The sequence below is a fragment of the Rhinopithecus roxellana genome, chromosome 2 (assembly GCF_007565055.1).
Source record: "Rhinopithecus roxellana isolate Shanxi Qingling chromosome 2, ASM756505v1, whole genome shotgun sequence".
NCBI lineage: Eukaryota > Metazoa > Chordata > Mammalia > Primates > Cercopithecidae > Rhinopithecus > Rhinopithecus roxellana.
In genome coordinates, this window is record NC_044550.1 from 116,080,731 (window position 1) to 116,152,819 (window position 72,089).

The window sequence follows — 72,089 nt, forward strand, 5'->3', positions numbered from 1 at the left end:
ACTTTGACTGTATACCACTGTCTGCATATTCTCTCAGTATTGTTTGAACAATGAGTTCACCTACACAAAACAGACGGAGAACTGACAGTAATAATAATCACTTTCCCAACCCTTGAAATTGTCACCTGTGACCCTAAAACAGGATGCTAACTGGTAATACTTAGGTTTGAGAGTTTCCTTTGGTTTGACCCTCCTTGGCAGCTGTACCCTTACAAATTAAGCCGTTGGAGGAGTTGTCTGCCATTCGGCACAGTGATATCTAGCTGTTGCTTTGTCTCCCGCAGACACTTAGTTTATTATTCATTTTTTGATCTCAAGGACTCCATCTACCAATTCCCTCTCACTAGTCATTTTAGAGATTCCTTCTTAGTTTTTGGACATCTCATCCATCTGTCTTTCTCTGGTAATTTTCTGTGTGCCTTCCCTTAGTGCCATTTTGCAGCATATCATTGCTCCCTGGAGCCTTATAGTCGGCTCCATAAAACTGGCCTCCATCTGTCCCGCCCGGGTTCCCCCAGCGCCACCGCATGCTTCCCTGGCCTGCTGCTCCCCGGGTCTTCCAGCCTGCGTTCATGGCCGCCTGCCCACTTGTAATTAGGAGGGTGGCATCTCCAAACAATGTGCTCATTAACAAGACACAGGGCCGGGCGCGGTGGCTCAAGCCTGTAATCCCAGCACTTTGGGAGGCCGAGACGGGCGGATCATGAGGTCAGGAGATCGAGACCATCCTGGCTAATACGGTGAAACCCCGTCTCTACTAAAAAATACAAAAAACTAGCCGGGCGACGAGGCGGGCGCCTGTAGTCGCAGCTACTCGGGAGGCTGAGGCAGGAGAATGGCGTGAACCCGGGAGGCGGAGCTTGCAGTGAGCTGAGATCCGGCCACTGCACTCCAGCCCGGGCGACAGAGCGAGACTCCGTCTCAAAAAAAAAAAAAAAAAAAAAAAAAAACAAGACACAGTCGAAAAAAGTGCCTTTCTTATCGGTATGACTGGAGGGATGGGTTGAAAAATGATTTATTTTGAATGACTCTTTAAAATTTATAAAGCAAATCTTAAAAATAAGATCAACTACTGGAAAGTAACTTCCCTTTATTAACTTCTAAGGAAAAAGGTTAATAAATACGTCCTCAAGGTTCAGTATCATAAAAGATCATGTCTTCTGACAATCATATCAGAAAAATAGTAAGAAGGGTAACTTATACAAAAGAAGTTAATTTTTATATCATTGATAAAAAATACAGTTTGTAAAAAGTAGGAAGAGGCCGGGCGCAGTGGCTCCCAAATCCCAGCACTTTGGGAGGCCGAGGCAGGCAGATCATGAGGTCAGGAGATCGAGACCATCTTGGCTAACACAGTGAAACCCCATCTCTACTAAAAATATAAAATATTAGCCAAGCGTGGTGGTGGGCACCTGTAGTCCCAGCTACTGCGGAGGCTGAGGCAGGAGAATGCTGTGAACCCGGGAGGCAGAGGTTGCAGTGAGCTGAAATCACACCACTGCACTCCAGCCTGGGTGACAGAGTGAGATTCCGTCTCAAAAGAAAAAAAAAAAAAAAAAAAGAAGTTAGTGTTTTAAGCAATATTAGAAAAAGACATTGAAACAGTTTTCATGTGTGAAAGATGACAACAGTAAGAAAATTGAAGAGTCTAGAATATTTTAAATGGAAAATATTTAAGTTATTATTTCTAAGTGACAAGATTGGAGAGATGAGATTCATTTGGGGGATTTTTGTTTGTGGAGAAAATAGTGGCATATTGTTATCAATATGCGTTATTTGTTACAAGCAATTTTTGAATATTTTGTATTTATTTTCTTAGTCTAAGGACTTACATTTGGGATAGCATTAAAGGCATCCCTTTGAGTTTTCTCAGGTCCTGGAAATATTGCAATAGCACTTGGAATGAAGTGAATGAGGGCTAAAGCTGCATCCATTCTTTATCTTCTCATAACAAAACTTATTTTGTGATCATATCAAGTAGTGATAATATTTCTGGGAGTTTGATCCTCTACTCAATTCAAGAGCAAAATTTTGATTTATCTGAGCTAATTGTAAAGATTGGGTTATTGTTTTCAATCTTTTACCCCTCCCTGTAATAGAATTGTATAACCATACCCTTTATCTTGTGACTTTATGCTTCCCCTTTAAGAGGTCTCTTTTCCTGTGCTAATGCTGAACTTGTGTGACTTGCCTTGGCCAATGAAGGAGAGCTGATATAACGTATGCCAGGTCCTACGGGGGACTTAAATGTGCTTGGGTGGTTTTATTTGCCCTCATGGAGATCCTATCTGCCCCCATTAGAAAAGCATACCCCAATCAGCATCAGTTTCAAAGAGAGGGAATGTGGAAAGGACCTTAGCCTGACCTGTATTCTAAAGTAAAAGCTACATTACCTGACCTGCAGATCTGGGAGGAGAAATATTTCACAATATAAGCCATTGAAATACTGGGAATGTTTGCTTCATGCCATTATTGCAGCAGACTCCTGACTTATACATTAATCATGACACTTTTCTAGCCAGGGGCTGGTTTAGATATGAACATATAACACTATTCTAGATGTGAGGGAAAATGTGCAGAGGGACGGGTTCAGGAAAGGCTTTTCCTGGCTGATACACAGAAAGATTAACTTCAGGAAATGATCTCTTCCTACTGTGTCTGCATGATCATCTAGCAGCCATCTTACTACCATGAACTGGAGAACTAAGACTAGGACATTGAGGATGATTCAGGAAATCAAATAAACTGTCTTTAATAATGTTGTGTAAGTTGCTGAATTAATCAGTTTATTAAATATGGAAATGTCATGAATTGGGACTATTATGTGCAACTGAAAGCATGTTAATTCATGCAAAGATGCAGTGCATATTACACACAGACAATGGAGCAGATGTAAATTCATTTTTAGTTCTGTAAAACTGTCAAGGGTTGGCAAAGAATTGTCTGTAAATGATTACATAGTATATATTTTAGGCTTTGTAGGCCATATGCTTTATGTTACAACTACTTAAATCTATAATTATAGTGTTAGACAATAAATAAATGGTGTGACTGTGTTAGAATAAAACTTTATTCACAAAATTATATTTGCTTCTGGTTGTACAGAGATGTAGGTACTCTGAGAACCTCTACAATATCAAACAACTAGATCCTAGATTTTAAAGTAATAATATTTTTTATATAGTTATAGTAAATGAAATGCGAGAACATCATCTACCAAAAAAAAAAAAAAAAAAAAAAAGCCACCAGGAACAGTAAAGTAAATGACTGTGTCAAACAAACAAACAGGCTGAAACTGGAGCTGGGGAAGATGAGCTTAAGGTCTCAAGGGGATGCAGAAAGCCCTGTGATCAGTAGTCATCCTCAGGCCCAGGACAAGCTGGGCTGACTGAGCCACATAACCCTGAACTCCCGTATTAAGACATTGCCCATAAAGTGGACTAAATTAGCTCCAAGTCTGCGCCATCCCTGAATCTGAGAAGAAGCAGACACAATTTCTTTTTTACAGGCATGCAGAGTGAGAGAAAAAAAATGCATCTAACTTAAAATTACTGACTTTTCAATGGCAAGGATTGAAGCAAGAAGACAGTGAAATCATATCATCAAAGGTATTTTTTTAAAGTTAACTTACAATCCGACAAGAAATTATTGTTTATAAATGACAGTAAAATAAACTCATTTTTGGATAGTAAAATAAAGAAAAAAACAAGAAATGGCAGAAATAGACCTTCACTAAAGGGACTTCTAAAGCATATGTCTCCGGAGGAAGACAATGATACCAGAAAGGTCTGACATGCATAGAGAGTGAGAAAACATTATGGTAACATGTTTGAAAATAGAAACAAATATTGCTTGTACCCAGCTGTAATGAATTGAAAGTATGAGTTTTAAAGATATAAAAACTAAAGCGTTAGACAAAAGAATATATACATCTGAGGGAAATGAAATAATCTTTTTTTTTTTCTTTAGAGACAGGATATCACTGTGTTGCCCAGGTTGGTCTTGAATTCCTGAGCACAAGGGATCCTCCCTGTATAGACTCTCAAAGTGTTGGGTGTAGGGTGTGAGTCACCACAACTAGCCGAGTAATAAATCTTTAAAAAATAGTCGGAGAAACAGAAAAAAAAAAAAAAAAAAAACAGAAAGCAAAGAAACCAATAATTAAAACAGTCTTAACTGAAATTTAAAATAAGCATTAAAGATGAAAAGGAGCAATGAAGACAAATTTTCGAAGACTAAGAATATAGATAAACCAAGAAATAGAGAAGTCAAAAATAAATATTAGGAAATTTAAGAAAAATAATACTATAGCAGAAATTTAAAATGAATTAGTTTGTCAGAAAATAGAAATTTAAAAAATATATAAATTATATAAAATATATACAGATTATATAAATTAAATATATAATTTATGTATAAATTAAAAATATATATAATTTAAATGAAAGCCGTTTCAGAAAAAATAAACTGCTATTTATTTTCTCTAAAAGTTATGGAGCAAATCAGGCTGTTTCATTATAGGTTAGTTAACCTAAGTTGACCCATAACTTTAAATAAACTGAATTTCAGTTTAAATCCTATTTCCTAAAAACAAACCAATCAACAAAAACCTTTGAAAAGGTTGTTACCCATCGATAATAAAATTATCAGCAAACCAAAAAATACACTGTTACACAATTATCCTGGAAAATGGGTAAAGGACTTCTACTAATGTATCACAGTATACAAAATTCTTATTTACAAAATGTAAGCAGAATTCTTTTTAAAATCAGAAAAGAATAATTGCTACCAATTCTGTTTACTATTATACTGGAAGACCTAGCCAATGCACTAAGATAAGAAAAATAAATTGATTACTTAAGAATTGGAGAGCCATATTTTTAAAAGAAAACTGTTATGACTTGCATATTATATATTTGCTTATGTGGAAAACTAAAAAACAGAAAAATAATGGGGTATAACTTGGATTGCTGTATTAATAAAATTTTGGTCATAAAATATTAGAAGAAACTCTAGGCATTTCAAGTATGAGATACTTTATTACAGAGGTAAATGATTAGTATTTTAAATGGGTGGTAGGACCAAAGACAAGAAAATTCACTCTGCACTCTCAAGTTTACCACAAGAATCAAGAGAGTCTGGAATTTGTAATAACAAAAGAAAATCAAAGGAAACCACCAACCATTATCACAGTTGCCTTTAGTGTGATAGTAGTGCAAGTAATTTCAAACAGTAAGCACTGCTATGTATAGTGGCTCATGCCTGTAATCCAAGCTACACTGGAGGCTGAGGCAGGATTGCTTGAGGCCAGGGGTTCAAACTCAGCCTGAGCAACAGTGAGACCCCTGTCTCTAAAAAAAGTTTTGGAGTAAAAAAAGTATATATATAGTAATCACAGAATCCAACACAAAATATAACATCTGTAAAGCCCACACCAGGTCTGTGCTGCCAAGGAGCAATAATAACACTTGAAGACTGGTTATATTCCCTCTTCCAGATAAAATCAATGCCTCTTATTGGCAAGGGTTTCAGCATTTATTAAACAGAGGTAAGCATAAAAAGATAGCTCAATATTGCTGAGTTGTTAAATAATTTATAACAAGTGCCTTAAGGAAAATATATAAAAATGAATTTTTAAACATAGCAGCAGGTAGTACAAATGAAGTTTTTAAAAGTTGCTTTTATGGTGGCAGCCAAAACTATAAGACAAGTAGGAAGAAGCCAATTAAAATTTGTACAAAAATGTGATAAAGCTTATTTGAAGATATTAAAATCCATGCAGATGAGAATTGCTATATTAATAGATATCTTTAAAAAACGTTTTTGTTGTAAAACACTTAACCCGAAATCTACCCTCTAAAATTTTTAAGTATACAATACAGTATTGTTAACTATAGGTACTATAGCTGTACATTGGAAGATCTCTAGAGCTTATGCAACTTGCTTATGTGGAACTTGATGCCTATTAATTAGATTATCTCAATGTTTTATGTATGCCAATTTTCACAAAACTGATTCATAAATTTGATGCAATATAGAAACAAAAACTGTTTTCATCCACATAACTTGACAAACTGATTCTAAAATTTGCATGAAAGAGTAAGGGCAAATAGTAAACAAAGTATTGATGAAGAAGAAAAAAATGCTGGTAGGAACTTACCCTACCTAATATCAATATTCATTATAATTAAGATAATAGTGAATACAATGGCACCAGCATGAACAAATTTTAAAAATGTTACAAAAACAGACCCACTCAGACGTAAAACTTGGCATAGAACAGAGATATTCTATTCAGAACCCCAGGGAAAGGAAGGAATATGCAGTGAACGGCACGAAGGCAATTGGCTAACCACATGGATACAGTGAAATTGGGTTCCTACCTTGTAATTTATGAGTCTGACTCTGATTTTGATGTTTCACTGGAGACAGCTTTGAACCCCACCACTCCCACTTTTCCTCTTACCCTCCAAGTGGACAAGCTGCTAAGAAAATCCAAGTGTTCCCTCCATTGGCACCAGCAGGCGGGAAGTTCACGTACAAAGGGCAGGCTAGCTGGATGGCATCCTCATCTCAGCCACACCCTGACCAACATAAAAACCCAAAGCCAGTCTCCTTTTCTGGCTTTCTCAAGCCACTTTTGGATCTGGTTGGGAGCCACGCTGCTCAATACATAATAAACCATTCTGAACGAAAAAAATTAAAAAGTAGATTGAAAACAATCTGATGTGTAAATTTGCAAAAGACATGGACAGATAAAAGAGGAATTATACAGAAAATATAGATGGATAAAATTTGTTCAACTGCGTTAATAATCAGGAAATGCAAACTAAAATGGCGTTGAGATACAGTTTTATACCTATTACATTTCCAAAAGTAAATCGTGGAATACCAAGTGTTGGAAATGATATAAATCAACTGGAGCTCCTAAACCCTTTAATGAAGGAATAAATTGATATAACCATGTTGGAAAACAAGATGGAATTATACTTCAAGTAGAATACTTACCTACTGTATTAAAATAAATTTCCACTGCTAGATTTATCCTCTAAAGAAAAGATCTAGTTTTGCATGTGAAAATGAAGTTGTGTACAAGAATGGCCAAGGCAGCTTTGCTCATAATGAACAAAACCAAAAACTAACAAAAATATCATTCAATGGAAAAATTAACACATTACACTCTGTGCATGTGATGGGATTTCATGGCAGTGAAAAGGAAGGGTCTACAGCTACATACAATGGGTGTGATTCTTTGCAATACAGAGCAAAAAAAATCTAATTTAGAAGACCAGATGAAGTGTGATTCAATTTCTATACAAATTAAGAACCAGCAAAACTAATAATGTTTTACGTAGAGAAAAAAACATATATGCAATAAAATTGTGTTTTTCAGAAGTAGTACATGATTCAAACATGAAATCTAGGACAGTGATTATCTTTTCAGGGGCATGAAGAATGCTTGGGGAAATACAAGAATTCTAGCTCGTAGGTTGGGTACTGGTGTGATATTCATTTTAAAAATTGTGTTCTATTACATATGCAACTTCTTATTCTCTTTCATATGTATCAATTAGTACATGAATTATAAAGAAAATGACCCCAATAAAAAGGAAACCGAAAAAAATTTATTGGGAGGAAGTGGTGGTGTATAGATTTATCTGTTGTGAGTAACAAAAAACCCTAAAATTTGTAAGTGAAATAGTTAAAAATAAATTCGACTCATTTTACTATTCAGAAAGTTATTTAAAATCATTTTTTACATAAGTGGCTTTAGACATTGTTATCCTTTCTAACATTATGTATTTCTTAATAATTTAAAGGCTAAGGATTAAAAATTTGGAAAAGCAACATATAAAATAGTAAACTTAATTTCTGCCTTTCTCCTTTTCACAAGTGCTTTTGTTCATTTCTCTCAGCAATATATGTCTAGGTTGGAGTTCAATCCCCTGCCACCAGCATGTTATTTATAAGTAGAAGAATATTTTTGTCTCACTTAAAGCCAAACAAAATAAGCCAGAAAGCACATTGTGACAGGGAGAAAAATTAAAAGTTGAAAATAGGTTTCTCTTTATCTATGGCTAATCTCCCCAGGATAAGAGACCATCAAAATGTTATGTTGTGACAGCCTGGGTACAATTTTTGGAACATTTTTTTCTCGTTGGAAATTAAGCTTCTGGGAAGCCATTCATCCTGAAAACACTATTGTTCTCACTTGCATTGCTTTTCTTCATTGTTGGGTACCTGTTATTCCATGGTTGTTATGCACACATAACTTACTCCTTTTTAATTATTTTGGCCTTTTGTTGAGATCACAATGGAAAGATTCATTTAGAAGACTACGGGAATAAAAAGTCTGTTTTTTTTTTTTTTTTCTTGCTCTGAATCAATACACTCAAAAATTTTACTGACTTTCTATCATGAGCTTGTGCCCACCTGAGAGGAGACATTTTATTACTAGCTTTTTCCCCATTTAGTTTTTCTATTGTGGTTCTCTGTCCTTTGATATAATGGCTACATTTATTTTTCTTTTTTGGTTGTTGTTCTTTAGTTAGCTGTCATTAACCAGTCTATTATCTTCTCTCATTCCCACTGGGTTTCTCGTTATTGTTTGTAAGTCTACCCTCAAGAAACTGCTGTATCACCATCATCTTCTAATACTCTAAGAATTCTTCTTTATATGTATCTGCTCCTATTTTCTTCCTCAGTGGGTGTTCAGCATTAATTCAGGAGGATTCAGAGAAAAATAGATATTTTTGTTCATGTTGTTGCTTAAGTGTATGCTATTGTAAGCCACTGAGGAAAACTTACGTTTTAGCCATAAAAAGCTGAAACTCCAAATTCTAGCAGTCATAGAAGGTCTGAACATCAACTAGAACTGCATGTCTATTTAAAGCTTACCTAGATCCCCTATGGTTTTCTGGGAAAAGAAATGGTAACTAGCCGACTTACTTATTCCTATCTGCCCCTGATGCATTGTTCCTGCAAAGGATTGGCAGAAATCTGAGATTCCTTTTAGGTCTTGTTTTTTCATCGATTGCCTTTGAAACCTGGTGTTCATGCTGAACAGGCTTTTTAGATCATAATTGGGATCATCGTTGTAATAATAACAATCATAGCAAGCACCATTATCAGCAACTAATCTTTATCATACTTATGATTCCTGAAACTGTGAAGCACCTTAGAATAGAAATTAGATGTATTTTTTAAAATCAGTCATTCTCTATTTCTCTAGTCCACATCTTTCTCTCTATCACAGTACTTTCTTTCTTTTCCTCTTTTTCTTCAGTCTTTCTATTACTAAACCGAGGGTGACTTTACATCCAGGTATAGCTAGAGCAACCCTGGCTTACACCCTTTAGACAATTATAGTTATTCATAGAACTTCCTCTCTTTTCACAAGTTTTCCATTTGGGGGACATTATCCGTTACATCGTTTAAAATCCCACAGCAGGTTCATCCTACCTTTATGAAACTATGCTGAAATGCTAGCAAACTCATAAGTTGCATTAAGACAGAGATACCCATGAAAGAAAATAAAGATGAATGAAGTGGAGGGATATGAAAAAGACCACCACTGCTGCCCGTTTCCATTTTTAATATAAAAACTCGGTTAAAAATATTCTCTCTCTTACTGCCGCCTTCTCTTTCTTGTTAGCTGTTGGGATGGTATTTGATTACCTATAACAGAAAATTCAAAATGTAACTGGCTTAAATGCACGAGGGTTTAGATCAAATAAAAAGTGGTCCAGATGAAAAATGTCCAAACTTGATACTGCATCTTGCATTTCATCAGAGACCAACTCTTTATCTGCATAAGCATACTAGCATGTGACTTCTATTCTTGAGGTCATCCCAAGATCCAAAATGATTGCTGGAGCTCCAAACTTTATACCTACATTACCACCAAAAGGGAAGGAGGATGAAGAGTAATGAAACACATAATACAATTATTTCACAAACTACCTATTCTTCCTTCAATGTGCCATTCCTGAATTCCAGCTTTACAACTTTTATTATCATAGCCAGAATTTGGTCACACCTAAGGAGAAAATTTACACCTAAGGAAAAAGGGAGATTATAGTTAAGTTGTTTTGGGGTTTTTTATTTGTTTGCATTGTCAATCTTGCAGATGTCCTCTTAGCATGCAAAAGTAGTGTGATAGATGTTGGGAAGAAAAAAGTTGTATCTCTGCAACATCCTCTAACATACCACAGTATTCCAGAGTGTTTTCGGTACAGGTTCTCTGCCAGACTCTCTGGGCAAAGCACTCAACAGTTGTGAAACTTGTGTGAGTTATTTTCACCTTACTATGACCCAGCTCTCTAAAGGAAAACTAAGATAACTTACTTCCAAGGGATGTCTTGAGGGTTAAGAGGTCATATATGCAAGGTCCTCTAAATAGTGCCTGACATATACTGTGCATTCCATAAATATGGTCCACTTTTTGTTGTGATATGCTCACCATTTAACAAATACATTTTTACAGTCCCTTCGTAACTCCCATTGAATTACTCATTCAATAACATATCCCAGATACAATAGGTTTTCAGAATACCTATTTTGAATTCAGAAGTCTACATCTAATTATGTGTTACATTTAGTAAAGACTTGTCTATTAAGTTATAGTCAATTCTCTTACATTGCCTCTAAATCTCAAAACTTCACAACAAGGAGATTAAGATGTTTCAAAATTTCAACACACAGTCAAGTTGGTGTCCAGGGACATTTACTTCGACACAAACTGGCAGGCTGTCTCCCAAAAGGTCTCATAGGGTAAAACGGATCATGCTGGTGAATGTATGCAACGTTTGGCTCTCATCCATGCAGGCTCAGAAATCTTTTAATACTCGCTACTGTGTAGCGAGGGAATTAGTCTCTCAGGTTGCCTTTCACTAACCAAATCCACAAGCTTCAATTTATAATGACAAATATAACCATAATAGAGACTGGAACTCTCTCAGATAACCAGGCTTACCCAGGAAAAATAATTTTCCACAGATTGGTATTTGTTGAACATTGAATTAAAACAACAACAAAACAATATTTAAAGCCAAAGGCAGAGCTTTAAAATGGCAACAGAGTAGTCGATGTTGATGTTGTATTGTATTTCACTTCCTCTTTCCTGAGCAGTACCCAGTGTCCATGTTTCTGAGCTTTTCTTGCTTTTGAAAGACATGTTCTTTCCTTAGATGCTCAATGCATTCAATTAAGGTTCAAGAAAAGTCTTACTGGCCGGGTGCGGTGGCTCAAGCCTGTAATCCCAGCACTTTGGGAGGCCGAGACGGGTGGATCACGAGGTCAGGAGATTTAGACCATCCTGGCTAACACGGTGAAACCCCGTCTCTACTAAAAAAAATACAAAAAACTAGCCGGGCGAGGTGGCGGGCGCCTGTAGTCCCAGCTACTCGGGAGGCTGAGGCAGGAGAATGGCGGGAAACCCGGGAGGCGGAGCTTGCAGTGAGCTGAGATCCGGCCACTGCACTCCAGCCCGGGAGACAGAGCGAGACTCCGTCTCAAAAAAAAAAAAAAAAAAGAAAAGTCTTACATGTTTATAAGCCATTCTGTCTTTTACTACATGTGACTGTCAATTTATGCTTTGTATAACTTGACTTGTATAACTCGATGTAAAAAGTCTGCTTATCAAAGAGGACCTGTCATTCCCTAGAGTTCATGGAGATCTTTCATCCCAGTTCACAAACAAAACAACAAGCCCAAGGCATAATTATCCATTTTATGGATAAGAAACCAAGCCCTACTGAAATTCGCTAAAGTCCAAACAGCAACAAGTAAAAGAAGTGGCATTAGGCCAGGTGCAGTGGCTCACACCTGTAATCCCAGCACTTTGGGAGGCTGAGGTGGGTGGATCACATGAGGTCAGGAGTTTGAGACCAGCTTGACCAACATGGAGAAACTCGTCTCTACTAAAAATACAAAATAAGCCAGGCGTGGTGGTGCATACCTGTAATCCCAGCTACTTGGGAGGCTGAGTCAGGAGAATACCTTGAACCTGGGAGGCGGAGGTTGCAGTGAGCCAAGGTTGTGCCATTGCACTCCAGCCTGGGCAACAACAGCCAAACTGTGTCAAGAAGAAAGAAAAAAGGAAAAGAAGTAGCATTAAACCAAGTCTATCCAACTCCATGCCTTTTCTTTTATCATAGTGATTTTGCTAAAGATTCTTCTAAATCTTTTCACTGTAGTTTATTGCTTAATATCTATCCATGCCACATATCACCTAAAGTTTTGTCATTTAACATATATTCATTTGTCTGGATGGAAACAGAAACATGAGGGCATGATTTGGCAAAGGCATTAGGTAAACTGAATGGATTATGCACTAAACACTCATAGATAGATGCTTCACAGCAAAAAATATTCCCTAAGGATAGTAACCTTCATAATCATTACTCCTTGCTTCTCGTCTTACTGTCTGATTCAAAAAGCCTATTTGCCAGCAGGCCTTCTTCTTGTCTTTGCTGCAACAGCATCTTTGCATTGTGGTGAGCCAGGTGGTTGCACTAAGATAATGCAGTCCATCTTCACAAAACAATAGTGGAATCAAGCATGATTGAAAATTATAGGACAGTCCAATTTGTCACAGCTAGTATAATAGTCCCAGACTAGTATTTAAGCAATAAGACTGACATAATCAAGATTCCACTTCTTGTGGGGCCAAGCAGGCAGAATTTACTGAATAAAATTAACAAATTTTGTGTCACATTTTACTCTATCGTAATAGGCATAGACTTTAAATACAGTCTGACATTTGGAAGCATGATCTATGGGGTCAAACGTAAAAGCAAGTTCATAGGACCAAGGAGTATTTTCGATATAGAAAATCCCTAAAAGAGAGGCTAACTCAGCTTTCTATGCAAGATAGGACACAGTTCTCTAAACTTTATAATACAAAATTGCTCATTTCTTTTTTAAATACAACAAATAACAAGGAATTTACAAACACACAGAGTAAGCCATTCTTTTGGAAAAATATAATTGATATAATGTTTTTTATATTAAGGCAAAAATTCTTTAAAAAGCACTGAATAAGCCAGGCACAGTGGCTCACGCCTGGAATCCCAGCACTTTGGGAGACCGAGGCAGGTGAATCACGAGGTCAGGAGATCAAGACCATCCTGGCTAACATGGTGAAACCCTGTCTCTACTAAAAAAATACAAAAAAAAAAAAAAAAAAAAAAAAAAAAAAAGCACTGAATAGCGTATCTGTGTACAAGCAATGATAGTTGCCTGAGTATTCTAACACAGTTAAGAGGTCACTAATACAGACTCCCTTCTCAAAAAATGTCTCTAACCCTCCCTTATGTGGCAGAATTTTAAGTATCTTTACCTTCTCTGTACTCATTCCAGATTTTCAAAGCCTTTCTAAAAATATGTTTGCAAAAGTTAAATACATCACTCCAGGTATTATCTGCCTCATATTCAGTATTCCTTACCACGAACACAGTATGTTTATTAAAAATATATAAGATAATGTTTTTTTGGCTATCATGAGCTTAGAGTCAAATGGATCTCTGAAAAGGATTATAATATCTGACTGTTGTTGAGTGCTCACTCTGTTCCAGGTGCTATCTTAGAATAGTTCTATGAACTGGGTACTAGTATGAGACTCACTGTATAGATGAGGAAACTAAATCACACAAGCATTAAAAGAAGCTCACCAAATGTAAACCAGCTATTAAGTGACAGAAATAAATTTTAATTTAGGCAGTCTGTCTCTAGAGAACCAGCTATTAACTATTACTGTAGACCAGTGGTTATCCAAAGCTCTAGACCAGCATCATCATCTAGTAGTTGGTGGAAATATAATTTGTCAGGCCCCACTCCAGATCTACTATCTCATACTCTGGGGGGGTAGGTTGTAGTAAGCTGTATCTCAACAATCCCATCAGGCAATTTTGGTGAATGCTAACATTTGAGAATCCCCTGTCTATGCCACATCCAAACTGGTCCTTAAAAATTTAAGGCACATAGAATAGTCAACCAAGAAGACTGAAAACAAGTCTTCTGAACGATGACAGGTAGTATACTTGGAAGTTGTAAACTAGAGAGGGTCAGGAAGCCACACATGGGAATGCAGACAACAGATTTTTAGAGTAATTCACCCGCTATAAGTATAACATCAACACTTCTTTTGAAACACTGTGTCAACATAAAGAATTTATCTTTTGCTGTTAATAATCAATATCTTTGAAAAAACATTTCAGCTTCTTAACAGAAGTGGAAGATTCAATCCATTACCACCCCACATAACTGTAGATGCTAAAGCTTACATGACTTGTCTATTTATTAGGATTTAATAGATTTATCTTTAATCATTATTTTCTCAGTGATCATAAAACTCCAGTCTGTAATTCCATGACTAAATTCTTATCTCCAAAATCTCATGGGTGGAAAATGTTCTACTTGTCATATCATAGTAAAGATAATTAAATCTATGCATTTTTTAGAACTACTTGAAGAAATATCTCATTGAATCAATTCAAGGTTATTAAAATCTCTTGGGTAAGGTACTATGGTACTTCTAAAAGGCCACTGCTAAATCAGTCACCAAGATTTGGGAGTTATAATTATTTTATCATTTATATGAAATTATATGATTATCAGTTCCAGGTATAGTTAAGTCACAACCATCACCAGCCAATTACAATTTATAGGTGCCGTAGGTATAGAACCAGTCAAAATATATCTAGGTGCACTAATTGGTCCTATAATTTAATAAGACAGTCTCATCAAGACTTACATGCACCTGCCAAACTGCTGCCTGCGGCAAGAATAAAAGTCAACCAGCAATTCCTATGTTTTTTTAGGGTACTTGTTTTCTTAAAATCACTTAATCCAAAAATATCCCCAGGAAGAGTGAACATACTTAACTGCTTGGTTTTAATGGTGGGAAAACATGCAGAATCAGAGTTCTATATACATGTAAGATATGCCAATAATAATCCAATTATTTCCAATTATTCTGAAAAATGTGAATGGTGAGGTAGAAGCTGTGGTTCATAAAAAGAGCACTTAGTGTTTGAACCGGAAGACTTGGGTTGTTTAGCACATGTGTGTAACCTTGGGTAACTCATCCCAGCAGCTCGGCTTTACTGCCTTCCATGGAAATGACAACACTGATGCTTTCTTTACCACAGCAGATGTGGAGGAGGATTCATTGAAATTTTTAGAGAAAAACTTATGTAAAAGGTACAACTCGGCTTAAATGAATGATTGTAAATTATTTTAATAAAACTATTCTTTTTTCACCTCTCTTCCTAAGGATTCATTTTCATTATCCCTTAAATTGGGAGGATATTTGCTGATTTTTCTTTTTGCTATTGCATACAATAAAAAGAATAATCAGTTTACCAAAATAATAACTTTGATTTATATAGTGATTCTCTTTAATACTATCTTACAAATAAGGTAAAAGAAAATTAATACTCAACCAAGGCATGTGTATAAGCAGGTTTAAGTGAGAGAATATGTCCTTGATAGTAACAGTTTTAGGGATCCAAAGATCTAAAAGTATGTTGCTGATAAGGATTTGCAAGTAGGTATAAAATTGCATGGGTCAAAGTGTGTTTTATGATGAAGATATTTTCAATACAGAATTAAAAGTGGAAAAAAGCCAATTTCCTTTTCTTTTATGAAATTGCATTTTATCTATGTGTTTATATATAAAGATAATAAGAATAGCAAGAACAAATATAAATTTTTTATCATTTCATGAAATCTCCATCAGTAGACCTTGCACGTAACTGCATTTCTACAATAGCAATATAAGAAAGTAAAATAAGCCTCCAGGTTGAATGGACTCTTATCTGGTTGATAAATATCTTTATGCACCTATCTTCTTGCAGGAGTCCTCCAAACCATAGTTGGACTAAACAAGAAAGGAAATAATCAAATATACTTCATTCAAAAGTATCACAGAGCTCCAATCTTTTCATTCTCCTCAAATCAAAATATACCTCTCATCACATCTTTACATGATATAGATAACCTTTCCTTTTATGACATTATCATTATCTGAATTTATTTTTCTGAACATCAGTTATGTAAATGGAAAAACTACTTTCAATAAAAAAGAGTAACTCTCCTTAGGGAGCTGACAACATAAAGGAATATTGTTTGTATTAAAAGTGCAATTCTAGCTGAGGTTTTATTTTTTAAATACCTAATAATCCAAATTATCACAAAGTTGAATCTACTCCCTGGTGGCATATTAGAAAGCTGTATTCACAAGGACACTAAATAAGTTACTATTAGGTAAGTTTCTACTCAGCATAGAGCCAAAATCTGTTTTTAATTGACTTAATATTTTCTTGTGGCAGGAAAGAAGAAACGTGATTGGAACATTTGGAGATTAAAACCTGTATCAGTTGTGTTATTTAATTTAAAAGAGGGTTACAATTTATACATCCATATTTTAAAGCTAATCATGTTACTAGCAATCCTTTATGGAGACATATTTGTCACAATAATTTTGAATCAGAATACTCACAAAAGTCAAGTTTGTATTTTCCAGAAGTAGCAATAGAGTAGGGAAATAATGTTGAATATATTTTGATGGGGACAGTCAAACATGAGGCTGCATAATTAGATGAAGAAGACACCAACAAAAAACAAAGACAACGTTTGTTGACTCAAGAGAAGTGTTCCTAACGTTAAAGGAATTAAGCTTCATGATCAGGAAGTTATTTGTTGTACCTAATTTTTTAATTCTTTTGGTAAAAATAATTATTTCAGGCCTCTGACTAAAACTCTGGGCATGTAGTAAGAGTCTCACTTGAGGCTCAAAGGTCATAGTATGAGGCTATCGGTGAGGTGTATCTTCTGAAACACTAGCTGCTTTCAACATCCAACTGCCATTTCCAGGTTCCAGAATCACCATATTACCTTCTGCCTTCCCAAGGCCTCTGTTTATCACTGAAGTAAGAAAAAACTCCACAAAATCAAGAGGTCCATATAATGTAGTGGTCAAGATCCCATGTTTGCCATAGATTCACATTTCTGTTATGCCCCTTATTCGTACCGTGAACTTTAAGAAACTAGTTAAGGTGATTGAGGTTTTTTGTTTGTTGTTTGTTTTTCCTTCATTTGGCAGGTGATATCAAATGATCCCAAGTGAGGGTCCTGGAATAATAAAATATAGCCTTGTGACTTACAGGACCAGAGGAGTGAATTTCAGGATGGAAAATATGGTCAACCATATCTAATTCTGAAAAGTGGTCAAGTAGGGTGAGTACCAAAAGATACAGAGATCACTGAAGACATTAAAGGCATTGTCAGTCTACCACTTCAGAGAAAGGAGTGTAAAAAGAAAAATCAAAACTCTAGAATGAGATGGATTGGAGAAACTCAAAATGTGAGGTGCTAGAGATGGTGAATTTCAAAGGAACAAAAACTTTAAAGTAGGATGAGGGAATTGAGAGCATAGAAGTAGCGAATAGAAGTAAAACTCATTGATAACTCCAGATCTAGACCATGAGATACACAGCATTTGGAGGTATAAGCAGTTCACTTGAAAGGACTACAGGGGAATTAGTTTCCTCAGGGAGAACTAGGATTCAGGTATGGCAAGGAGAGGGAGAACATCCTACAGTAAAATTAACATATAAGGGAGATTACTGAAGAATTAAAGCTCTGTAGAAAAGTTCAGGAGTGAGAGAAGGATGGAGATCTAGGTCAAGACAAGAAGCACAGAGCAAGTATTATGATCTTGACAGATCCACAGAAGGTGGACAGAGAGATCTGAAGAGTCTTGGCCTGGACCATTATGCCGGAAACATAAGGCAGGCCCTAGGACTAATGAATGAGCTTTTTTGTCTCACTCGACCTTGTTTTATGTCACAATGGGGCATGATATGGTTCCACTGTGTCCCCACCCAAATCTCATCCTGAATGAAGGTCCCATAATTCACATGTGTTTATGGGAGGGACCTCATCGGAGGTAATTGAATTATGGAGGTAGGTTTTTCCCATGCTGTTCTTGTGACAGTGAGTAAGTCTCACGAGATCTGGTGGTTTTATAAGGGCAGTTCCCCTGAACACGCTCTCTTGCCTGCCACCATGTAAAATGTGCCTTTGCTCCTCCTTTGCCTCTGCCATGATTGTGAGGCCTCCTCAGCCAAGTGGAACTGTGAGTCCATTAAACCTCTTTTTCTTTATAAATTACCCAGTCTCAGGTATTTCTTTATAGCAATATGAAAGTAGACTAATATAGGGCATGTTCATATCAAATCATTATGAAAATCTTTGTGAAAACGGGTTCTTGCCAAATACTATCTTCAGCCTTTATTTAGCTGCTAGGGTGTCCACTGCGGTACCCTAGAGATGTAACCGTATTTTGTTTTCTGTGTTGCTTTTAGCAAGAATGGTATCTTGGCATTCTTCAGATTTTTAATAGCTTTTTTTCCCCCCATCAGGCTGGTAACATGCCCAGGTAGGCACATCTCACACACGTGTGTGAACACTCAACCATAATGCTTACGAATTACAAGATGAACTTCTCAGCTTCCTTCTGTAAGACTATCCTACCTGTGAAGCATAAACTTTTCTTAACCTCCCAGACAGAAGTTGCATTGCTTTGATGTTTTTAAGGTTTAATTAATCCTTATTCCCAGGGAAGATCATGTTATTTTTGTTTCTCTAAGGTAGTTTTCCTCAAAATTTAGTCCTCAGACAATATGTATCGAATTCTTCTAGGAAACTCATTAAAATACACATTCCTGAGCTTCACCTTAGACCCCTGAGTCACAATTTCTTATTAGAAAACCTGAAAATCTGGTTTTGTAATCCTCTTTGCTAATGTTGGAGAAATAATTTTCTAAACTCTGGGTCCTTCTTAGAGATAATTATAACAAATCTAAGAAAAGGAATAGAAAGAACCCTCAGAGTGTATATGTGTGATTTGCTGGCGTTCAGAAGTCATAATACAAGCTTCTGAATCCCAGAAAATCATACATGCACACTCTTAGTGTGTCTAGAATTTATTCCTTCTGGTGGGTTCTTGGTCTCGCTGACTTCAAGAGTGAAACCATGGACCCTTAAGGTAAGTGTTACAGTTCTTAAAGATGGTGTGTCCAGAATTTGTTCCTTCAGATGTTCAGATGTGTCCGGAGTTTCTTTCTTCCAGTGAGTTCATGGTCTCGCTGACTTCAGAAATGAAGTCGCACACCTTTGCAGTGAGTGTTACAGCTCTTAAAGGTGGCACGTCCAGAGTTGTTTCTTCCTCCCAGTGAGTTTGTGGTCTCACTGACTTCAGTAACCCGCAACTCTCACAGTGAGTGTTACAGCTCATAAAGGTAGTGTGGACCCAAAGAGTGAACAGTAGCAAGATTTATTGTGAAGAGTGAAAGAACAAAGCGTCTACAGCATGGAAGGGGACCCGAGCGGGTTGCTGCTGCTGGCTCGGGTGGCCAGCGTTTATTCCCTTATTTGGCCCCCACCCACGTCCACTGATTGGTTCATTTTACAGAGTGCTGATTGGTGCATTTACAATCCTTTAGCTAGATACAGAGTGCTGATTGGTGCATTTACAATCCTTTAGCTAGACACAGAGTGCTGATTGCTGCCTTTTTACAGAGTGCCAACTGGTGCATTTACAATCTTTTAGCTAGACACGGAGTGCTGATTGGTGTGTTTGCAATCCTTTAGCTAGACACAGAGTGCTGTTTGTTGTGTTTACAATCCTCTAGCTGAACAGAAAAGTTCTCCAAGTCCCCACTTGACCCAGGAAGTCCAGCTGGCTTCACCTCTCATCCGGACTAAAGACAATGTACATGTGTGAGTTTTCAAATGGACGGATGTGAGGTCATCTGATTCTAGCATAGGATCACTAGAGAAGTAAGGTCTCCTCACCACTAAATCTGTGGCACAAAAACTATGCCTGTAATCCCAGCACCTTGGGAGGCCAAGGTGGGCAGATCACTTGAGGTCAGGAGTTCGAGAACGACCTGGCAAACATGGTGAAACCCCCTCTCTATTAAAAAAAAATACAAAAATTAGCCAGGTGTGGTGGCAAGTGCTAATAATCCCAGCTACTCAGGAGGCTGAACCAGAAGAATCTATTGGACCCGGGAGGCAGAGGTTGCCGTGAGCCGAGATTAGACCACTGCACTCCAGCCAGGGTGATAGAGAAAGATTGTCTCAAAAAAAAAAAAAAGAGAAAAGAATGTACCTAATGTAAATGACGAGTTAATGGGTGCAGCACACCAACATGGCACATGTATACATATGTAGCAAACCTGCATGTTGTGCACATGTACCCTAGAACTTAAAGTATAATAATAATAAATTTTTAAAAAAGAAAAGAAAAAAAATACCTGGTACACAGGACACCCTCAATTAATAGTACTTAAATAAATGAATGGATTATTATAACTGCCTTCTCATTAAGATTCATTTTTCTTATGTTTTTCTCACCCTGACTACACCACCAGTTAGAATGCTCACATAGAAGCCTGCCTTTTTCGTTTTTTATCCTCAATAACTAATAATTTCATACAAATGAAAATCATTAAGACTAGAAACACTTATAAATATTAAAATGTGGCAAAGGAAATGGAGATTTGCTAAGCATCAGGGAGGGTCTAGTTATTTCATTAATAGCTGAAATTTTCAAAGGTATCTAATCATGAGAGCCATTTTTAGTGGCTAAACGTTTTAAAAATTGAGAAAATCTCTTCAAAGAAGCTAAAAATTTAGAGAAAAAAATCTATTTAATCTGATTATTTTCTTCACTTGAAGAAATTGACACACAAAGAATATGACTTCTTGGCAAATATTTAATTTTGCTGCCCTTCCTCTCAGCACTATTTCTTTCATCAATCCCAGTAGTGTCCACATCCTTGAGAGGAATCTGGCCAACACCCTGGCCCCTAAGTTTCTTGACTTATCTGGAGACAACTTCTTTCCTTCAGTCTTAACTCAGCGACCAAATGCCCTACTCATATCTTTTAACAATAACTAAATTTTAGCATTATCAATAACTCAACTAGGTTAAAAAAAGAATCCCAATTTTAGGCATGTAATTATTGAATGAGTGCCTCTTATGTTTTCAGTTATGATAGGAACACAAACACCCAGACTTTTACTATTACAACTTTCCTGACATTAATTCAGCCCTCCTTTACATTGTCCATACCTCCCTCCTGAAATTATTTTACTTCCTAAACCATTCAGACTTAATGGTCTAGTGAACACTATTATTACTCCCTAACATGCAGCTTCAACTTTTTCTGCCTCTCTCCTCACCTATCATTTTCACCTGGCAGCACCCCAGGTCTGGTTGAGTCCAGTTCCCTTTCTGCTTTGTCCCATCACCCATGCAGCCAAATGTGATTACAGAAAACCAAGGACTCATGCGGGCTTTTAATATAGATTTAAGTAAAAAATTACCAAGTGAGCCTCCAGCACTACTCAGCAATCTTGTGCTAGTTTCTCTGATCAATATTCTCTCCTCTTCTCCAAGATGATTATTTCATATTTTTTCTTTCTTCCCAAACCTACCATACCTGTTCTCTCTTCTCTTTTTCTGTTTTGGTTGGTATATTTTCACTGTTTTTTCACTTATATTCTTTGCTTTCCTTGGAATAATATGGGATAAACTTCCTTGATTCCTATCTAAATTCAACCCATCATTTTTTACAGTCTTACCCCCTCCCATCTAAACAATTAATTTGTTCCTACAACTGTTTCTCCCATGTTATTAACTTTTCTTTCCTGCTAAAATACTATCAACATCCAAGTATCTCCCATTTAAAAAAAAATATATTTGGCCTCATAACTTGCTGCAGACACTGCTGAAGCCTGATTTCATTTATGTTGATAGGGATACTCCTCAACACAAAACAGTTGAAACCAGCAGTCTGCACCGCCTCACATCCGCGTCCCCTTAACCCACCCCAACCAGATTTCAATAAGGATCCTTCTACTAAAATCGACCTTGTCAAGCCCAGTGACCTTCATTAGGCAATCACTTGACACAGCCTCTGCTCCTTCTTAGAATATTTTCTACATGAATCTGGTTTTCTGCCTAAAACACTGGCTTCCCGTTTTTAATCTTCCGGACTGACTCCTTCCCTTTTTGGAATCTTTAAATGTCAAAATACTCTGAGGTTCAGTGCTTAGTCCTCTCTCGTTTCATTCCCAGTTTATCTCTTTGAATCCCACATTTAAAAATATCATTTCAATACATATTTGATGAATGAATGCATGAACAGATTAATATGAAATGATGGTAGAATTAATCAAAGAGTCACTTGTGTGTCTTTGCCGTAGGTTACGATCTTAGAAGGAAAGGCTAGTTTAAGACATTCTGGATGAATAATTCAGAAATAGGAGTTAGAAACTTAGGAGTCAAATGATCACATACATATAATCTTGATTCCCAAGTTTTAAATCATCTCTATCCATAGATGGAACTGTCTACTTGACATCTCTACTTGGAAGTATAGCAGACATCTCCAGCTTATTAAGTTTAAAACAGAACTTTGCTTCCATGTCTTTTCTTCACTATATAATATTAAAAAATAAAGTAAACCTGACTCACCTACATACTTCCCCATCTTTTGTTAACTTAAAAATATGCAATTTGTAAATTTAGAAAAGGAGAAGAGAAGACTTTATTTCTTATAAAGGGTTACAGCCAGCAGGGTGACCATGCTGACAGGCTGAGAAGCAGAGTCTCCAGTCAGAAACTACAGATACTTGGAGGGAGGCGAAAAGGGAACAGAAATTTATGCTGAGCAGGGTGGCCAAATATGCATATTCAGTAAGGTATAGAAGTCATGAATATTTATGAAAGGAAAAACATACGCAAATGCTTTTGAGCTTCATGTTCCAATAATGGTTATGATCTCAGGGTGAAGTTTTTGGCCCTCTGAAATCAAAAGATGAAGCAGAGAATATCAAGACCCTTCCTATGTATGCTCCCTTTACTAGCCAGAACCAGTCCATGGGGAGTGGCTTCTGATCAGGTAAGAAGAGGGGAGCAGCATCTGGAGATTGGTTGAGATCAGTGGTGAAGTCTTTTGAAAGCGCTGATTTCTGTTGAGTTCTTAGGGAAGAAAGCCTAATCATGGGTAGCAAGACGAGGATGATCTGACCCCACCATGCTATCATGGCTGAGAACTCAGTTTTCAAGGATACTCTGGGGTCCCCTTGTCCAAAAAATGACTCATTCAGTCAATTGGGTGGGGCTTAGAATTTAATTTTAGTCTACAACAATAAAGACATTACCATTTAATCAGGGAAAAATGTCCATAAAATATTGTTTTCCCTCCCATACCAAATTAAGTATTTCTGTTAGCTCTGAGCACTTTTCACAACTACAACTTCGCTGTGACAACCTCTCGCCTTAATCTGAAGCATTTTCAACTATCTTTTGGACCACTTACATAGACTCATTAGTCGTCTTCCTCCTCAAATGCTTGCCTTCTCATCTGTTCTTCAGACAGTCACAAAGATCTCTTAAATATGTAGACCACATCACTGTTCTGCTCAAAATCTTCAAAATATTCCCATCACTTGCAAAACAATGTCCAAAATTCTTACCAAGTTAGAGAAAACTGTACTTGTTCCAAGTTCTGTCCACATTTTTTCCATGTATTGTAACAAACCCATGATCATTATCATTTCAGCCATATTGACTTTTTCACTGTCCCCCAAACACACCAGGCTCATCTCTACCTTGTACTTTGCACACACGGCTTCTTCTATTTGATACTACATTTCCTTCTTAATGTCACCTCTTCAGAAAAACATTCTAAGACTAGCCTATCTAAAATATTTTCCCATGGCTACTGTCCATTTATTACCCTGCTTTATATCATATTTACATATCATGTTTATATCACTATTTATATCAAAATTGGCTTCATTGTTACTACCTATTTTTTTCGTAGACTGTAAATTCAATAAAGGTAAGGACTTGTTCACAGCTATGTCCCCAGTGTCTAAATTAGTGCTTGGCATAGGGGATATTTTCAATCAATACTATTGAAAGGAACACTGACACAACTTGGGGTTTATTTTACACATCTTCAAAGAGTCTTAGGTGGCAAAATTTAAATATGCAGCCTGGCTAATCTTTAATTCTAAACCACTTAAGGTTATGACTTAGGGTTAGAGTTAAGAACATGGATTGATCTCTTATATCAACTTTGATGCATTTCTGATACTGTGGAAAAATAATCCTGAGGTGTTTAATATGTTATATAGATCAATGTCTACTCTACACGTGAGCTATTGGCTGCTTATATAACCATGCCTTGTTAGGCAGTAAACCAGTAACTTCCAAACACTTTTGCCCCTATTCCACACACAAAAATATATTTTACCATTATAATATGGCAAAATATTTTGTCATTACAACACAATAATTTATGCATGAATTTGCATAAACACACATATTTGAAATGAGCGTTTACTAAACATTTCTTATTATGTGTAATATATTTCTGCATTTTCTGCTGTATTTTATCTATTCTATTCTAATTTCATTATATTTCATTTTTAAAATTACCTTCCAACATAATAAAGTAATTGTATGATACATAAATGATTTCAAAATCATAGTTTACCAAGCACTGTAGTAGGTATATATATATATATATATGAAATGCATATTTGTTTTTAATGGTCTCAAACAATAACAAGAAAATAAATTTCATCTGTGAATCTACAGAAAGAATTCTACATGTGAACCTCTCTGCATCTCTACCATCCTAAATCTTTTACATAAGTAAATAACAAACAAAGGATGATGTGTTATATGTCTGTGATTATGTCAAGCTTTCAAGTACGATTTTGTTTGGTGAACTTAGACATAAATTCAGGTCAAGGAATCACAGAATCCAATATGCTCAGGCTTTTTAGCTCATTGCTTACCATTTAATTATCTCTGAATAATGTAGAAATACTTTACATCTTTTTTTTATTCCACATTTCTAAGAAACAATGCAATGGAAATGATGTTGCCTGTCCCTTGCCACAGGTACTGCAGGGCAAGGACAAGGTGTAGGCTTGATGGTTGGACAAAGCCTCCTCCGGCTTTTTTGGTGACTTCCGAGGGGGAAGCGTTCTCGGCAAAAACCTATGCTGTGTTTTAGGGACCAGAAGCACAAAATCCACAGGCCTTGAAAGTTGAACTGCTGAAGTCAAAACAATCATCATCTGGACTTGCCTGAAGTGTCTATTTTTTTAAGAAATCTAATGACAAAAATTACTTTAAAATCTGAAAAGACATATCCCCACAAATATAGACAGTAAAGAGATAATTGAGATACAGAAAAAGAAAAAAAAGTTTTTGATTCTGGAATAAACAGTAGGGGAAGAGGTCAAGTCTTGGAGAAAAACCACACTATTTCTTTTTAAATCAAATTCGTTGTATGTTTGCAGAGCCAGATAGACCTTTCATCCAGGAACAAAGAATCATTTCGAAGGGCTGTGTATATTCATCTCTGAGAGCCATTCACTGACTCACGATGATAATCTCAAGATTTAGTAGGGGAGAAATGAGCTTTCTCAACATGTTTATCAATATATTATGGGTTGTGTCACTAGGATTATTATTTTATAAATTGGCAAGTTGTTACAATTTGGTAAATAAGGAATAATTTTCAGAAATTAAAAATTTTACTGTCTGTTTTAAAAAGTAGAAGGTAGTATACATATTAAAACAATGGAAGGATATATGTTTAAATGGTAAAAGAAAACAAAATTCACATAATGAGCCCACAAAACCACACATGCAGTCATGGATACACATAAAGTATGATTACACAGTGCATTGGGATTTTAATGAATATAGAATCTAAACTTTTTGACATTATGAAAATGAGTAAAATTAGAAAATATTTCAGTTGTCACCAAAAGTCATCACCCGTACAGATCAATCAGCAAACAAAACCAAATAAACACCTATTTCTGTAGCTACACTCAAGCAGCGAATTATCCCATGGACAGTTATGTAGGGAACAGACAGACAATCTCACCATAAACGTTTTCACTAAAGATTTAAAATAGCAACAAGAACAAAACACTGCTTTCAGCTAGCCCTTCTGGTGATGGACTGTGTACATATCCATGACAGCATGTGAGTTTTTGTGGACCCACTACAGAAACTTTGTTCTATTTTACTATTTATAAATGATTCTCCATAAAAGGAGGGGAAAAAGTAACAAGGGGTACAGGTGCTTCAATTTCCAGCAATTTATATATTGATTTACATCTCTTAAAAATTTGATAGAGTTTTCTATATGTTAGATTATTGCACCCAAGCATGCAGTCTTGAAGTTTAACACCCAATTTGATTGATAATCTAATCTGCTAACCAATGACCTTGGTAATACTCCAGAAAAAAATTGATATGATCTAAAACTTTGGGCCACAGAGTTAAAGGGATAAAGCTTTTATGGATTTCCTTAAATTGGTTTTACCTGATGACGAAACAAAAACTATGTGAGACCACAGAAGATGACTCTCATCTAAATGACATCAGGAAGACCTCTTTCTCCTTACTCACTCATTGATGCCTAAAAATTCCAAATTTATGCCATTTTCTTGGATTCACTTATTTTAAAATCCAGGTAAATCTAAGATGATTAACACTTTCAGATGGTATTTGACATTAAGGCTTACGTGATTTTTTGATCCTCTCCTGAAAGAAAATTGAATTGGGGGAGAATGGACCATAAGATCCTCTACATCCTGAGAGGAACATAGAATAAATTATTCTAAGTGTTCAAACGGAAAGTCTGCATATTCACCATGAAATCCAGTGCTTGGCGATTTTGCTGAGAATTCCCTAGGTAAAATTTTGAATTCATGAGGAAATTAAAATATTTTAAAATCTCAAAGAATTTTTAAAAATCTTTTGTTCTTCAATATGACATAATTCAGAAGGACGACACGTACCTCCACTGTGGTACATAGTTGCCACACTCCTTTCCACTAACTGTTATACAGTGGAATGAATGTGATACATCTGCTTTTCCAAAAGTAAACTTCTTAGAGAATCAGGCAGGGACAAATGTCAAGAAGACATAATCAAGTGTATTGTGGATTATGCTTATCCCTCACTTTTATTGTCTTTGGGAAGAGGAACTTCTGTTAGAATAACACATCTGTTCTTCCTGCCCCAATTGTTTTTTGTTTGTTTGTTTTTTGAGACGGAGTCTCACTCTCTCACCCAGGCTTGAATGCAGTGGCTCCATCTCGGCTCACTGCAAGCTCTGCCTCCTGGGTTCAAGCAATTCTCCTGCCTCAGTCTCCCAAGTAGCTGGGACTACAGGCACGTGCCACCATGCCTGGCTAATTTTTTATATTTTAGTAGAAACGGGGTTTTACTGTGTTGCCGAGACTGGTCTCGAACTCCTGAGCTCAGGCTCTGCCTACCTCGGCATCCCAAAGTGCCAGGATTCAGGTGTGAGCCACCGCACCCGTCCCCTAATTGTTTCCCCCCACCACCACCCCCCACCCACCGTACCCCACCCCATGAGAGAACACATCACATTTGTTTTGGAGTATGATTAGGGTCATTTGTTAGCTGATTAGATGATTACTGTAACTCATCCTCTCTCTTATTTGGGATAGTTCTACTTATGGCAACACCTGCCCCATACCGCTATGTCATGGTTGTTCCTAAGGCTTTGCATCTAGGGTAAGGAGATGTTCCAAGCCCCATCTGAGACTGGAGGTGCAATTCCCTGTATTACCATGGTTATGTATTAGGTAGCCCATTAATTCCAAATACATGGTGATCGTCTTCCAACCCAGACTTTATTTGCAATATAGCAATTTGCTGGATTCTTGTCCATTTCTTAGTTGATCCAAATTTGGGTAGAAAATATGAGTGTCAAACCCACACTGAGACTCTTTAGTATTTGACAATGAATGGAATTTGGGATTGAAATAACCAACAGAGATGCTTTTGATGGTTCCAGGATTGGTCACTATAGACGCTAGTTTTAGGGAAGGATCCTGAGGCATTTGAACTTACAGTCACTGCAGCATGGGGCAGCCTTCTCCAAGAAAGATTGTGTTTTTACAGGTGAATGGTTGTTCCATGCCAGCAGGCATGAAGGTCTTGCCACGTAACACGAGGTGGACCAGCAACCCACACACAAGCCAGTTTTACATACCCTATTCTATAGCAGATCTTGAAATGCATGGACCAAGCGTCATTAAAAAGTGGCACATTCAGTAAAATTGCACTTAAGGAGACATTTTGGTTCCATTAAAAGGTCTCCATGAAAGGAAGACAATGATAGTGTTTACGGTGTTTTTCACGTGGGCAACTTCTGGAGGGCTAATAGAATAAAGCCATTTCAATAACAGAATCTGGAAAGAAACAGTCGAGTTCAAATTCCAGTTCTGCCATTTTGAACTGTGAAATTATTAGAACTTTTGTATTTTATTTTCCCCATCTATGAAATAAAATAATACTAAATACCTCCTAGGATTGCTTTAGGTGAAACCAGTTAGCTACATACACACTCTGACAAATAGGAAGCCTTTGGTAAGTGCAAGCTATTACTATTTTATTTATCCTAGAGAGGAAAAGGTCTAGTTTAAACCCTTCATGTTAGGAAAAACTATACAGTTCTAGAATTATACGGAACCTCTGCCACATTCCTGAAGACATTCAGAATTGTCTTCAAGGCCACTAGACAGCAACACTAAAGGACAAACTCGGAATTCAAGTAGAATGTCCTTGAGCCACTATCTTCTACATGGTCTTGAGTTAGCTTTCAATTTGCTAATTCTGTAAATTATGTTCCTGAGCTAAGATCTCAGGACCCAAACAATGTATTAATCCAAAGAAAAGCAATGGTCTTCTTAACAGGATAGAAAAAAATAGGAAGTATCTAATACTAGTTAGGTTGTAGATACATCTGAACGAACAATACTCCTATGGTTACAGAAAAGCAAAACCCCGACAAAACAAATTTATATATTCTTATGGAGACAGTAAAAGGTGGCAGATAAAAATAAGCCTTGGTACACCAAATTCCAGAGAAAAATATTTCTTCATAAGGAAACAGAGAACCAAGCAAGATTCCACACCTGGGAGTTTGTGTGAGTATCTGATAATGGATGTACCAGACTGAGATAACAGCAATAATATGAAATCAATCAAGCCTTAGAAGATAGTGTGGGATGGCAAAATAAACTGGAATTGGAAGAAATGTAAATCCAAAAATAAAACATTCAGTATAGCAAGTCACACACACACACACACACACACACACACACACACACTGCTAAAATTATGACTAGAAAGCATCAGTGGAAAAGAAATGGTAAGTAAATTATGTCACGGACATTCTCACAGTGCTTGAATCCAGGGACTGTATGAGAATAAAACCCAACGATATCTAAAACAGTTGTCAACCCATCCCAGCTTAAATACTTGCACATTTTTAAACGTGAAAGCTTGGGAGAGGGGAATGGAGACTACTCACAGGTGAACTCACCTAATTAAAGGTACAGATGAGACCTATTTTACTTACCATAAACACCAGACAATATATAGAAAAACAGAGTTGTAGTCTCTGGGAAAATGAAAAAATGAGACACAAATATTATACTTATTATTTTATATGTAATATCTGGATTATTTAAATGTTATGAGAAAAGCAGAACAATATGTCTCATAATGAAAGAAAAAGCAGTCAATAGAAGCAGAATTGTAGATGACAAAATTATTGGAATTAGCAGATAAATACTTTCTTACTATTATAAATTTTTTAAAGAATTTACAGAAAAAGACATAAAAGGGTAAGGAGACAGTTTATTTCAGGAGAGAAATTTAAAAAAGAACCAGAAGAACTTTCTAGAAACAAAAAACAATTTGTGAATAAAACTACATTGGATAAATTTCAACAAATCAGACATGGCAGAAATAAGGATAAATTAATTTGATAACAGGTTAATAGAATTATGTCAATTTAATCAGAAAAAAGTTTGAAAAACATGAATTAAACACTTGCTACCTGTGAGAAAATATCATCCAATATTTAGTCCTAGAATGATATTTCATTCTAGGATGATATTTCTTATTTATAAAAACAAATTTGGGAAAAAATAAAAAGGTAAAATTATTATCAATCTGAAGAAAAGATCAAACCACGTAGTAAGGAGCAAAAACGGTCCCAAAAAGGCCGTAAATAAAAATAAAAGCACAAAGAGAGATCACTATGAAAGTGTTGGAAAGGAAATATAAACAGATACTTTGAAGCAGTGAAATAAGACACAACGCATATAGTGGGATGAGGAAAATGATGGCTGACTTCTCATCCAAAAACAATCACACCAGCCGGGCACAGTGGTTCATGCCTGTAATCCCAGCACTTTGGGAGGTCGAAGAGGGCGGATCACTAGTGAAATTATCATGCAAGCAGTGAACACAAATGAAAGTGGAGTAACAATGTGAACCATCGAAACACTACAAAGTGATATAGAAAATGGCTACACCTGGAAATTCGTATCAACAAAAAAGAATAAAGAGCATCAGAAGTGATGACATATGGATATTAAAAAACAAAACTGCATCCTTCTACTTTCTTATTTAAATACCATTGAATATTGTATTTTTTTTTTTTTTTTTTTTTTTTTTTTTTTGAGACTGAGTCTTGCTCTGTCTTTTACTGGAGTACAGTGGCACATCTTGGCTCACTGTAACCTCTGCCTCCTGGGTTCAAGCAATTCTCCTGCCTCAGCCTCTGGAGTAGCTGGGACTACAAGCGTCTGCTACCATGCCAGGCTAATGTTTGTATTTTCAGTAGACATGGGGTTTCACCATGTTGGACAGGCTAGTCTCGAACTCCTAACCTCAGGTGATCCACTCACCTCGTCCTCCCAAAGTGCTGGGATTACAGGCATGAGCCACTGCACCTGGCCACCACTGAGTCTTTAAAGCAAAAAATAATAGCAAAGATTGTGAGGCTTATAACATATATAGAAATAAACACATAACCCAAAGGACTGAAGAATTTTACTTCTATAATTTATTTAATATGAAATGATGGAAAATCAATTAAAGACTGATATATTGAAACCTCAGAGCACCTATTAAGAAGTGAAGCAAGGACTTTTTTTTTTTAATGGAGTCCCCCTCTGTCGCCCAAGTTGGAGTACAGTGGCACAATCTTGGCTCATTGCAACCTCTGCCTCCTAGGTTCAAGTGATTCTCCTGCCTCAGCCTCCTGAATAGCTGGGATTACAGGTGCCCACCACCACATCCAGCTAATTTTTTGTATTTTTAGTAGAGACAGGATTTCCCCATGTTGGCCAGGCTGCTCTCCAACTCCTGACCGCAAATGATCCACCTGCCTTGGCCTCCCCAAGTGCTGGGGTTACAGGCGTAAGCCACCACAGCTGGCTGCAAGGACATATTTCTCAAGACCAATTTGAGACAAAGTAAAATACTAAAAAGAAAAAAAAGAAAAGAAATATTGGCCAGGTGCCGTGGCTCAAGCCTGTAATCCCAGCACTTTGGGAGGCCGAGACGGGCGGATCACGAGGTCAGAAGATCGAGACCATCCTGACTAACCCAGTGAAACCCCGTCTCTACTAAAAAATAAAAAAAAATTAGCCGGGCAAGGTGGCGGGCGCCTGTAGTCCCAGCTACTCAGGAGGCTGAGGCGAGAGAATGGTGTAAACCCGGGAGGCGGAGCTTGCAGTGAGCTGAGATCCGGCCACTGCACTCCAGCCTAGGTGACAGAGCAAGACTCCGTCTCAAAAAAAAAAAAAAAAGAAAAAAGAAAAAGAAATATTAATTTCAAAGAAGGTAGGAAATAAGGAATAAACGAAAAATAAGAGATGTAATAACCTGGCCAGTTGTAGTGGCCCACACCTGTAATCCCAGCACTTTGAGAGGCCAAAGCTGGAGGAGCACTGGAGGCAAGGAGTATGACACCAGCTTGGACAACAGAATGAGACTCCAACTCTAAAAAACTTGTTAAATGAGAAAAGCATGGTGACAGATGCCTGTGGTTCCAGCTACTCAGGAGGCTGAGATGGGAGGACTGCTTGAGCCTGGGAGGCTGAGGCTGTAGTGAGCCATGATCACGCCCCTGAACTCCAGCCTGAGCTACAGAGTTAAGACTCTCTTGATGTCAGATTTTTACCCAATCATATCAATAATTACATTCAATGTGAATAGGCTAAACATTTTAAGAGATTTCTAGGTTGTTTGAAAAGATCCACTGATATACTGGTTACAGAATATTAAAGCCTTTATATATAATATGCTTATATGTATATGTATGTAGATACAATGTATCTTTGATAAAATATAATAGATAGGAATATATTGATATCAAGGATTTGAAGGTAGGAGAGATGTTTTTACTGGATATGAAGGAGGACATTTTACTGGACATTTCAAAAAGATAAAAACATCAATATTAAAAAAAATCCTACAGCTGGGTGCAGTGGCTCCCACCTATAATCCCAGCACTTTGGAGGCCTTGGCGGGTGGATCACCTGAGGTCAGGAGTTCAAGACCAGCCTGTCCAACAAGGTGAAACCCTGTCTCTAATAGAAATACAAAAATTAGCCAGGAACAGTGGCAGGCACCTGTAGTCCCAGCTACTCAGGAGGCTGAAGCAGGAGAATCACTTGAACTCAGGAGGCAGAGGTTACAGAGAGCCGAGATCACACAACTGCACTGCAGCCTAAAGGGAGCGAGACTTCATCTCAAAAAAAAAAAAAAAAAAAAAAAAAAAAAAAAAAAAAAAAAAATTCATGCTACTATAACAGGGTTTTTAATAAGAGATTTAAGAGACAAACAGACTCACGGAATTCTAGATTTTAAGATTCTACTCTCAAGCTTTAAAAAGGATATAGAAGATTTGAATAACACTCTTAGCAACCTAACCTACTGACTTTTATTGAACTGTATAATCACAACTGCAGAACACACTTATGAAGTACACATGGTATATTCACAAAGAGAGAAGAAATGCCAGGGTTGTAAAATAAACCAACAGATGTTAAAAGATTGAAATCATACTGAATATGTTCTCTGATCATAGCAGAACTCAATTAGAAATTAATAGCAAAAAATAACTAAAAAATACTCCCTAAAAGGAGACCACAATCTTCTAAATAACCAATTGATCAAAGAACTCAGATAAATAATGTATTTCCAAATTAGTGATAATGAAAACACTATCAAAATTTGTGGAATGCAAGTAAGGTGCCCTTAGAGAGAAATTTACAACTTTAAATGTCTGTTGTTACAAAAAGCAAAAAACAAAACTTCTACCTTAGAACAAAAGAAAAGAAAATACAAGTTAGCACAATAAAGGAAAGGATTTTTTTTATTTGAAGCTTAAGAACAGGCAAAGATAATGTATTGTGATTTAAAATCAGAACCCCCAATTCACTGTAGAAGGCTGGGGACAAAATTGACCAGAAAAGAGTACAGTGGATGCACTGGAAATATTCTATATTATTTTTCAAGTATGAGTTTCAAGTATGGGTTATACCTTTTCAAATTCACTAAAAATTTATTTTAAGAATTATACTTTTATGCAAATCATATCTCAATAAAAATTTAAAATAGACACAGTACAAATACATATGCCATTTTTCAGAATTAAAGTAGCTAAATAATTCAATAAATTTACTGTAAACCCAAAGACTAAGTAGACTATTTTAAAAAGCTGTTTATAGATATTTTCTCTAAGACTCAAGTTTACTTAGAAAATCAAGGAGGAACTGAATCTGTTGAAAATATGAAATAGGAAGACCAATGAAAAGAAAACGATTTGGCAGAAATATGAGAAGATATTTCCTATAGGAAATGTTGGGACCTCAGAGGAAGCTAAAAAAAAAAAAAAAAAAAAAAAAAAAAAAAAAAAAAAAAAAAAGAAGAAGAAGAAGAAAAGAAAAAAATAGTGATCTTGAAGTTCAAACTGGGGGAAAAAAAAAGTAATATGACCTCCTAAAAAGGTATTCTGGGCCGGGCGCGGTGGCTCAAGCCCGTAATCCCAGCACTTTGGAAGGCCGAGACGGGCGGATCACGAGGTCAGGAGATCGAGACCATCCTGGCTAACACGGTGAAACCCCGTCTCTACTAAAAAATACAAAAAATTAGCCGGGCGAGATGGTGGTCGCCTGTAGTCCCAGCTACTCGGGAGGCTGAGGCAGGAGAATGGCGTGAACCTGGGAGGCGGAGCTTGCAGTGAGCTGAGATCCGGCCACAGCACTCCAGCCTGGGTGGCAGAGCGAGACTCCGTCTCAAAAAAAAAAAAAAAAAAAAAAAGGTATTCTGAAAAGAGTTTGTTTTTAGTTCTTATTCCATAGAAATGACTGAAGCAAATAACAACCTCTGAAAGAAAGAATTGATAAGGTAGACTTCTGGCTGCATATGGTGGCTCGTGCCTGTAATCCTAGCACTTCGGCAGGCCAAGGCAGGTGCATTGGTTGAGCCCAGGAGTGCTGGAGACCAGCCTGGCCAACATGGCAAAACCCATGTTCTCAAAGAAATACAAAAATTAGCCAGGCATGGTGGCGCACCTGTGGTCCCAGCTACTCTGGTGGGTGAGGTGGGAGGATCATTTGGCTCTGGGGAACGGAAGTTGCAGTGAGCCAAGATGGCGCCACTGCACTCTAGCTTGGGACACAGAGTGAGATCCTGCCTCAAAAAGAAAATAACAACAAAAAAGAAAAACAGAAAAAAAAAAAGAAAGAAAGAAAAAAAGGTAGACTTCATTAAAATTAAAAATATTTGTTTTTTGAAAGCCACTCTCAAGAAGATGTAAAGAAAAACCACTGAGAGAAAATATTTGTGATAGACATTTGCTATAGGACTGTTTTCCAAAATATACAAAGAACTCTTAAAATTTAACAATAAGAAAACAATCCACTTAAAAATGGGCTAGAGAAGATACCTCATCAAAGAAGATACAGATGGAAAATAAGAACATGAAAAGTTACTCCACATCATACATCATTAAAGAAATGCAAATTAGAACAAAGAGATACCGTTTTGCATTTATTAATACAATGCCAAAAATTCAGAACACTGACACCACCAAATATTGATAAGGATGTGGAAGAACGGGAACTGTCTTTCATTGCTGGTGGGGATTCAAAATAGTAAAAAGGTACAACCACTTAAGGGGAAAGTTCAGCAGTTTCTTACAAAACTATACATATTTTTAACTGTACAGTTCAGTAATTTAACTCCTTGGTATTTATCCAAAGGAGTTGAAAATGTATGTCCACACACATACTTGCACATGGCAGCTTTATGCATATTTGCCATATGGCAGCTTTATGCATATTTGTCAAGATTTAGAAGCAGTCAAGATGTCCTTCTGTAGAGGATGGATAAACCATGGTACATCCAATGGAACAGTATTCACCACTAAACAAGCTAAGCTATCAAACCATGAAATAACATGGAGGAACTGTAAATGAATATTACTAACTGAAAAGAACTGATCCAAAAAGTTTACATATTGTTTGATTTCAACTACATGACACTCTAGAAAAGGCAAAACTGTATAGACAGTAAAAAGATCATCATGCCTGTAATTCCAGCACTTTGGGAGGCCAAGGCAGGTGGATCATGAGGTCAGGAGTTCAAGAACAGCCTGACCAACATGGTGAAACCCCATCTATACTAAAAATACAAAAATTAGCTGGGTGTGGTGGCATGTGCCTGTAATCCCAGCTACTCAGGAAGCTGAGGCAGGAGAATTGCTTGAACTCGGGCGGCAGAGGTTGCAGTGACCCAAGATCATACCACTGCACTCCAGCCTGGGTGACAGAGTGAGACTCCATCTCAAAAAAAAAAAAAAATTTAATGAGATCAGTGGCTGCTGCCAGGGGTTAGGGGAGAGAGAGGGATGAGTAGGCAGTACACAGGGGAATTTTAGAGCAGTGAGACTACCCTGCATGATACAATCATGGGTATATGCCATTGTACATCTGTACAAATGCATGGAGTAAACACCAAAAGTGAACCCTAATGTACACTATGGACTCTGGCTAATAATGATGTGTCCAAGGTTGATCAATTTTAACAAATGTACCATTTGTTAAATGTGCCATTCTCATGGGGATGTTGATAATAGGTGAGGCTGTGCATGTTTTAGGGAAGGGATATCTCTGCACCTCTGCTCAATTTTTCTAGGAACGTCAAACTGCTCTGAAAGATAAAAGTGTGTTTTTTTATGACAAGGATGTCAAGAAACATAGCATAATGCATAGAGAGCAGACAAAGAGGACACACGCTGAGGAATCCAGAATGTAAGACGCTGAAGTTTTTAAAAGAGGCTTGTATTTAGAGCCACTGGGAAAATGTACCTTATGGATTGGGACAGCTCTACAAAGTATTTATTAAAAATGTATACACATTTTAGAAGACTTTGGAAAGATCAAACTCTCAAAAATTATGCAATGAGTTTGCAGGTGACAGCGATTAAGGGTAGGCATGCTATTTTTCCCTATTCCCTAAGAAAATAGCCTGAGAAATTTGAGGAATAAGACTGCTAAGAGAACGCAAATCAAAATGAGCCTCTGAAAGAGGAATCTGGCAGGAAAATAATAGTCCAGGCTTGGTTTTTGTTGTTGAGGGTGGTGTGTTGAAAAACAACTTGTTATGTGGGGTTATCCATCTCTAGGTTGTGTAGATGAAAGTGAATAGTTTGAATGATGAGCGAATGGTTTTACCAGGCCCAGAACTCACTGATTTGTAATCGATAAGCATGTGGTATCCCCATAAGATGTAATATTGTGAATTGTTTCTATACCAGAAAGTATAGGAAAAAGAATAGAAGAAACAATTCGGTCCAGAAATCTTATCAACCCCATGCAGCCACTGAAGGAGCTGAACTGAGTTTAGAAGCAGGTTAATGACACTTTCTGGAAAGAAGCAGTGAAATATCAGAAAATGATAAGCGAAGATTATCCTGGGAAGTTGGAGCAGATGTACTTCAGTTGCAGGAAAATCAACAGTAGTATCAGGAGCTTACTGATGATGACCTGATAGATGACACAAAAATAGGGCCATGGAGCCATTTAGCACAAATGGGTGCTAAAACCATTAGGATTTATGTGGATGGGGTAGATTTTAGAGAACTCAATAATTCCACAGAAAGAAGAAATAGCATCAGCTTCTAACAGATTTTAACATCATGTGTCTCTATGGTTCAGAAATGAAAAGCTCTAAGAGGAAATGGAAATTAAGAGGTTTAACTATGTTCTGTGGGATAAAGGTGGTCTGAAATGAGACCCAGATTTGGGCTGCCGTCATCACAAATTTGTAACCTTTGCAAGAGAGCAGCAGTGATTGAAATGCCATTATGAAAGAGAAGACAGGGTGCAATGGGTGATTTTTTTTCCATATAAATGTGCTATTAAAAGTAAACATTTAATGAAGACTTGCTTCAACTGAGTTATTATATAGACTGTGAACATATGGCATAGATTGGCAAGCACCCTGGCTAAGAAGATTTTTCCTTCCATTCTCCCTCCTTCAGTAATTGAGTCTCTCCTGCAGTCTTCCACAACCCCAAAGAGTGGTGTTTAGGTAGATGGTTTTATTTTCGGTAACTGATTTTGTTTTCTTTCTTTCTTTTTTTTTTTTTTTTTTTTTTGAGACGGAGTCTCGCTGTGTCGCCCAGGCTGGAGTGCAGTGGCCGGATCTCAGCTCACTGCAAGCTCCGCCCCCCGGGTTTACGCCATTCTCCTGCCTCAGCCTCCCAAGTAACTGGGACTACAGGCACCCGCCACATCGCCCGGCTAGTTTTTTGTATTTTTTAGTAGAGACGGGGTTTCACCGTATTAGCCAGGATGGTCTCGATCTCCTGACCTCGTGATCCACGCGTCTCGGCCTCCCAAAGTGCTGGGATTACAGGCGTTTTCTAAACTTTTACCGTACAGGGCTAGTTGGATTATCCTTCTTGTTTCATTAAGTGTTTGTCCTCCTTAAAATTGAGAATGAACAGAGACTCGTGGATTTCATCTTCTGAATTTGAAAAGAATGACAAAATGCAATTCAGGTCAGGCTACAGCTGCGGACAGACAGACCCCAAACCCAGAATAACCGTGCGTGGGGAAAACTTTGGGATAAGACTAAGCAAACTACAACACTGGACTTGGGGAGGGGCTTGGAGAGTTCGTTTTGAAAAGTTTTGAGCAGTAAATCATCTAACCACAAGAGTAAGAAAACTAATTTTGAGCTTTAATTTCTTTAGTCTATCAGTTTTAGCAGGCACAACTTTAACATTCATTTTCAACCCATTGAAGAGGAGATGAGCTTATTGGCTAGTCCACCTTGACAACATGTAGATGGAAAACAGGACATTCAGTCTTTGGTGCAGAGTGGCCTGGAAGATACTTATGAACCATTTTAACACATTTCAGGACCACATAACAAAATCAACACTGCATTGAAGTGGCATCAGGAAAGTCCATCCACAGAAGCAATGTCTGCTATGGAGGAAGCTGCTTCATCAAGGTGGAAGCAGGTCTATGCTTCCAGGCTGGTCAGTTCCATTCATGAAAACAGCACACTGTGGCTGACTATGGTTTGAAGAAACAAAGGAAGCCAAAGAAAACAAAAAATGTTAACGGAGAATTTAATCCATCTCTAAGAGGTGGAGGCAGTTTCTTTTCTTTTCTTTTTTTTTTTTTTTTTTTTTTTTTTTTTTTTTTTTTTTTGAGACGGAGTCTCGCTCTATGGCCCAGGCTGGAGTGCAGTGGTCGGATCTCAGCTCACTACAAGCTCCGCCTCCCGGGTTTATGCCATTCTCCTGCCTCAGCCTCCCGAGTAGCTGGGACTACAAGCGCCCGCCAACTCGCCCGGCTAGTTTTTTGTATTTTTTAGCAGAGACGGGGGTTTCACCTTGTTAGCCAGGATGGTCTCGAACTCCTGACCTCGTGATCCGCCCGTCTCGGCCTCCCAAAGTGCTGGGATTACAGGCTTGAGCCACCGCGCCCGGCCGGCAGTTTCATTTGAATTGCTCCCTGTTCTTTTACTCTTCCTCCCCCTTGAAGGGAGTTGGTAGACTTGACCAGTGAGTTTAGAAGATAGCCCTAAACATGTGTGGTTCAGTCCTTTCACTCCATTTTGTCTTGGAAAAGGGCTGGATTCTGTGCTATTCTCCTGTGCTTTAAGTTTTGTAGTTATGGGATTTATCTAACACAGCCTGACTGGTTTGGAAAGTCTGTCTTATTTTGATGTCTTCTGTTACCTGGGCTGCTAACATTGTTTTCAAGAAATATAGCTAGTATTTTCTCCCTCTCTCTGATTCCTATTTCTATTTCTTTGTTGGTTCTAAGCATGGGTGGTCAAGAGATGTACTGATTTATCATGATCCTTCAAAACCTTACACAGTTGTGCTGAAAAAGGTTAGGAGTTTTCATCAGGATAGAAGTCCTGTGTGTAGTTATGCAGATTGCCATCATTCAGAGGCTGCTGGGAAAACCATAGATTTTTGTTCCTCTAACAATGTTGTTGTCATCTCTGTATAGGAGAAAACTTAGGACGGTTTATGTGATGATATTGAAATTTATACAATGGAGACACGCAAATATGGGCAAAACAGTTGCTCAAAAGCTGAACACCAGTGGAAATGTCATCTCAAACTTTCTGGAATTTTGAATTTCAGTGAGCTATTAGACAAAGAGAAAGGGAGAGGAAAAGCAAAATACACAATAAGAAACATTTGCAACAAACTGGGATTTGCTTTTTCCTAAGTTATGTGTTGTCCGCTTAGTAATGTCTATAAGCATCACATCAGTCCGTGATTAGATACATTTCAAATCTCAAGTCATACAATTTTTTTTTAAGTCACACAGCTACCGAGTGGCAGAGTTGACATTCAAACCCAGTAATGATCTTTCCATTATTTGATGCAGATGGTAGGAGCACCTCAGGGTTTCTTCAACTTCATGCTCATTTTATTACAGTGTCTTAAGATGAGATTTACCTGTTGTTTACGTTTTTCATCCTGATGGCAAATAGTAACAGCTTTTTTCTTCTCAGAGAATATACTATTACAAAAGCAAAAAACAAGTATAAACCTAAAGCAAAAATGATGGAGAAGAACGTTCTACTTCAAACAAAATGGCTTTGCTGAAAATTTGCACCTAAAATAGTAGGAATACTGATGGCTGTTTCTTGTCCCTTTTGTATTAGTGGAATTGGAGTGAGGAGCTACTGGGGAGTTGAGGTGGTCACATTTAGCATATGTAGTCTAACCATTTTTAAGTGTTCTTTTTTATTGTCTTTGCTAGTTTTTTAATATTTTCTGTTAAATCATTCTCAAGAGATAGTTTTAAACATGTTAGTCTCAGAGAGATTCCACTATTTTATGTAACTTTTGTCTTCTCCTATCACATTAAGATGATGTCCCACTAATGACGTATATTTGATTAACTAAGAACATATGCCATATGGCGTCACTGACAATGTTTATGATAATTGATTAGTAACCTCACTTCAACTGATGCGGTGTATACACTAATTCCCTTCAGACTCTGAACAGCCAGATAACAGGCAGAAGAAGCAAAGCATTTAACAAAAGTTAGGAAATTATTCCTCTTAAGAAAAAAATGTCACATGTGGTAATAAAAATTATCATGAAAATTTCTCTTATTTAGAGGAAAAATATTTTTTGTTTTCTCCATTTTAAAGAAAACTCCTATCTCACAGACTGTATGTACATTATACGAAATTTTTAAGCACTCACAGAGCACTCGTTGTACATCTCATCTGTTCTGTTAAAGCGATGGGAAAAGTCAGCCTCACTTCTTTTTCCCCCTTTAACAGCATAAAAAAACCCGTAGTGAATTGTACATTGACAGCACAGGAATATCCATTCCGTCATTTTCAGAATATTGACTCACTGCAGTCCTCTAGCCTATTTGCATTCCCGATTCGTGTCCATAGTGCTCCACGACTGTGCCATCCTCCATGCATTCATTTCAAAAAACCTTGTTGTTACAGGCAGGCTTCAACGTCGAAAAGCCAGAAACTTAAGCGAAGAGGAAAATTTAAGTTGAAAGAACTGTTCATCAAATTCAACGCAATATGAACTCTTTGAGGAGTTATTTTCAACTGCTGTGTTTAAAAATACCACTTTTCCCACAGTTAGTAGTTAGGATTTCATCATAAAATACTCCCGTAAAAACTATTTAATTTTCTAGTACAGGGAGGGAGGATTTGATCCCTTATTAAACATTTTATGGGAATGTCTAAAAGTGCTTTCAATTATTTATCGAATTGAAATCAAGGCCTTGGAAACTGCTGGCATCACACACACACACATAATATTATCAGCCCGCTGAGTGCCATTAGGTCATAAAGCGCTGCTGTAGCAGAATCTCTGGTACAGCTGCTAGTGCTCATGCAACTTTTACTACAGTTATAAAGTCATTTATTACATTTTCTTTATGATGCTAATGCATTGCAGTCTGTTACTTTATTGTTCCCACTGTGATAAAGACTGAAATGTATGATATTGTGCAAAAAAAGTTTACATATATATATATATATATATACACACACACAGCCCTAGTAATACAGCCTGTTGCATTAAAAAGCTCTTAAACTTAAAAGGTCAATAAAAATATTAGCAGGGAACATCAAAAATGAAATCGTTTTGTGGTACACTTTTGTCATTTGGTTTCATTGTTACCCATAGAATTGTTTCAAGTCATGCTTTGTCAAAAGATCCAAAGGATGATATGAGTATCTTGCTAGGTTTGTTTTTTTCCTTACTTAGAATATTATTGTGTTAGAAAATTTTTGCAATTCACTAAGAGGAACAATAACTATGTAATTTCCAAATAATCATATGAAAAGGAACAAAGCCATTAAAAGATAATAATGACTGTGGACCCGAAGGAACCCATAATTGATAATGACATCTTGTTCAAATTGTCTAAACTTAACTCTCCCTATGATATGATTGTACAAAAGAGGATGCAGTTTTCTATTGAGGAAAAATAATCAATTACATCAATTAACTGCTACACTGTGCTAAAGCTTATTTAGCAGTTGACACCTACAGTACTATAACTTGGAGGGGAAATTCATTCCCAGACCACAGTCCTTTTGGGTGGCTGATTGGTGTTTGCAGGAGAGCTGCCACTGCTGTTGTTCATTTTTGCTTTTCTTCCACTTTCTCTAGCTCTTTTAAAAGGGGTGGCAGGGGGAGAAGATTATTCCAAGAATGAGAAGTCCAAGGGAAACAATCCTTTTCAAAATCAGTCATTGAAGCTGGATCTTCTATTTATACTTTTTTTATGATATATGATTTTCCCCCAAAAGCAGTCAGAATCAAGAGTTGTGTAATATTTAAAGAAAAGCGTTACATTGTGTGTTTTTTAAAGTTCTATCGAATTTTATTCTATTCAATAAGTTTTATCTAGATAATTTAAATGCGTTTACAGTCTACTATTGATAGGCACAGAAGGCAGAGAAATTCTGGGAGGGTGGGTCCCCAGCTAGGGCCCCACCCTCAAGCGGAAAAGCCCAATACCATGGCCCAAAGTGAGAACTTATGTCCCCGTTTTCCCACTCGAATGTAGTCTTTTCCGAAACCACCCATAGCCTGTGCCATCCCCCATCCTGTCCCCATAAAAACCGCAGGCTCAGCTAACAGAAGAGAAGCAGCTGAATGTCAGAGACTATGGTTGGATGTCAGAGAGAAGCAGCTTAACTTCAGAGCAATGGCTTAATGGCATAGCTTTGGAGAGGAGTCCGGCCAGGAAGCTTGACTTCAGGGGAAGATTACCTTCCCGCTCCATCCCCTTCTCAGCAACCCTTCCCACTGAGAGCCTCTTGCATCAGCAATAAAATCCCCTGCATTTACCACCTTCAATTCATTCATGTGACCTCATTCCTCCTGGAAACCAGACAAGAACTCAGGTGCTATGAGTGTGGGTACAAAAAAAGGCTGTCACCCTGACCCTCCACTGAGCTGTTAATAGTTAAACGATCCACAGATGGTGGAGCTGAAAGAACACCGTAACACTCCTTCTGGGGCTTCGTGGGTCGCAGCATGCCCCCCAGATACTGCTGCAGGTCCAGTATGTAGTTTGCTCCTGGTGGCTCCCAAAAGCACTCACCCTGGCTCCTGCACCCACTCACCCACATGCTCCCCTTCTCATGAGGGCTGGAACACTATGGGTTCCAATGAGTAGAGTTCACCCCTGTTGGCACCTAAAGCTCCCAGCTAGTCCTAGTGCCCGTGAACTCCAGTTCCCGCCCATGAAAGAGTCAGGGAACTTTCCTGCTGCATTATCATCATGATTTTAAACATAGTTACAGTAATGGGCTAGCAAAATGTTAATAATGGGTGTAAGTATTAATATACTACCAAATATGACTTAATAGTGACATTGAATTTGCAGTTGCACAGGCTCTTAGAGTGGTTTACCTTACTCTCTCATTTCACTAAGAACTAAGTATCAGTAAGATTTTTTTAATGTGGCTCTGTACTATGTACGTCATTTCTCTCAACCTGCTTTTAGTCTCAATGCGAGCACAGAGGCAGAAAAGGAACCATTGTCTTAAAGTCTAGAGTTCCTCACAGAGAAGAAAAGTGGAGTCATTAGGATGTTTGGCACCTTCTCTTCGTGGCTGTAATGTGCAGAAGCAGCACTGTGAGAACGGTTCTTGTGTCTCCAATTGCAATTTGATTATAAACAAAGTAAATTAAGTCTGGTGGCCTTGTATGTTTATCTCAAACCACTGGGATCAGTATTCTAAATTTCATCTTATAAATTCTTACTCATGAAATACAAGTTGGTGAAAATGAGACAGAACTCTCAACATGAGATCTGCCCTCTTAAGTATTTAAAGTGCACATTATTGTTGACTATAGGTACAAATTTGTACAGTAGATCTCTAGAGCATATTCACCTTGCTTGACTGAAATTGTATGCCCCTGATTAGGAAGTAACTCCCAATCTCCCTGAACCCCAGGCCCTTGCAACCACCATTCTGCTCTTTGATGCTATGAATTTGAGTATTTTAGATGCCTCATTAAAGTAGAACCATGTAGCACTGGTCTTTCTGTAACTGGCTTATTTCACTTATCATAATGTCCTCAAGCTTCATCTATGTTATCAAATTTGGCGGATTTCCTTTGTTTTAAAGGTGGAAAGGCACACCCCTCTATGCAGATGTCCCAGTTTTATATCCATTTGTCTGGGTACGGGCACTGAGGTTCTTTCCACATGTTGGCTATTGCAAATAGTGCTGCAATAAACATAAGGGTCTTATATCTCTTCAAGATCCTGATTTCAATGCTTTTGGATAAAGATGCAGAAGTGGGGTTGCTGGAATCATATAGTAGTCCTGTTTTTATTTTTTTGAAGAATCTCCACGCTGTTTTCTGTAACAGTTGCACCACTTTGCATTTCTACCAACTGTGTGCAAAGGTTCCCATTTCTCCACATCCTAGCCAATATGTTCCCTCTTTTGACAATAGACATTTTGACAGCTGAGAGGTGATATCCCATTGTGGTTTGAATTTGCATTTCCATGATGATTTAGTGATGTTGAGCACCTTTCCACAGGCCTGTTGGCCATTTTTTCATCTTCTTTGGAGAAACAGTTATTAAGTCCTTTACCCTTTTTTAAAATCGGGTTACTAGTTTTTTTAATATTGAGTTGTAGGAATTCCTTATATATTTTGGAGATTAACCCCTTATTAGATATACAGTTTGCAAATATTTTCTCTCATTCCACAAATTGCCTTTTCACTGTCTGATTTGCAGACACTCCCTGACTTATGAGGTCACGTCCCAATGAAGCCATCCAAATTGAAAATATCCTAAGTCAAAAATGCATTCAATACCCCAGTAAGTCCATTGTAAAGTCAAAATTGTAAGTGAAATCATCATAAGCCAGGGACCATCTGTAATCCCTTTGCTGTGTAGGAGCTTTCCAATCGGATGTAATCCCACTGTATTTTTGCTGTTTGTGTCTGTGCTTTTGGTGTCATAGCCATAAAATCATTGTCAAGACCAACGTCCTGAAGGTCTTTGCTTGTTTTCTTTTAGGAGTTTTACAGTTTCAGGCCTTATGTTTAAATTTTTCATCCATTTTGAGATGAATTTTATGTATGGTGTGAGATATCAATCAAATATCACTCTTTTGCATGTGGATATCCAGGTCTCCCAACACCATTTGTTGAAAAGAATACCTTTGCTCATTGTGTATTCTTGGCAACTTTGTCAAAGATCAGTTGACCATATGTGCGTGGGTTTATCTCTGAGCTCTTTATTCTTGTTCCATTTGTCTATGTGTCTGCCTTTAAGCCAGTACCATGCTGTCTTGATTACTATAGATTTGTCATATATTTTGAAATAAGGAACAGTAATGCCTCCAGCTTTGTTCTTGTTTCTCCAAATTGATCTGGTTATTTATGGTCTTTTATGGTTCCATATGGATTTTTGAATGTTTTTCTATTTCTATATAAAATGACACTGGGATTTTGATAGGTATTACATTGAATCTGTAGATAGATTGCTTTGGGTAGTATTAATAATTTAACAATATTGTCTTAATGAATCAGAATGTCTTTCCATTTTTGGAAATTATGTTTTAATTATGTTTCATCAAGCTTGTGTGTAAGTCAATATCCACTGTTTTTTTACACTACTAAGATCATTACCATAATTTAGGGAACATCAAAGAAAAATTCATTAGGCCATGAATAAATTTTAAATAAAATGAGTATGTTAAAAACTAAAAAATGGTTATATTTGTTTTTTCCTGTTAATTACAATTAACTACAGCGAAATATTGTAGAAGAAACACTTGAACATAGGATCTATCACACAAAGTTCCTAAATCACTCTACTTAATAATATTTAAGTCTATGAAGCATTAGTGATAAAGTCAAAAGAGAAGTCTTATAACAATGTCATCTATTTAGTATAAATTCAGTACATTTAATCTTATCGGTATATATTTTATATTTAAATGTAATATATTTACTAGTTTTATGGGTAATAGATATTGTTTCCTAAATCACAAAACCAAGGAAAAGAATGGCAAGGATTTTCTCAATCTGATGTAAAATGAATAAATTATATATTTTGCATAATGGTCGAACCATATTGTTTTTGGCAGTGATTCTCAACCTTCTTTTAGTTCCATAAGTATGTGGAAAGTGAGTTAAATTTTTTCTCTAGTTATTTGAAGGAATAGTACAGAATCATCAAAATACATTTAAATAACTTCATCTCATGACACAAAATTACATCACAAAGCATTTTAAGTAGGGCAAACACACTAAAATGAATACTGCATTGCTCTTAAGATGTAATACTTTTCTCATCGCTATTCTAATCGGAACACGTGATTAATTTCACATAAAACATTAGGATGTTTCTGTCTAAGAGCAATTTTCTCGTTGTAAAGTCATTATTAGGTTTCATATTAGGGGATAGTTTATTTTTGATGTCGGCATTGAAAAAGTCCAAGCCCCTACCATCAGAGCATAGATCCAAGCCCATAATTATCCACCCTGAGACTCTTCTACTCAGACTTATGGTCTCTATTTTCATCTGGGTGGTGATTAATTTCTTTCTTTAATGGTACTTATAATATATCCTTAGATATTTATTTGTTGTTCGCTTCTTTATTATCCATCTTCTTCTCTAAAGTGTAATCACATCTACCCAAAGGGGCGGGAATTAAGTTTGATTAGGTCATAATTGCATCCCCACTGCCTGACGGATGTCAAATAATTGAATATTGTTTAAATAAATTGAAAGAATAAATCAAAGAATATTCATGTTATTTGCATTTTAAAGTATGAATCTTAGAACTTACTGTATATGTTTAAAAGTACAGCAATTAATATTTGAAAGTTAAATGGGATATACATCTTACTAGTTTTAAAAGGATATTTTATTAGTTTTCAAAGGCTATTCATTTATATATTGCTGATTTATTTGTATATAAGTATACATAAAAACACATAGGAGATGAATAAAATGAATAAATCTGGAATACATAAATATACTTGTTTCTCATTCAAAAAATTCCACTTTATATGCATTCATTTGATAAAGGAAATGTATTATAGAACACTATAATAAATCAAAAATTGCTGTAAATATTACAAATGTTAACATTTTAACCTATAGTATACTCCACTTTTTTCTGCTTATATAAAACACAAGGTTTTTTCTTCCTTAATAACAGAAGACATGTTTCATCACAATTACACACTCTTTTTTTTTTTTTTTTTTTGGACTGCTAAACTCAAGGGAATGAAGATTCATCTCTCATAGTGGTCTGTTTAGACATAGCCTTGCAAAAAGCAGTTGTGTTAGTGAACCAGAAAGTTTGCTCATTGTTTGGGTCAGAGCACATTAACATGTGTCAAAGCTTAGAATTAGTGAGGAAAAGCAGCAGCATTTACAGCCTTGGGAACAAACAGGGGTGGAAGCCAGGCAATGCACTAATTATTTGACAGACTATATATAGATAGTATAAGAAGGTGCCATATACTGTATATGCAAATAATGATAGATACTGATTTTGGGGGGGCTTGGGAAAGGTTGTCTTAAAAAGACACCCTGTGAAAATGAATTTAAGCCGTTTAAAAACACCTTTGATCTAACTCACATATATTCAACCTTGCACACAAATTACTCATGTTTTGTGAAAAATGGGTCAGAGATGCCCCTAGGAACTCATAGATGAATAAAATATGGTTAATGGGTTATCCAACTGTCCAAGAGGCTGAGGAAAATTAAGCAATGACAATATATGGCTCAATCCCAATTGAGATGTTGACAAAATGTAGTCTGACTCATTATTTATAGAATTCCCACCTGCTCTTAACTACATTAAATTTTTAAGTTGTGCTTTTATAAACTGGATCATATGTCATGTTTCTCCATATGCTTCTTAGCAGGCATAGAGAGTTCCTAGTACTTTTTTAGACAGACTGAGCCCTGTGATATGATTCATTATCATGCATAAGTCCTGGGTTATTACCATGTTTTGCCATTTGGAAAATGGTGCTAACACACTTGATATAAGGTGATAGAGTAAAATTAGATGCTCATAGTTAACTGTAGACTTAAAAAACACAATGCATTTCTAAGATCATAAGCAGATAAGAATTACTGTGGATTAAATCCCCTGTATGAAACTAATTTCAGAAGCAGATGGCTCTACACAACTTTGATGGTCCTTCAGTTTCCTTATTGCAAATAAAATACTTGCTAGGCTTGGTAAAACAAAAGTGGAACACAGCTGTCTTATCAGTATGTATTTTGATAAGGACATCTAATCAGGTTTTAACTGATGTGACAGTTAAATCCTCACATTTGTCATCTCATGTCGTTATTTGAACATAATATGTCCCCATGATGAGGCACCAAGTACTGAGGCTGCAGGCATGATTCACTGCAGAAGAGTCAGTGTAAGCTGCAGAATGTTGTCAGGAAATGGGGATTCATTCTGACATGAAGGGAGTGTAAAGCAGGATGGTATCATAGAAATTAAAATTAACTGCTGTGATCCTTGAGAAAATGGAAACCATTATCTGTTTTATAAAAATGTGATCAGATCATGGTTAGACTATTTCTGGAAATATATACAACAGGTAGTGTCCTATCTAATCTGCAATATTAAATCCATTTTATAATTCATAGTCTCCCAGATAGTTTTTATTTCTGTGCTCCAGTGGCATTTCAAACATAAATCTAATGAGGGACTTATCACACTGGACTGATCATCTGTTTTTAATGCAATTCTTCCCTGCTGAACAGAGAGGTTTCTGAATGCAGAAATCATGCCTTTTCCTCTTTTGTAATTCCAGTACCTGGTACAGTGATCATTGTTAGGTTACTAATCAACCAATAATTAATAATTAGTTGAATAAATGGAATATAGTATGTGAATTAAGATAACCTTCGGAATAATAGGGTGATGATAAAGTTATATTCATTGCTTTTACTTGTGGGTGGTATAAAAGATTTCAGAGGTAGCCAAATGTATACTTTGTACACCAGAGGTCACAGACACAAATGACTATTAAGAAGAAACGTAAATTTACAGAGGTGTCATACTGCTTCTTCTGCTATCAAGAATATTACCTTCAGGGAAATGCAAATCAAAACCACAACGACATTATCACCTCACTCCAGTTTAAATGGCTATCATAAACATAAAAAGTAACAAATACTAACAAGGACTGGAGAAAGCAAAACTTATATACTACTGGTGGAAATGTAAATTACTACAGCCATTATGGACTACAGTACGAAGGTGCCGCAAAAAACTAAAAATAGAAAGTAAGATAAAAAAAATCCTACCACCGGGCGCTGGCCGTATATCCAAAGGAAATCAAATCACTACATTGAAAATATATCTGCACCCCCATCTTTACTGCAGCATTATTCACAATAGCCAAGATATGAAATAAACTTAAGTGTCCACCAACCTATAAATGAGTAAAGAAATTATGGCATATATACACAATTTAATAATATTCAGCCACAAAAAGAGAATTAAATCTTGTCATTTGCAGCAATATAGATTAGCTTGAAGGACATTATGTTAAGCGAAATAAGTCAGGCACAGAAAACAAATACTGCATGATCGCATTTATATGAAATTTAAAAAGTTGACTTCCTGGAAGGAGAGAGTAGACCAGTAGTTACCTGAAGATGGGGAGCAGAAGGGGTGAAAGGGTGGGAAGAGATAGGTGGAGGGGTACAAAGTTACAGTTAGACGAGAGGAATAAGTGATTGTGTTCTATCGCACATTAGAGTGACTAGAGTTAGCAGTACTGTATTTCATATTTCAAAATAGCTAGAAGAAAAAATTTTGAAGAAATGATAAACGTTTGAGGTGAAGGATATGCTAAATACCCTGATTTGATCATTACACAAGGTTTATATATATCAAAACATCCATCACACTGTAACTCATAAATAGGCACTATATCAATTAAACATGAAATAAAAACAAAAATAAATAAGAAAAGGGAGGGATCGTAGCTACTCATCAGCAAGATGTCCCTGCTTTCACTGGTAAGATTTATGTAACTTCAGTGGGTGTAATTCTTGAAAGTATATCTTTATAGAATACCTGGAAAATGAAACAAAAGATAAAACCACTATAATGAAACAAATGAGACTATCTAAAGAAAAGAATATTACTTTCTTAATTATATTCTTTTTTGAAATATTGTATGTGCCACGATATGACCCACAATGTTGGAGCCCTAATCTGGATACTACTCAAAAAGGCAAATCATTTTAGTGGCTGGGCGCGGTGGCTCACGCCTGTAATCCCAGCACTTTGGGAGGCCAAGGCGGGAGGATCACGAGGTCAGGAGATCGAGACCATCCTGGCCAACACGGTGAAATCCCGGCTCTACTAAAAATACAAAAAAAAAAAAAAAAAAATTAGTTGGGCATGGTGGCAGGCGCCTGTAGTGCCAGCTACTCGGGAGGCTGAGGCAGGAAAATGGCATAAACCCGGGAGGCAGAGCTTGCAGTGAACCTAGATGGTGCCACTGCACTCCAGCCTGGGTGACAGAGCCTCCGTCTCAATAATAATAATAATAATAATAATAATAACAATAATAATAAGGCGTAGTAAGGATAGGGGTCAAAGCTATAGAAAATACTCCCGAGTGAGAATTTTCACAAGGAGCGGTAACCTACTTGGACAACTGCTCAAAGACATGTTATAGAAAAACCAAACCAACACTGGAGATCAGCCAAACAAAGAAAAGAGGAATCCAGTCAAATTTCATGGTCCTCTCTTCCCACTGAAAGGAAAGATGCATTGCACTGATGCATTGGGGCAATGACGCCCCAAAACTCCGGCTCACAAATCTCTTGGGAACTTCTTCTATGCTATGTAATACAGGACTAATTTTAAGTAAAAAACAAACATTTTCTTTCAGGTCAGATACAACGTATCATAAACTGCTGCTTGTCAAGTTCAGTTACACAATATTTTAAATTTATAGAGAAAACTTTGTCTTTTATCCTCTATGTAGAGGATACATTCTACTTAAATTATTTAGATAAGTTACAGACTTGAAACATGATTTTAAAACTGACACAGCAAATCATGTTTAGCTTAGGGGCCAAATAAACAGTAACATATTAAAATTCAATCAAAAAGAGAGGGAAAATATTCTCATATCATGAAATGTGTAATTCTTGTATTTACTGACTTAAGAAAAAAAAATTGACCTCAGTGAAAGTAGACTTTTCAAAGGGCAAATATGGCCTGGCTACACACTTCTTCCCTCTATTCTTAGGTTAAAATTCTCTCACAGCTTTGGATTGCACTAGGCTAAGACCCAAAATAAGGCACGTGAGGTGCCAAACGCCCTGGTAGATTCCACCCTGTTAGTCCCATCTTCCGCCATACTCCCTTGCATATCTGGTCACCTCTTGGTTACTCAAACTTCCTCATTCCTCCCTTTTGTAGGTTTTCACGTGCTTCTTTTATGATATGCTGCCTACCACCACCTCTTCCTGTGGTTAGATTTCATCTCAAGTTTTACTTCTTTAGGGAAACCATTTTTGACATCAGGGCCTTACACTGAGATTTTTCTGCTTATCCAAATGGATTTCTTCCTCGACAGCACTTGTCTCAGTTTGTGATGATATGTTGACTCATGCTATCATGTTATTACGTGTGTCTCCTCCACTAGACAGAAGGGATCATGAGAACCAGGCACCTGGCAGTTTTATTTCCTTATTGGTTCCTAATACGAACCTAACACAGTTTCTGAAGCACCTTAGGCACTTCTTTAATGTTTACTGATGAATGCATAAATGAGTCAGCTGTCATAACACAGATGTATTCTGAAATCAGCTAATTTTAAGTTGATAAAGCAGATAGTTATTTTTCTGATGAAAAAATGCAAACTAAACAATCTTGCAAACAGAGCATCAAACCGATTGAATACAGAGGAAGAGAGGGGTTATTAGGAATCTGGAGGTACTAATACTGTTAACCACAAGTTAGGATTTCTTTTTGGATTTGCTGCAGAGAATGGCCAAGGAAATGACCCACAAAACACAGGATAGGAAAATGGTGGGGAAGCAGAAACTAAGGGGCAAAATTAGGCCAAGTTACAGAGCACGGCAACACAAGAGACAGAAATCATCATGTTCAGATCTTGTTTTCATCTTTCTTCTTTTTCCTCTGTCTTTAAGACTCTTTGCTGTGCTGGATCAAATATTTTAGTATACTAGAAGAGCTTCACCACAAAGTGATAGGTATATAGAGCCTTCCTTTGAAGAAGATATTCATTCTTTATCTTCTGTGACTACTTCATTCTTCTTCTTTGTATCTAAGCATTTTATAACCAACTTACTTAAAGCTGTTAATTTAAATTTGCTTTCAAGGTAGTTCCATTATTTTGTGGTGGAAAACCAACTTGTTAATTAAAAGAATTGCCCTCCTCACCCCTTTTTTCATAGATTTGTTAATGGAATTAGATAGTTTACAAGTCCATCTGACAAAGTAATGTCAAGAGTATAATGACACTCTTTAAGGGAAGCAGCAATGGTATGAAGATGAAATAGACAGCTCATAATAAAAGGATGATCTGAGTGGGAGTTTTAAGATATGAGACTATTACACATCAGAGGTCAAAGAAAGTTAGCTTACATTATAGCAGTAAAAAACAAGTGAGTTTCTAGGCAAAATGTTCTTGACTATTTGACTATATCTAGTTGATATATATGAAATCATCTGTGAGTCGTCTGTAAAAGGTCATGCTTTAAAAGCATTGGTAATTCTTTTAATTATTTAATTTCCCTTGAATGCTAGGTGAGGGGCATAGGGCCAGGCCTACACTTCAAATTCTCAGGCAAATTCTAGCCAAGATATAATTAAAAGTTTTACACTTATTTTGTTTCATGTAAATGAATGCCTCACATTTCACCCCTTCCTCCAAGGTGGGAAGGAAAGTCATTTCACATGGAGTTCCTGAGAAAATGGAGGAAAATGTGCAAATAAAACATTTTTAAAAAACCTACAAAAGATGACAGTTTGTTTGGAAACTGAGCTTTAGCTAATATAGTTATGTAAACTTCTTGGAGCCAATCTTTTCTCAAAAATTTAAGTGCATGTAATTCTTTTGCAAAGAAGGTAACATTTTTTCCCACATTCAAGGTTCTGGTATAAAACATGCAAACATGTGGCTTTGTTAACAGGTTATTTGTAAACGTCTTCTAATACACACTGTTTGAGGTTGAACTTCACTCTGCCCTCACACTTCTTTCCTATTTATCTTGTCTTTGTCACCCATTCCATCTGAGTTCATCTTTACAGTGGCTGCTTGTCTCATAGATTATTAGTTCTTTCCTGTACACATCCAAGCTAACACAATATAATGCAACTGTCTTCTGCAATTCAAACTTTGGGTTAGGCTCAAGTTAACACACAGAAAGCACTTAGTACAGGACCTGATATATACTAAGAACTCAGATACCATTATTCTTTTAAAAATGAGAATATATATTTGAATACTACAATACATAAGAATGCTACAACTTCTGCCAAAAACAGTCTTTTTTGATCCATTTGCAACTTTTTGCTTTTACCTCAACTAGAAGCAAGGACAGAATCCTCATTATTTGTGGATTCTGTATTTGCAAACTCACCTACTTGTTAAAGTTTATTTGTAACCCCAAATCAATACTAGCAGTGCTTTCACAGTCATTCACAAACAGGTGCAGAATGGAGAAAACTTTGAGTTGTCTGACAAGAACATTCCCAGCTGAGGTCAAAGCAGGTGACACTGTGCCTTCTTATCTCAGCTCTCCTACTATAAACAAGGATCCTTTTCTCAGTGACATATTTATATTTGCATTTTTCTCTTTTGTGATTTTTGTTGGTGTTTAAAATAACCCCCAAGCACAGCTTGAAGTACTTTCTAGTGTTTCTAGAATAACAAGGCTGCCACATTCCTTACAAAGAAAACACGTTCTTAAACAAACTTCATTCAGGTACATATTATAATGTGGTTAGGAGCTTAATGTTAATGAATCAACAATATATATCAAATAATGTGTCTTTAAATAGAAACAAACATCCAACACAAAGTTATGTATTCATTGATTCATGAAAATGTGACCCTGTGTTTCCCCTAGGAGCAAATGGTTCAGTATTTGCTAATTTATTTTTCACAACAATTTTATACAACATAACTATCACAAACAACTAGAGGTGACCGTGGTGAAAAGGAAGAATGTGTTTGAAAATGGTTACGTTATTTGATATTTTCTGAGGAAAAGTGCAAATAAATATTTGGAATAGTAGGTCACAGGATCATAATGAGAAAGATTTTGATTGCCATACATAATGTTAGAGTTTTTTTTTTTTTTCTTTTTTTTCTTTTGGCACCTGGAAGAGTAATTTAATGTTTTTGTTTAGGAAATTATCTAGAACCGAGTGTCCACCACCCCACAACGAAGGAACAAAACCACGTGAGAAGCATGCTTCCAGGTCTTCATGCAAGAAAAAGAAGTCCCAGGGATGGGAGAAATCAGAAATGCCAAGTTGAATCAAAGTTCATTTGGAAGGGAGCAGAGCTCAGAGGCTGAGAAGTACTGAATCTTTCAAGAAGCTGGATAGTCAAAATGAGAATCTAAATGGATGGTAGACAGAAATCCTACCAGTTGTGGAGGTAAAGAAAATGAAATAATCCAAATGAAACATAGACCTAAAGTTTCAAAAGTGAGGACTCTTCGTTATATGAAGAACTACAAATATCTTCTGGGATTGGGGAGCTCCTTAAAAAGGAAAAGCTGGGCTGCATGGTATAAATAATCAATATACAGCATAATGTAGCGTAAGACTTCTGGATATTTCCCTATGGTGCCATAATATTTACTTATTTAGCTCTCCATCAGGTGGAAACTTTTTATTTATTTATTTATTTATTTATTTATTTATTTATTTATTTATTTATTTATTTTTTGAGACGGAGTCTTGCACTGTCTCCAGGCTGGAGTGCAGTGGCGCGATCTGCTAACTGCAACCTACGCCTCCTGGGTTCAAGCAATTCCGCTGCCTCAGCCTCGTGAGAAGCTGGGACTACAGGCGGGAAACATTTCTCAAGGGCAAAACCACTAATCTAACCGTTATTTTTGTGCTATACGCTAGAACTCGTTAACCCACAGTTCGGTACTAGGAATCAAAGAGGTATGTGTTGAATAAATCAATGAGCTGCTTCTCTACTAATCCTTCAGCTAAATCCCACCCACTCATTACCTTCCTCCCGCCCCCACCACCACAACCATTCTCAGCCTTTGTGAGAAATTGACACAAACATGGTGGTAAATCTTCTGTATTTGCAGATGCTATGGGAAAATAATTAAATCTTGTTACTATATGTGATCACTGCAGTCTCCTCACGAAGAGAAAAACAAAGCAATTGCTTTGTTTCATGCCCATACTCAAGCCAAGTTCTGTACACTGGACATTAGCAAGAAAAGCCTCACTTTGAGGAGAATGCTATTTATGTAATTATCATAAAATTGGAGTTTTGAAGTTGTAAAAACTGCCTATTCACGTTGTACAGACTTTCTGACAAACCATACATGTGCTGAAATCAAATAATAATAGCCGAATCATTTTTCTCACAAAATAAAAACAGCCTGTCACAAAGAATCATGAGACATTTGGCTATACTACAAATAATGAAGATATTAGTGATAATAACGCGTTTTCACAAGGCAACCAGTTGTTCAATTACTAAAGGCTTCACACGCAAAACTAAATTACATATTTTGTGAAAGGTCTTTAATGTCATCAACTTCTTTTTAAGAGCTTGGTCTCTAAATTTTTAATAAAAATATAACAATGGTTAAATTTTATGTGGCATTATTTAAAACTCACAATGAAAAATTATAACATTTAGAAATAATTCTAAAAATATGTGTTACTCCGAACAAAACTTGAGCTTTGTCAGAAAGATCAGAAAATTTTAAAAGTTATTTATTCATTTCACATTTTCAGGTGTCATCCAGTCTCAATGTTAGAATTGCAATCTAAATATACTAGAGAAAAAGGAAACAAAAGAAAATGCTTCCATTAAATGTGGCATACCTATTAAAACGGAAAAAAAAAAAAAAAACAACCAACTTTCAATGTGAACACTGTTTCTCGCGAGTTGTATGGTGATAAGCATACAACACAGGTGATCCTGTGTTAATTTATAGTTGCACAAGAAGTTCCTATAAGAGATAGTCCATTTTCTCTTGGAGCTAAGGGACTAATGGCTCCTTGAGGCATCTAAACACAAAATTGAAACATTCTGAAGTGCCCTATAACTGGTCCACTGAGGAGGCTGAAAAGAACAATGAAGTGTGTCTTGAAGGATAAGTAGGAGCTCCTCTGGTGAAATAGAGAACATTCCTGGCAAGAGAAAGTTCAAGCACAAAAGGGAAGTGTGAAGAATACCACCTCTGCTTGGCAATATGCTTGGAGCTAGACAGAGAACAGATGTTAGACGCAAATCTTAAAAGAAAGCACAGCATCAAAATAGGCAGGGTCTAGTTTGTCATGCTGAATTTTGAATTTTTTTTCTGTAATCTATGAGAAGTCATCAGACATTCCTTATGGTGAGCATCTCATTATCAGGCTTGTCTTCTGGAGAAGGTAAAATGTAATACCATTAACCTGAGTGTGTCATACTGGTGGTATTTTGATCAAAGGGAAGGCTAGACTCTACCTTTTAGGATTACCCTTTGTTTACTGCCAGGTTCCTACAGTATGAATATTATTTGCTGAACAACCCATCTGAATCTTTCCCTGTTACCACTGTGAATAAGGTTTTATCCTATTACCCTCTCCTTGTAATAAACAGATCTGATTTCTAACTAATCACTGATCTAAAATATTTTCAATACTATGCAAACTCCAGTTTTGGCACTTTAGTACCTCGATTCTCCTATCATCCAATATTATTCTCTTCTGTTCTAGAAATTATTTTATTATAACTTATGGTGAGTTTTTAATGAACTTTATAGAAATATTTGAATTATATAGAGAAATATAATAAGAAAATCACTCTTAATTAAGAGAAATACCAACCAAATAACATGGGAACTACAGTGTGAGGGATTCTTGGCCAGAAGCCATTTCAAACCAGCTGAAATCACACGCTGGTGGCCACCTACACAGGAAGGGCAATGCTGCTTATCCTACAGATGTCCTTGGAATTTGACAGCTTTAGTCCTGAAGGATGCTCCAATGTCAATCTTTCAGTATATCTTGAGTTGTAAAGCCCTGTTTACAAAGATTTAAGATCTGATAAATTTCAGTTCCTTGGATAAATAGAATCACTGTGAAGATCTTCTTTGGCATTGGAAACAATCAGGATATTTACACACATACGCATTCTCATTCTGTAGAAGAGCTTCAAAGGCAAGATGGAAAGCTTTTCATAAAAAATAATGTTAACTCCTTCAAAACCATTTGAAGTTACTAAAATTTTGCTTCAGGTCACATGTCTGATTTAGTTGAAAAGAAACATGCCAACATTCGTGGCACCACTGAATACTTTGAATCTGTTGCTCCCAATTGAAAAATTACTTGTGGTCAAGCCCATGTCTTGGCCATGAATACTTTTGCTGATTATTTTTTATTACATGCACTTCACAGTAAGACTTGTTAATGTTACGAGCAATTTTTAACAATTGCATCCTGTGATATTTTTATAATGTGTGTATTTATGCCTACTGCTCTGTGAACTGTTAAGCATTAAGCGTTTTTAAGGACTATAACTTGTGGCTTTTTACTTACGTGTATTTATGCATATCACAGAGTTGTTAATGTTATAAGCATTTATAAGGACTTTAGAGCTATTTTTATAATTACTCAGAATCTAGATGTGTCTTGTCAGCTTCAAATAACTTTGTTTACACAAGTCCCATGGCAGTTCTGTATGTCTTTCTCAGGGAAGAATAGATTTTTCTTTTTTTTTTTTCTGGGAGTGTGTATCTGAATGACAGTGTTTTCAATAAGTGAATTAAACATTCAAAGACAATAAGTTATTTAATTCTATGTAACTTAAACTTATGAACATTAGATAGCTATGTTACACAAGATAGATTAGATATGTTCTTGCTCACAAGGAACTCAAAGTTTAAGAAATGGACATATACAAAATTAATTTGTAACCATGGAAAAAATGTTATGGTAGGGATATATAGTATAATGGGAAAGTAGAAAAGAGAATAATTCCAAAATAGTTCCTGATCTCTAAACACACTGTTTGCATTTTTCTGTAATTTCCTTAATGTTTATTTCTGCCTGAAATATTCTACCCTCTCTTAGTTCACTTATCAAACTGTTATTCACCCTTCAATATTTTTCTTTCACAATCCTTAAGTCAAGAGACAAATTAGTCATTTTTTGTGTTCATTTTGAAAGTTATGCTGCAACAATAAACTCTTCAAGTCAAATGAACCCTGCAGGAGGCACTGAAATAGTTTGAATGTTTGTCTCCTCCAAATCTCATATCAAAATGTGATCCCCAGTGTTGGAGGTAGGGCCTGGTGGGGGATGTTTGCATTATGGGTGCAGCTCTCTTATGAATGGTTTCATGCCATTCTCACAGGATTGCATGAGTTCTCAGAGTTTTCAGAGGATCTGGCTATTAAAAAGAGCCCAACACCTCCCCCCTTTCTCTTTTCCTTCCCCTCCCACCGTGTGATGCCTACTCCCCTTTGCCTTTACCATGAGTGGAAGCTCCTTGAGACTCTTACCAGAAGCTGATGCTGGTGTCATGCTTCTTGTACAGCCTACAGAACCATGAGTCAAATAAACCTCTTTTCTTCATAAATTACCCAGCCTCAGGTATTCCTTTATAGCAAAACAAAATGGACTGAGACATACACACACAAGAACTTTTGCTCCAGGGACTTGGGAACCAGGTAGATGGTGGCCTCACCATGATGCAAGTACACTACCTGGACAGTGTAGCCTTCTTGGTCAACATGTAGCCTATGATTCGGGGCTGAATTTTTTATAGTTGTCTTTGGAAGAGTATTCTTTACTTTTACTCACAGAAGTTAACATAGTTCACTAGATAGTAACAGGAAATGGTATTATCCAGGAACATTTAAATGTGTGGAGCTTCTGGAAAGTAGATAAACAGCAGAAAGTTGGTTCTTACCTGGTAAAATCCAGCACTTTCAGCTACCCAGGTCACACTAAGAGATGATACCAATCTTGAAGGTATTCTGCTACAGAACTGTTATCAAAAATACTAATACTTGGGGAACTGAATTTAATATATAATTTAGATTATTGGGACATGACTGACTTCAGGAACTAGATTATAAGTTAAATGACATTAAAAACAAAAATATTGAATGCCAAAGTATTTTAATCAATAACATCAAGTTCCTAAAGATATAACCTAATGTCAAAACAGATGTTAGGCATGAAAATGGAGGTTAAACCTATGACTTGGAAATGGCTAGGTGAGAAAACTTGCCTCTGCTATGGAGTCTGGAAAAATATAAGACCTAGAAATTTAACAAGCCATTGCAGCTTGCATCTCAATTTGCTTGCAGGAAGACACAACAGAGGTGTATAATTCTAAAAAAGATATATATGACAGCATATTAAATGGATGTGAAAATGGATAAAGCTAACTTCAAATTGCACTTTTCTTCTGATGGGTATGGTCTTATATTTGTAGACAACCTTATCTGAGATAGCTATATAAGTAATAGTGAAAGTAAAATTATATATATAGTGTTAATATACTTTGCAGTTCAACTAGTTCCTAGAACACTTCAAATGTGTAGTTCTAGAGGCAAGATAGGGGTCAAATGGTACCCGACTGCCAAGGTCTTTCTGGATGGGAAAAATAGCAAGGATCTCCACAGTGGACTGACAAGGTATTGTGTGGATGCTTCATATGTATAACTGATTGACATAGGCCTTAGATTTTAATTATTCCAATAACCAGTTATTACCAAACTGTAAGTGGCCATAATTTTTCCTCCACCAGTCCTGCCAGAAAATGCACATTAACTTTAATCCTAATGTCATTTCTCCTCAATTTAGTATTGTGTACAGATTATAGATTAACAATTCAGACTTGACTATTACGGTCCAAATATTTTTCTGTGGCAACAGGGAGTACATTTAACTTTTTTTGTGATTTTTGCCAATTACTAATTGCTTTCCTTTTCTTTACCTTGACCTAACTAGAGGCATAGCGATTTTTTCACAATGTATTCAACTGTGGTGTCTTCTCTTTGTGTAAACTATGTTCAATTCAAAAGATAATTACTTGAAGTCCACTAATTTACAAAATGACCCCAGTATTCATCCTTCATCTGCAATTCCTACTGCAGCAGCTCAGACTCTCCTCAATCACTAGGTACTGAGGCAGATAATGTGGCCGATTCTTCCGCCTGCAAATTCATGATGTGTATGACTCCACGCTGACACTGAAGGCCTTGACACAGTGACAGACTTTTTCCACATCACTAAGGATTTTTCATGCAGTGTACTACAGTGGTTCCTATTCCTTGCAGGAAATGTCCTGCCATTTAAATTAGTGGGACAGGTGACACCTTGCTGACATTTCAGCAAACACCTAGGACAGTTGGAAATAGAATTAATCATGGTCTTTTAACTAAAACCAAGAATCTCGTCTTGCCTCTAATTCATGAATCTAAATGAGCATCTTGAAACATAAACTTTCAAAAGACAGCGTTCCCTAAAGCATTTCTTACTTACATGCTTAGATTAACTGCAAAACATATTTCTGTTTTTGAAAAAGGTTTACTATATGGTCATTTTATCTGTTTAATGGATACTTGAAACCAAATGTTGATATATGAATATAAGCATTTATGTATATGTAAATACATTATATATACATTATATCTATATACACACACAAATACACACTGTGTGTTTGTGTGTGTGTGTGTGTGTAAATTGCCTTAGCCCTGGTCACTAGGATCCCTCACACAGAGTAGCTTTATAACTGATTTCTATTCAACCTGTCTTGCCCAGTCCAGTCCTCACTCCTCTTCTCCACTCCATCCTCTTCATGACAGGTAGAGCTTTCTTTAAAAGTACAGATTATGTCAATCTGCTGCTTAAAGGCCTTTGATGGTTGCCTTTAGGACAAATCCTTAACTTGTTCAGTCCTCTGGATCCTCTCCAGCCTCGTATCACGTGACTTCCTCTCTCACTCTTGGCTCCAGCTCATTAGCTGTTTTTAGGCAACCCTCCTTATTCTCCCTTTTCTCAGGCACCATCCACATGCTATTTCCTATTCTAAATGTTCTCATCCCATTTCCATCCTCACTCCATGGATCTTTTACCCAGACAACTTCCTCTCAGGCTCCAGTTATTTTCTTTAGGGCTTTCATCCCTGACACTGTAACGCCTAAGGTTCTTGCCTAGACACACCAAAGAACTGGTGTGGTGGCTGACTGCGGTGAGGGTCAGGGACATGGACAGAGAGAGAGAAAAAGCTGTAGGCTTTATTGAGCAGAGTGAAAGTAAGGGAGGAGACCACCCCTCATATTGTCTTATGCCTAATTTCTGCCTCCAAAGAAAGAAGAAGTAAAAACTAAAAGGCAGAAATGAAATCCACAGGCAGACAGCCCAACACCACACCCTGGACCTGGTAGTTAAAGATCGAACCCTGACCCAATCGGTTATGTTATCTATAGATTACAGACATTGTATAAAAAAGCACTGTGAAAATCCCTGTCCTGTTTTGTTATGATCTAATTACTGGTGCATGCAGCCCCCTGTCACATACCCCCTGCTTGCTCAATCGATCATGACCCTCTCACATGCACCCCCTTAGAGTTGTGAGCCCTTAAAAGGTACAGGAATTGCTCACTCAGAGAGCTCAGCTCTTGAGACAGGAGTCTTGCTGACGCTCCTGGCCGAATAAACTCCTTCCTTCTTTAACTGGGTATCTGAGGGGTTTTGTCTGTGGCTCTTCCTGCTACATTTCTTGGTTCCCTGACTGGGAACCGAGGTGACCAGTGAATGGTTGAGGCAACCCCTTAGGCAGCTTAGGCCTGCCCTGTGGAGCATCCCTGCAGGGGACTCCAGCCAGCTTGAGTGACGGTGGATCCTGAGAGCGCTCCTGGGTAGACAATTGCCCCGGTGGAACACCTCCCCAGATCAGCGCCTGGCAGGCCTCCGTGGAGGATCACCATAGTGGCTGAACACTGGGAAGGAACTGGCACTTGGAGTCCGGTCATCTGAAACTTGGTAATAGTCTTTGGAACTTGCCCACTCCATTTGAGTGGAAGCATGGCCTGATCACCCATGGTGTGCCTGTACCATCACTTTGGTTTTGGTTTTGACTTGGTTTAAATTGCTTGACAGGACTGGTCTTGGGAACTTGCCTACTGCATTTGAGAGGAAGCATGGCCTGATCACCCACAGTGTACCTGTAACGGCACTTTGGTTTTTGTTTTTTACTTGACTTGGATTGCTTGATACTTTGGTTTTGGTTTTGACCTGGCTTGGATTTCTGGATACTCTGATTTTGGTTTTGATTCTGGTTTGGTGTAAACTGTAAAAGTGTGTGTGTGCCCTTTTTACTCACTCTTTGTTTTGTGGTGTGCATGTGGTGTGAGCGTGGTGTTTTGTCTCGAGGAAACATGGGTCAGGCACAAAGTAAGCACACCCCACTAGGAACTATGTTGAAAAATTTCACAAAGGGATTTAAGGGAAACTACGGAGTCACCATGACACCAGGAAAACTGAGAACTTTGTGTGAGATAGACTGGCCAGCAGTAGAGGTGGGTTGGCCACCAGAAGGAAGACTGGACAGGTCCCTTGTCTCGAAAGTATGACACAGCGTAACCTGTAAGCCAGGGTACCCAGATCAGTTCCCATGTATATATTCTTGTTTACAGCTAGTTTTGGACCCCCAGCAGTCGTTAAGAGGACAGGCAGCAGCAGTACTAGTAGCAAGGGGACAGTTAGTTAAGAAAGGTCGTCACTCCACCCGCCGAGGGAAGTAGTCACCAAAAGTCCTGTCCGACCCAACACCAGAAGAATCATGGCAGGAATTGGTACCAGCAATACCCCCTCCTTATCGAGAGGAAGGGCTCCCCACCCCTGAGCCCACAGCACCTCCACCTCCACCAGATAACCACACCCCTAGACTACCTAGAGTAGACAAAAGAAGAAGTGAAGCTGCGGGCGAAACTCCTCCCTTGGCAGCTCGCTTATGGCCCAAGACTGGAATCTAAATGCCCCTGAGAGAGCAGCGATATACTGGGGTAGATGAGGACGGACACATGGTGGAAAGGTGTGCCTTTGTGTATCAACCTTTCACCTCTGCTGACCTCCTCAATTGGAAAAATTATACTCTGCCTTACACTGAAAAACTCAAGCTTTAATTGACTTGCTCCAAACTATTATACAGACTCATAATCCTACTTGGGCTGATCGCCACCAGCTGCTCATGTACTTCTTTAATACAGATGAAAGGCGAAGGGTGCTCCAGGCAGCAACTAAGTGGCTAGGTGAGCACATCCCAGCCGATTACCAAAACCCCCAAGAATATATAAGAATTCAGTTGTCAGGAACAGACCCCCAGTGGGACCCAAATGAGGGACCAGACATGGAGAAGTTAAGGTGGTACCATGATGCATTAATAGAAGGTCTAAAGAAAGGGACTTAAAAGGCTATGAATGTAAATAAAGTCTCTGAGGTCATTCAAGGAAAAGAGGAGAGTTCAGCGCAATTCTATTAAAGACTGTGTGAGGCTTACCGTATGTATACTCCTTTTGATCCAGATAGCCCTGAAAATCAGCGCATGACTAACATGGCCTTAGTCAAAGCGTGGAAGATATCAGGAAAAAATTGTAGAAACAGGATGAGTTTGCAGGTATGAATACCTCACAGTTACTGGAAATAGCCAATCAAGCGTTTGTGAATAGAGATGCAACAAGCCACAGAGAAAGCCGTAAGGAAGGCGAACGCCAGGCTAGGCAAAACAACGACTAACTGGCTGCAGCCATTAGGGGAATTCCCCCAAAAGGAGAGAGAAAGGGGGCTTCCGGGAAGAATACCCAGTCTAATTGCCCATGCTTGCAACATAACCAATGCGCGTATTGTAAGGAAATAGGACACTGGAAAGATAAGTGTCCCCAACTGAAGGAAAAGTAAGGTGATTCAGAACAAAAGACCTCAGATAAAGATGAGGGAGCTTTGTTCAATCTGGCTGAAGGGTTACTGGACTGAAGGGGACAGGACTCAAGCGACCCCCAAGGAGCTCATGGTCAGGATTACAACTGGGGGAAAGGACATTAAGTTTTTGGTCGATTCTGGTGCTGAACATTCAGTAGTGACCACCCGGATTGCCCCCTTATCCAAGGAAACCATTGATATAATCAGAGCAACAGGAGTTTCCACTAAGCAGGCTTTCTATCTACCATGAACCTGCTCGGTGGGGGGACTTGAGATAGTTCACCAGTTCTTGTACATGCCTGACTGTGCCTTGCCCTTGCTGGGGAGAGACTTGCTTAGCAAGCTGAGAGCCACCATCTCCTTTACTAAACAGGGTTCTTTAAAGCTAAAGTTACCAGGAACAGGAGTTATCATGGCCCTTACAGTCCCCTGGAAAGAAGAACGGAGAATTTTTCTAACCGAGCCAGGCCGAGAGATAAAACCAGCTGTAGCTAAGCAATGGGCCTGAGTATGGGCAGAGGATAATCCTCCGGGACTGCTGGTCAACCAAGCCCCCGTACTCATAGAAGTTAAGCCTGGGGCCTAACCAATTAGACAAAAGCAGTATTCGGTTCCCAGAGAAGCTCTCGAAGGAATCCAGGTTCATCTCAGTTGCTTGAAAGCCTATGGAATTATAGTCCCTTGCCAGTCTCCATGGAACACCCCCTTCCTGCCTGTCCCTAAGCCAGGGACCAAGGACTACCAACCAGTACAGGACTTGCGTTTGGTCAACCAAGCTACAGTGACTCTGCACCCAACAGTTCCTAACCCTTACACATTGTTAGGGCTGCTGCTGGCTGAGGACAGCTGGTTTACCTGTCTGGACTTAAAAGATGTCTTCTTTAGCATCAGACTAGCTCCTGAGAGCCAGAAACTATTTGCTTTTCAGTGGGAAGATCTGGAGTCAGATGTCACTACTCAGTACACTTGGACTTCCCCAAGGGTTCAAGAACTCCCCTACTTTGGGGAGGCCCTGGCTCGAGACCTGCAAAAGTTTCCTGCTAAAAACCTAGGCTGTGTCTTGCTCCTGTCCGTGGACAACCTTCTGCTGGGACACTCCACAGCAATTGGGTGCACGAAAGGGACGGATGCCCTGCTTCAGCACCTGGAGGATTGTGGGTATAAAGTGTCCAAGGAGAAAGCTCAGATCCGCAGACAGCAGGTACACTACCTGGGATTCACTATTCAGAAAGGGGAGCGCAGCCTGGGGTCAGAAAGAAAACAAGTCATCTGCAGCCTACCAGAACCTAAAACCAGAAGGCAAGTAAGGGAATTCCTAGGAGCTGTGGGGTTTTGCAGATTATGGATTAAAAACTTTGTAGTACTAGCCAAACCTTTGTACGGGGTTACAAAGGTGGGGTGACAGGGAGCCTTTTGAATGGGGGCCTCTACAACAGCAAGCCTTTTGTAAGTTAAAGGAAAAACTTACTTTGGCCCCAGCCCTAGGACTACCAGATTTGACAAAGCCCTTTACACTCTATGTGTCAGAAAGAGAAAAAAATGACAGTTGGAGTTTTAACCCCAGTGGCCTCTCTCTCAAAACAACTAGATGGGGTTTCCAAAGACTGGCCACCACGTCTAAGGGCCCTGGCAGCAACAGCCCTGTTAGCACAAGAAGCAGATAAACTAACCCTTGGGCAAAACCTGAATATAAAGGGCCCCCATGCTGTGGTAACTTTGATGAATACCAAAGGACATCATTGGCTAACAAATGCTAGATTAACCACGTACCAAAGCTTTCTATGTGAAAATCCCTGCATAACTACCGAAGTCTGTAACACCCTAAATCCCGCCACCCTGCTGCCTGTATCAGAGAGCCTGGTCAAGCATAACTGTGTAGAGGTGTTGGACTCAGTTTATTCTAGCAGACCTGACCTTCGGGACCAGCCATGGGCATCAGTAGACTGGGAGTTATATGTGGATTGGAGCAGCTTCGCTAATCCACAAGGAGAAAGATGTGCAGGATATGTGGTGGTAACTTTGGATGCTGTCACTGAAGCCAAACCACTGCCACAGGGCACTTCAGCCCAGAAGGCTGAGCTCATTGCTTTAACTCGGGCTCTAGAACTCAGTGAAGTTAAGACTGTAAACATCTACACTGACTCTCAATATGCCTTTCTAACCCTCCAAATGCATGGAGCATTATAAAAGGAAAAGGGCCTGTTAAACTCTGGGGGAAAGGACATAAAATATCAACAAGAAATTCTACAATTATTAGAGGCAGTGTGGAAACCTCAGTGTAATGTAAATGGGGAGCCGAGCAAGAAGACACAAGGCAGATGAGAACAAAGGTAGCCTTTATTGGGCTCGCAGACGAGGTTCACCAGTCCTCTAGGGGGAGGAGCCAGGAAGTCGCACTCGGGGCTGGTATTGGGGGCCTTTTATAGGGTGAGGTAGGCGGGGTTTGTAGTTTTCGGTTTCTGAGGAATGACGTGCCCAGGAGCTTGCGCAGAGCGGGGGTTTTTTGGCCAGTGCGGGCTTTTTTTGCACGCTGAGTCTTAGCAGAAAGTGAAGGGCAGGGAGTCCTAACAAAGGGCCTGCCATGCCAGGTGATATCGCCATGTTGGGTCAAGATTCCTGCCTAACACTCAGAAGGTGGCAGTCACGCACTGCAGGGGACACCAATGGGCTTCCACCTCAGTGGCCTCAGGAAACTCCCGAGTTGATTCAGAAGCTTGAAAAGCAGCATCTACCCCTTACCTGGCATCAGTAGCAGCCCCTTTACTCCCTCAAACACCTGACCTGATACCTACCTATTCTAAGGAAGAAAACCACTTCTTCCATGCAGAAGGAAGGCAAGTGATAAAAGGAGGATGGATCAGACGGCCAGATGGGAGGGTAGCTGTGCCGCAGTTGCTGGGAGCACAATCATATTGGTCATGCACGAAACCACTCATCTAGGGCAAGAGTCACTTAAAAAGTTGTTAGACCAGTACTTCTGTGTCTCACACTTGTCAGTCCTTGCCAAAGCAGTAGCACAACGGTGCATTACTTGCCGACAGCACAATGCGAGGCAAGGCCCCACTGTTCTGCCCGGCATACAAGCTTATGGAGCGGCTCCTTTTGAGGATCTCAGGTGGATTTCACAGAAATGCCGAAATGTGGAGGTAACAAATATTTGCTGGTTCTTGTGTGTACTTACTCTGGGTGGGTGGAGGCTTATCCAACATGAACTGAAAAGACTTACGAGGTAAACCGTGTGCTTCTCCGAGATCTTATTCCTAGGTTTGGACTGCCCTTGCAAATCAGCTCAGATAACAGGCTGGCGTTTGTGGCTGACTTGGTACAGAAGACAACAAAGGCAGTAGGAATCACCTGGATGCTACATGCTACCTACCGACCTCAGAGTTCTGGAAAGGTGGAGCGATTGAATCAGACTGTCAAAAGCAGTTTAGGGAAAGTATGTCAGGAAACAGGATTAAGGTGGATACAGGCCCTTCCTATGGTATTGTTTAAAATTAGATGCACTCCTTTTAAGAAAACAGGATACTCCCCTTATGAAATACTGTATCATAGGCCTCCTCCTGTACTACAAGGAGCTTCCAGGCACTCCCTGAGAGTTAGGTGAAATTGAATTACAGCGACAGCTACAGGCTTTAGGAAAAATTACACAAACAATCTCAACTTGGGTAAATGAGAGGTGTCCCATCAGCTTATTCTCCCCGGTTCACCCTTTCTCTATAGGTGATCGCGTGTGGATCAAGGACTGGAACGTAGCCCCTTTGCGACCACAGTGGAAAGGACCTCAGACCATCATCCTGACCACTCCAACGGCTATAAAGGTAGAAGGAATCCCAGCCTGGATCCACCACAGCCGTGTGAAACCTGCAGCTGATGAAACCTGGGAGGCAACACCGAGCCGGGACAACCCCTGCAAAGTGACTCTGAGGAGGACGACAAGCCCTGTTCCAGTCACACCCAGAAGCTAACTGGTCTACGCACGGCCGAAGCACGAGGAGAATCACCGTAGGACTCATTTTCCTTATAATTTGGGCTTGTATAATAAAAACTTCCACTGATTTTCCCGGCATAGAGGACTGCTCTCAGTGTATACATCAGATTACCGAGGTAGGGCAACAAATTAAAACAACCTTTCTGTTCTATAGTTACTCTGACTGCCTAGGAACTTTAAAAGGAATGTGCTTATATAATGACATGCAGTACAAGGCATGTAGCCTGGGAAACAACCGACCAGATGTGTGTTAAGACCCCTCTGAGCCTCGCATGTCCACAGTTTAGGAAATAAGATTAAAGACTGAAGACGGGTTGGGACTCATAAATGATACAAGTAAAGTATTAGCCAGAACTGAAGAAAAAGGGGTTCCCAAACACATAATATTGAAACGTGATGCCTGTGCCGTCATTAATAGCAACAAGTTAGGAAGGGGATGTGGCTCTTTTAGTTGGGAAAAAGGCTATATGACCGAAAATAAGTACATTTGTCATGAGTTAGGACTGTGTGGAAATGAATGTGGACACTGGTCTTGTGTCATTTGGGTCACTTGGATAAAAAATGAAAAGGATCCAGTCCACCTTCAGAAAGGAAAAAATGGCCTCCCTACACTAAGGGACAATGTAACCCCTTAGAGCTAGTAATAACCAATCCCCTTGATCCTCGCTGGAAAAAAGGGGGTGTGCGACTTTAGGAATCGACAGGGCCGGACTGGATCCTCGAGTAAATATCTTGGTTCAAGAAGAAGTTTACAAACGCTCTCCTGAGCCGGTGTTTCAAAGTTTCTATGATGAACTCCATGTGCAAGTACCAGAAATTCCAGGAAAAACAAGAAATTTGTTTTTGCAATTAGCCGAGCATGTAGCCCAGTCTCTCAATGTCACTTCATGTTACGTATGTAGAGGAACTGTAGTGAGAGATCAATGACCATGAGAAGCCTGAGAATTAGTACCTACAGACCCAGTACCTGATGAATTCCTGGCTCAAAAGAATCACCCTGGTAATTTCTGGGTTCTAAAACCTCAATTATTGGACAATATTACATAGCTAGAGAAGGAAAATAATTCACTCACCCCTTTGGACGACTTAGTTGTCTGAGACAGAAACTGTTTAATGGTACCACAAAATCAGTCACTTGGTGTTCAAATCAAACAGAGGAATCCATTTAGTAAATTCCCAAAGTTGCAAACCATGTGGACCCACCCGGGGTCCCACCGGGATTGGACAGCCCCCACTGGATTATACTGGATATGTGGGCATAGAGCTTGCACCAAATTACCTGACCAGTGGGCAGGTAGTTGTGTTATTGGCACTGTTAAACCATCTTTCTTCCTACTGCCCATAAAAACAGGTAAACTCCTGGGCTTTCCTGTCTATGCTTCCAGCAAAAAGAGAAGCATAGTTATAGGAAATTGGAAAGATGATGAATTGCCCCCTGAGAGAATCATACAATATTATGGGCCTGCTACTTGGGCACAAGATGGCTCGTGGGGATACCAGACCCCCATTTACATGACCAACCGAATCTTACGGTTACAAGCTGTCTTAGAAATAATCACTAATAAAACTGGCAGAGTCTTGACTATTCTGGCCCAGCAAGAAACTCAGATGAGAAATGCTATCTATCAAAATAGATTGGCTCTCAATTACTTGCTAGCAGCTGAAGGAGGGGTCTGTGGGAAATTTAACCTCACTAATTGCTGTCTACACATAGATGATCAAGGACAAGTAGTTGAACACATAGAGATATGACAAAACTGGCACACGTCCCCATGCAAGTGTGGCATGGATTTGATCATGGGGCCATGTTTGGAAAATGGTTCCCAGCATTAGGAGGATTTAAAACCCTTATAATAGGAGTTATAATGATAGGAACCTGCTTACTGCTGCCTTGTTTGCTACCTGTGCTTCTTCAAATGATAAAAAAGCTTCATTGCTACCTTAGTTCACCAAAATGCTTCAGCACAAGTGTACTACATGAATCACTATTGATCTGTCTTGCAAGAAGACATGGGTAGTGAGAATGAAAGTGAGAACTCCCACTACTGAGTGAGATTCTCAAAGTAGGGGTGATAAGGGAGGAGACCACCCCTCATATTGTCTTATGCCCAATTTCTGCCTCCAAAGAAACAGGTAAAAACTGAAAGGCAGAAATGAAATCCACAAGCAGACGGCCCAGCACCACACCCTGGGCCTGGTAGTTAAAGATCGAACCCTGACCTAATCAGTTATGTTATCAATAGATTATGGACATTGTATAAAAAAGCACTGTGAAAATCCCTGTCCTGTTTTGTTACAATCTAATTACCGGTGCATGCAGCCCCCAGTCACGCACCCCCTGCTTGCTCAATCGATCACAAACCTCTCACATGCACCCTCTTAGAGTTGTGAGCCCTTAAAAGGGACAGGAATTGCTCACTCGAGGTGCTCAGCTCTTGAGACAGGAGTCTTGCCAATGCTCCTGGCTGAATAAACTCCTTCCTTCTTTAACTGGGTGTCTGAGGGGTTTTGGCTGTGGCTCTTCCTGATACAAAAGTACAAAGCTTCCACAGCATGGAAGGGGTCCCGAATGGGTAGCCACTGCTAGTTTGGGTATTCCCCTGTTAAACTTTTTAAGGCGGGAGATACGTGAAGTGGGAAGCTTGTTACGGGAGCAAGAAACAAAGGCAGTAGATTATTTTGTGACGTGTCTTAGATTGGAGGAAGACAGGAATTGCAACTTAGGTTTTATCTACTTTATGACCTTGCGGCAGCATGGCAAAGAAGACAGGATCTTACACGACTTTACAAAGTATGTTCACAAGCAATTGGAATTGGGAGTATAGATAAGGTTTGCTGGTCACAGAAAAACGGGCAGTTACCATTCCTTTTACTTTTGTTTCAGGGGAGAGGGAAGGGAGAGAGGGAGAGAGGACACAGGGAAACTTACAGCAAAATTTTCGCTGTTTATAGCTTTCTTGGGGAAGAAAACACACGCACAAATCCTGGTGTTAGGAATATTTTAAGCATCTATCTTAAATATTATTCATCCACGACCGAAGAAAGTCCTGATGCAGGAAATGAGTGAGTTTCACGGCTTTCTGAGCCCCTACTTGACCCAGGAAACCCAGCTGGCACCTCCTCTCAACACTATAGGCTAAGTTAGATCTCTCCCATGTTAGTCCATTTTATATCACTATAAAGGAATACCTGAAGGTGGATAATTCATAAAGAAAAGGTGCTTATGTATCTCACGGTTCTGCAGGCCATAGAAGAAGCATGGCACCAGTATCTGCTCTGGTCAGGACATCAGGAAGCTTTTAATCTTGGTGGAAGGGGAGCAAATATCACACCGTGAGAGAGGAAAGGAGAAAGAGAAGAGAGGAGGTACCAGGATCTTTTTAACAGATATCATGGGAACTAATAGAGCAAAACTCATTACCACAAGGACAGCACCAAGCCATTCATGAGGGATCTGCTCCTGTGATCTGAACGCCTCCCACCAGGCCCCACCTACAATGCTGGGGATCCATTTTTAACCTAAGATGTGTAGAGGACAAATATCCAGATGATATCACCTCCACGATAGCACTTCGTATTTCTCCAGCAAAACCTTTGTCACACTGTACGGTAATTTCCTTAACAAAGGAGTCACATACATGGTAGGTCTCTACTATTTAGCATGATGTCTATATTTGTAGTTGTAGAAGCAATAAAAAGGCAATTATGGAAAAATATTTAGGATGACAAATAAGCACAATGTAAATAATTAGATATTAAAGAAAGAAAATCCTTTGACTTGTATAGATTTATACCAAAGGATTTTGAATTTCTATTAATTTGATGTTTAATGGGGAATTTATAACACTAGTATGCATATATTTATAGAACTATTGCATTATTTTTAAACGTATT

The 72,089-nt window shown here is 38.1% G+C and overlaps 1 pseudogene; it reads right to left on the reverse strand.

Moving 5' to 3' along the window:
• Nucleotides 1–18,422: 18,422 nt before the first annotated feature.
• Nucleotides 18,423–18,508, reverse strand: LOC115896293 (annotated as a pseudogene).
• Between the last annotated feature and the right edge of the window lie 53,581 nt (nt 18,509–72,089).